The sequence below is a fragment of the Populus trichocarpa genome, chromosome 18 (assembly GCF_000002775.5).
Source record: "Populus trichocarpa isolate Nisqually-1 chromosome 18, P.trichocarpa_v4.1, whole genome shotgun sequence".
Taxonomy (NCBI): Eukaryota; Viridiplantae; Streptophyta; class Magnoliopsida; order Malpighiales; family Salicaceae; genus Populus; species Populus trichocarpa.
Window position 1 is genome coordinate 15,025,060 of NC_037302.2, and position 58,968 is coordinate 15,084,027.

The window sequence follows — 58,968 nt, forward strand, 5'->3', positions numbered from 1 at the left end:
ATTGATAAATTCAAATAACTAAAATTATTCTTTTTAAATCATGACTCTGAGTCGTATTGAATTATATATAAATGAGGGAAACAAACTCAAAAAAATAAAAATCCAACAACTTGTTTCCCTTTGGCCCAATCAAAGTCCAAGAAAAAACCCATCTTTTAGGGCTAGAAACGGTATTGCACTCGCCCAAAACCCTAGCCGCCACTATATCTATATAAACCGTCTATTTTCGCGAAACCCTTGATCTCCCTCTCTTTCCATCAGGCAGCAAGCAGCAACAGAGAAGCAAAAATGCCGCCGAAGTTTGACCCATCTCAGGTGGTCGACGTTTACGTGAGGGTGACCGGCGGCGAAGTTGGTGCAGCCAGTTCCCTCGCTCCCAAAATCGGACCTCTCGGTCTTTCTCCGAAGAAAATCGGAGAAGACATCGCCAAAGAAACTGCCAAGGACTGGAAGGGCCTCCGTGTCACCGTCAAGCTCACCGTCCAGAACCGTCAGGCCAAGGTCACCGTCGTGCCCTCAGCCGCGGCTTTGGTTATCAAGGCGTTGAAGGAGCCAGAGAGAGACAGGAAGAAGACAAAGAACATAAAGCATAATGGGAACATCTCTCTTGATGATGTTATTGAGATTGCTAAGGTTATGAGTGTGAGATCGATGGCGAAGGATCTGAGTGGGACAGTGAAGGAAATTTTGGGGACTTGTGTTTCAGTTGGGTGTACTGTTGATGGGAAAGATCCAAAAGATTTGCAGCAGGAGATTACTGATGGTGATGTTGAGATTTCTGAATGATTGAGAAATTGTTGCTCTTTTGGGTTTTTTTAAAGTTTCCGAAAGATCTCATTTTATGTTTTTGTCTAATTTTATGGTATCTGGATGCTTAAGGATGTTTTCTAAGGTGATTTACTACTTTATTATCGACGGTATTTTTGCTAGTTGTGTTTACTGTTTTGTTTGGTCATTTGGTTTTTTTTTTGTGTTTCTGTTTTTTTTTTAGTTTATTGAATTTGGTTATCTGATTTGTTTTGTGCTGGGTGTATGATTCTACTTGAAGAGTTATGTGCTTGTGCCTAGGTAAAGATGGAAGCTTAGTGATGGAGAATTTATTTAATTTATGTCTTGGGATAAAAATTATTCATATTTTAGGCACTTCTTTGATCTCTTTTGATGAATTTTGTTCGATTTATAGGACGAGGACGGATGGATGAAAAGTAGAATTTTACGCATCATTTGTTTTTTTTATTTGATAGATAGAACTTGTATTATCCTATCTACACGAGCTTTTCAGATAGGTTTCTATCCTTCATTTTCCAGTCTTCCGGTGGTAAATGTGTATGTTTGTAGATGCAGCTTAGCGATAGACAATAATAAGTTATAATGAATGCAAGAGTTTGCTTGGAATTGTTTAGCTGTTTTGGTTCATAGGGAAAATATTTCTGGAGGAATAGCGAACTTGTGCGATTGACTGACTTTTTCACCAATTTGTGAAAGCTAATTCTCTCTGGAGTTTGAATTTTCTGTTGCATCCAGTTTTAGTTTTAACTTACAGCTTATGTCTCAACTGTTTTTAGATTCTTTGCCTCGTAGCTTTATGTCTAGTTTGATCATAATACTAGAGTTTCATTTCTTCCAAATCCATGTGACATTGTCTGTTCCATCATCCTCTGTGCTTTGTTTATCTCATGCAGTCATGCTATCCTCTTACGGAATAGTATTTATCAAGCTGTAGAAATGGGGGCTAATTTGCGCAATTGATTGCAGTACATTCTATGTAATTGGGAGTATGATCCCCCTGATAGATTTTTCTTTTATTACCTGAAATTATGTTTCTGCCTTGTAGATGTAACCCAACATATTCACTAACTTGTGTTTAAATAGCAATTGATGTGTAAATAATGCCTCTGCCTATTGGACATGTTTTTTTCTAGGAAATTCCCTTGTGCTATGGTCGGTTCTTGTTGATGAATGCAATGATACAAGAGGCAGTTTGCCGGTGAATTTGACTGATGTAATATAGATCAAGAAAGAGCACGCCTATCAGAATAAATTTCCTATGTATATGCTGCAAATTCATTACTTGAGTAGTAATAAAAAACAACTATTAGTCAGGTTTAGTCTATTTGCTGATTAGGAAAGCCAGTTCTCGGTAGTGATTATCCAGCTTCGCTTTTGTTTAGGTAAAGCCATTTCTCTTCTGTGTGTATTTTCGCTGTTGTATCCAGTTTGCTTCTACCTCTACAGTTTATATATATCATCATTTTTGTTTGGATGCTTTACCATGGTACCTTTTCTGCTCGGTTTACTGCCCCCATTGCATAGTATTTGCCTGATAGATTTGATTATTCCTTGTATAGATTAAGTTATTTTCCTGTGTCGTCAGTTGACTCAGTTCTTGTTGATGCTCCGAATCTCTCAATTTTCATACTGGGAAGTTATATCATCATTATTGTTTGGTTCGAGGGAAGAGATTTGTGCTGGATTTGTGGTAGTGGATTCGTTTAGATTAAACAGATTTATGTTCAATTGGTAGAGAGTAACGGTCAGCTGCTTGATTCCCTTCCATTTCCTGCTCCCAACTAATGCTGCTATTCAGGAAATCTTTTGAAGAATCGCTTAGCTTTTAACGGAGCCACCAACTTTCTGGCATCTTGCCTACCAACCACCAAAGCCCGCAGCATCACCATGATTCTACATAGCTTTGAACTGACTAAGCTCATGTGTTGGGATTAAGTGGACTTCGAGCTTCTGACGTCCATCACATGGTAATCTATCGCACCTCTTGACCCATGGATAAAAAATCACCCCTACTTTTTTCCTCTTCTTACATTTTGATCTTCGAGCCTGGAAGATAGAGATCGAGGAGGTGAGCTCTTATTGAGCCCGTTTGATTATTTTCAGAATGGAGCAAATCGCAAGATGTTAGCCATGGTGGCTAAGGTTTCTTTAGTTCTATAACAAAGTTGTAATAAAGGTTTTTTAATCATTAAATAAAACATGCTATAAATAAATGATAGATTTTTTTTCGTGTCAATATGAGAATATAAAATATTATGAACTTATAAACAGTATAATTTCTAAAAAAGTTTGTAGAGAAGTAGACAAATAACCAGCTACAAATTAAAATTAGAATTCTCAATCTCATAAGTGAGCCTATGTGAAGATACCACGCTGCAACAAGCTTATTATAATTTGGAAGGGCCCCATCACTCTAGAATATAACGACTTATTTCATTGAGTATATGCAATTCTAAAGTAATGAGGAACCATCTCGAAGTTTTCTCCATCTTCTAGCTTATAATTTGCTTTAGCACCGAAGGATTTACAGCATCAAATTAGTTCGTGTATTGTCTTTTACTTGCACGAACTTGAACATGTTATTGGTCTTAGGAAAGAGATTGTATACATTGTTATAAAACTTGTATCAAGGGTCAATCAGGGACATATTTGAATTAGAGCCTAGATCTGTCTAGTTTAGATAATAAAAAAAAACTAAGAAGAAATTGACTTGGTCTAATCCAATCAAAAACTCGGGTTGACCCATAATCTCAGTTAAAAATTCATTGATTTTTTTTATTTTTTTAACTAATCAATTTACAAAATGAAAAGATCAATTCAAATTAATTATCCCGAACTACAACCAAAATCAAGTTTTAAAATTATAGTTTTAAAACATATTTTAATCAACTCTAGAACCTCATGAAAAAATATTATTTCTCCTACCTCCTCGATCCTCTACCCTAAATCTACTTTCAAGGACCATTTTAACATAATAAAGTTTAGTGGCCATTTCAAATAAATCATCTAACAAAATGAATACATATTTGTTAAAAACCAAACACAACATACTGATATTTCCAAAGAAATTATTTTTTTATCGGTAAATCACATTACGAGAGATTTTAGATGTATAATAACAATTATTTTAAAGTGTTTTTTATTTTAAAAAATATTAAAATAATATTTTTTATTTTTTAAATTTATTTTTGATATCAATGCATTAAAATAATTTAAAAATATTAAGAAGATATTTTTTTAAAAATATTTTTTAATAAAAAAACAAGTGGAAATTCAATATTAACACTGAAGATGGCTGAAAACGCGGTTTTGATCCATCAGAATAATATAATTGCTGCATGTTCTAACTTCTACCCATCACTCCGGACCACGTTCCCCTTTATCATACAGGGAATCAAATAAGGCTTGGTTAAAGTCCACGAAAGAAGCCCACCTTATTGGCCTAAAAAAGACATTTCACTCTCTTAAAACCCTAGCAGCCATTATATCTTATAATCCGTCTATTTCGTGAAACCCTTGCCCCCCTTCCCATTCCCTCAGTCAGCAGGCAGCAGCAGAGCAGCAAAAATGCCGCCGAAGTTTGACCCATCTCAGGTTGTCGACGTTTACGTGAGGGTAACCGGAGGCGAAGTTGGTGCAGCCAGTTCCCTCGCTCCCAAAATCGGACCTCTCGGTCTTTCTCCGAAGAAAATCGGAGAAGACATCGCCAAAGAAACTGCCAAGGACTGGAAGGGCCTCCGTGTCACCGTCAAGCTCACCGTCCAGAACCGTCAGGCCAAGGTCACCGTCGTGCCCTCAGCCGCGGCTTTGGTTATCAAGGCGTTGAAGGAGCCAGAGAGAGACAGGAAGAAGACAAAGAACATAAAGCATAATGGGAACATCTCTCTTGATGATGTTATTGAGATTGCTAAGGTTATGAGTGTGAGATCGATGGCGAAGGATCTGAGTGGGACAGTGAAGGAAATTTTGGGGACTTGTGTTTCAGTTGGGTGTACTGTTGATGGGAAAGATCCAAAAGATTTGCAGCAGGAGATTACTGATGGTGATGTTGAGATTTCTGAATGATTGAGAAATTGTTGCTCTTTTTTGGGTTTTTTTGAAGTTTCTGAAGGATACCGTTTTATGTTTTTGTTGTTATGGTATCTGGATGCTTAAGGATCTTTTTAAAGGTGATATACTACTTTTTTTATTGAGGGTATTTTTGCTTGTTGTCTGTCTTGCCTGTTCATTTGGTGTTTTTTTTGTGTTTGTTTTGGTTTTTGTTGGATTCGATTATGTGATTTGTTTTGTGACTGATGTATGATTCTGCTTGAGAAATTGTGTTTGTGCATAGGTAAAGATGGAAGTTTAGTGATGGAGAATTTATTTAAATTCATGTCTTGGGTAAAAATTTATTCTCTTTTTAGGCACTTCTTTGATCTCTTTTGATGAGTTTTGTTATGAAAGTAGGAATTTCATGCTTCATTTGTGTTTTTTTGTGAGTAGATAGAGACCCTAGGATTCCAACTTGTATTATGCCATCTACATGAGTTTTGCAGATTGGTTTCTATCCTTCATTTTCCCAATGTTCCATCTGGAAAGGAGTATGGTTTGTGGATGGGGCTTAGCGATAGACAAGAATAAGTTATAATGAATGCATGAGTTTGCTTGGACTTTTTAGCTGTTTTGCTTCACATGGAAAAGATTTCTGGAAGAATCGAAAACTTGTGTGACTGACTGACTTTTTCACTAATTTGTGAAAGCTAGTTCTCTCTGGAGAGTGAATTTTCTGTTGTATCCAGCTTTAGTTTTAGCATATAGTTTATGTCTGCAACATGTTTTAGATGCTTTGCCATGTAGCTTTACATATATTTTGATCATAATACTAATTGAGTTTCATTTCTTCCACGTCCATTTGAGTTTGTCTGTTCCATCATCTTTTGTGGTTTGTGCCTGTCTTATGCAGTCACGCAATCCTTGTTTGAAATAGTGTATATCAAGTGGTAGAAATGGGGGTTAATTTTTTGCAATTAGATTGCAATACATTCTATGTAATTTGTGAGTGTGATCTCACTGATAGATTTTGCTTTGATTACATGAAACAATGTATCACTTGTGATATGGCGGTTCTTGTTGATGAATGCAATGATACAAGAGGTAGTTTACCAGCGAATTCAACTGATGTAAAATAGATCAAGAAAGAGGTGATGCCTAACTGATTAAATTTCCTATATAGATGCTGAGATTTCATTACTTGAGTAATAATGAAGAAACAACTGTTCTCGGTAGTGATTATCCAGCTTCGCTTTTGTTTAGGGAAGGCCAGTTCTCTGCTGTGTGGATTTTCGCTGTTTTATCCAGTTTGCTTCTACCTTTATAGTTTACATATATCATCATTTTTGTTTGGATGCTTTACCATGTACCTTTTCTGCTCGGTTTACTATCCCCATTGCATAGTATTTGCCTGATAGATTTGATTATTCCTTGTATAGATAAGTTATTTTCCTGTGTTGTCAGTTGACTCATATCTTGTTGATGCTCTGAATTTCTCAATTTTCGTACTGGTCATTAATAGACTGTTTTCTGTTGTATTGTTTGGTTCGAGGGAAGAGGTTTGTGCTTTGGCATCTTGCCTACCAACCACCAAAACCCATAGCATCCCCATGATTCTACATAGCTTTGAACTGACTAAGCTCATGTGTTGGGATTAAGTGGACTTCGAGGTTCTGACGTCCATCGCAAGGTAAATTATCGCCTCTTGGCCCGTGGATAAAAAATCACCCTTTTTTTTTTTTTCCTTTTCTTACATTTTGAATGGCTAGTCATTCATTTCCATCTGCCATGAGATTAATCTTCGAGCCTTGAAGATAGAGATCGAGGAGGGTGACCTCTTATTAATAAGGTTCTTTGTTTGCGTTCATACTGCTCGACCACGCTTCTCTCTCCTACTGTATTTTTTTTGGAAAAGATGCATCATGAGACAGAATTTTTAGTTTCTCATGCTGGAAAAAAAGGTTAAATCAACAGCTAATGAGCCCACCCTACCCAACAATATTGAGTTGTGAAGTCACTCTACCAGTAATTTGACGAAACAGGCAACAGAAAGGATGATATTGAGAGACCAGGAGCTCTGTCCTGACGAAAGTTTTGAATCCTCTAGTTTTTCCAAAGATGGGATGTGTTTTATTGAGAACCAAATATGAAACATCGTAAGCCATGCATGCATGTCTTTGTTTCTCTAAGAATTCTGCTAACAACCACTCCGAGCATCGGCACAAAGAACATATGTTATATTTATTGTTTTGACAGAATCAACTTCTTAACTCATATACCTTCAAATTCGACTCAGTTAGGTCTCAAGTACTCTAGTTTCCGAGTGAATTCAGGGGTCCTGACCAGATTTTACGATAAGTTTCCAATTTAGAATTTTCAGATTTCGAGAAGCAAGTGACAGACAACTGAGCAAAAGCAGTAACACCAAACACGTCACACAATAAAAACCCAGACATATAAATATAAGGTTCTTCCAAGTTTTCTTTTCTTAAACCAGCCAAAAAAATGGCGTCTAGGGTTTCTCTAAAGACGAAAGGCAAGAGCAGCAGCGGCAAGGGAGCAAAAGGTGTGGAAGAGAAGTCAGCATCACAGTATGTCAAAGAATGGAGCACATGGACATTTAAGAAGGCGAAAGTAATCACACACTATGGATTCATTCCTATGATTATCATCATTGGAATGAATTCTGAGCCTAAACCCCAGATTTATCAGCTCCTTAGTCCCTTCTGATTCGAGCCCAGACCGTGGTTTCTCTTGTTCTATGGTGGGTCTGTGCTTATTTGTCGAATCTGCTTCCTTTTGAGAAATGGGTTTTGTTAGGTTTCGTTAGATTTTACTGTTTTTTGGGGTTTGTAGGTATGGATTGATTAGTATAAATGTTAAAGTTTGAACTTTGCTATGCTGGCTTATGGATCGCTTAGTTATTAGTGAGTGATTTAGTGATTTAGTTATGGCTTATGAATGTTAAAGTTCTAAGCTTTTATTAGTCAGTAATAAGTGAGTGATTTAGTGATACTCATGATTGCTTATGTTGTCATACTCTTCATTTTTGCAGGTTTATTAACCTGGTTTTATGCTTTTCTTCTCTTTTTTTTTTATGGATTGATTGATATGTGGAATGGATCACTGTAGTTCTGCAAGGGGCTTAGGTATGGAACGGGAAATGAAATGAATTCTGGGTACAGGTGAGGGCAAAGGTCCTTTATTCTTATCTTGGTGTGTGGAAATGGGGATGCAAAGTGATAGATTTTATGTCTGAAGATTTCCAACAGTTTTAGGAAGTTTAATAGTCTGACTGATAATGAGCTTGATTGTCAGCTGACAACAAAATGAATCCTGAAGTTTGATGTTTTAAGATAGTCATCATTCATTAGATATTTGGGAAGGAGAAAATGATCAAGATGAGATTCAGGACTTTATGGGTTTTTTTTTCATAGTATGTGATTTTCAACTGCTGTTGTCAACTAAGGAATCCGTAATTAGCATGGAAAATTGTTTTGCGGAATTCATGATTTGCAGTGTTGAGGGCTGAAAAAGATTTCCGCCTCTACCAAGCAGTAATTCAAACATAGGGCAATTCTGTGCTATTATTCCCTTAGGTCATGAATGATGAATTCGCTGATTATTTCATACATATGGCAGCGTCACGGATATTTTCCACTTTTCACCTCAACTACACTTAGCAATATGAGGATAATCAAGATCTGCTTGATTGATGCATATATATATATATATATATATATATATATATGCATTCTCTCATATGCATTAGGGATTTTGTGTTGCAATTGGTTTTTTTAACTCTGTGCAAGATGACAAGGGCATCTTATTGTGCGGGAATTGAAGAGTTTGTTATCTTAATGCCGAGAGTGCATGTTTGTTTTAGCTGTGTTTGCCTGTTTGGTTGGCAACATCTCGAGGAATCGAAAGACAATAAAATGATATCTTCACCTTCATTTTGAGCCATCCAGCAATCTGTTATGTCAGTGCAGTTTTCTAGTCTTCAAACTCATTCATGCTGTCAGATAGTAGCAGGGTTTTTCTGCGTGTATGAGCGGGTATAAGCATTGAAATTTTGTATCTCTATTTATAGCCTTTTTTTCTTGACAATTGGTATAAAGGAAAATGATGGTTTGGTCTTGATTAAAATTTGGTTTGCTTTAAATTAAATTCAAAATAGTATCGTTTTAAATTTTTTTTTTAAAAAAATTATTCAAACAACTCTACTTTTTATTGATCTGAGTTAACCACCCAACCCAATTTAATAACTTTGCCACACAATTTAATAACTTTGTCACAAGTCCCATGTGATTTCAAGAGTAAATTTTAAAAATCCCTAATTTTGAATGTAGTTATAACTTAGTCCTTCTTGTTTGAAAATCTATAAATTGAGGACACAAGTTGTAAGTTTTCCTAAATTATAGTGTCATTGAAACCCAGGGACTAAATAATAATTTACTCCAAATTCAAAGCTCATCCAGCAAAAAAAAAACTATATATTATACAAAACATGGAATATGGTTTTGATAAATAATAATTTGGAAGAGATTTGTTCAATTAATACTTGGTAAGAGGACAAGATCCTTCAGCTTTATATGAAAAGAAGAAGGAACAAACAAGAAGCATTAAGAATAAAATGTTGTGCCAAAAAGTGATTGGTCGAGGTGGTAACAGCCTCCATCCTCCCTGAAAACACACTTGTTGAGAGGACTTTACCCTGGGGATACCCTTGTTCCAAAACCAAAATAAATAAATAAAAGTGTGATAAATTAACACCAGAACTGCTAATTAACCATCAGCAATCCTCCCAGAAAATTCTTGAAATCAAATTAATTACATGAATAAACAGATTGTTTCTTCAAATTATCAAATCATACTACAATCAGGCACCATACTGGTAGTAGGTGTTGAAGAGTGCTTCTCTGAAGACTGATCCTTTATGTTTTGCGAAGTTGCAACCCTTGTTCAACAGATGAAACAGATAGTGATTGAGGGTTCAAAAACCGCTGCTCCTCAGTAGCCTGTTCTAGCAAATCCTGTTTCGCATAATGCATGGATGTATTTCCTTCATTTGATGGTGTTTCTTGCCAAGGAATTAACTGGATTCTGCTGCAATGTCAATTTACTTGTATATTCAGAAAGAGGACTATTCTCCTGCACTCCATGGGGATCATTAGCAGAACTTCGCCTCTCAAACTCGGGTTTCGGTGATTAGAAACACAACTGCTACCACACATAATAGTCTGTGGGTTCTCTATTTCTTGCAGTCAAATTGATTCTTGATTAAACAATGCTGGAATCTCGAAATCGATGGCAATGCTTGAAGCAGTCTGCAATCTGACTGCAGAAGGAGGGCTACCATCAAGCATGGTTCTCTTGGCTAATATCATCACTAGCTTGAAACTGTAGCGACTGGGATTGGTTTGGACCACCTGCCTGCATCGCATTGCATTACATTACTAACAGGACTTTAGCCTGAACCCTAATATACCTCAATCACCCCTAACTGAACAGAACCGCCTCCTCTAGCAAAAGTCCATTATAGTATTCACTTCCCTTTGCCTGTGATCGCACTTCTTGCACAGCCAACCAGAGCAGCTCATCCACTACAATATCTCTCATTTCTCACCCTGAGTTTCATAAAAAGAGAATGAACTTCCATCTTTCTATCGGTATCAAGAAGGTGTTCTAAAGAAAGCGTCAATAACCCAAATGGTATGGTATTGTCTGCATGTTTTTCTTTAGCTCCTCCAGCTCCATGCATCCTCCTCCTTCACCTCCTGGGGTCGGTTTCTTTTCTCTAGGGTTACACTATTTTGCATTTGCTCAGAACTTTGCGTCATCACACTCATAATCCCAGCTTTTCTTGTTTCATCGTCTTGGAAATGTTTCTCACGTAATGATACGATATTATCACCGTGTTCTTGGTTTTTGGATTTTGTTACAGTTTCCAGGGTCGTTTTAGTGGTAACAAGAGAGTAAAAGGACAGGAAGAAACATGGAAGGGTGAAAATGCCAGCCATGGTTTTTTTTCTTTGGGCTTCATTATTTTCTTAAACTAATCATTTCTTTTATTTATCTTTCATTGATTAAAAAGGAGTTTGTTGAAAAGAGGGTAAATTACACCTATTTATAATTGTGCAATTTAATTGAGTTCTTAATTTAATATGTTTAATATAACCATACCTATAATACCCAAACCTGCTAGATGAGAGAAAAATAGTTCTTTTGAGAAAAAAATTATTTTTCAAAAAATATCTTCAAGTTGAGTGCAGATCAGTAAATCAACCCAAGTTTTTTACAGGATTAATTAAGTTTTTCTTTCTATTTTTCTTTCAATTCAGACGTCCTAGATCAACCGAGTTCTAAATCAATTCACTGGGCAATCCAAGTTCTACGTCTATGAATGTAACTACTAAGAATTTTAAAATATGATTAATTTGTGGGCCAAGATAATTATTGAGCTAAATATCTCCCTTCATTTGAACAATTTCGCATGTCTGAACTCTGAACTAAATACGTACTTCCAGGATTATGCAAGCATGGATGAGTTTTAAACCAGTTCGACCCAAACTAAAAGGAAAACATACAAAATACATCAAAATTTCGCGACAAATTCTCACGAAATCTACAAGTTCTAAAACAAAGGAAAAGCATCCAAACACCACAAATGAAATGAAAGCTTCCGGCAGATTTGCAGGAAAACTCTGGCCTCGTGTAACCGCGCTCGAAAATTAGCTGAACAAGGTTGTAATTTGAGAAGTGATCTATTTATGAAGCTGAATTGGCTAGTATAATTTGTTGAGGCTGCAGGCACAAAAGATGAAAAGTGGATTTATTTGAGAACACCTTGAGCATATATCAAGATGGAAATCAATACACACACACACAATGAAGAAGAAAGCTTATATCTAAACATGACAAAGAAGTTTCATGGATGTGGAGCAACTCGGTCAACAGGCAACACCATAACCTGAAAGGAACTAGGGGAAAAAAGGGATGACAATGCATTTGTTCGGGAAGTAATGCATGATTCTGAACTGGATGTGGAAACCTGGGAACCAGCATTTAAGAACATGCTTTGACTCTATCATCACACGCCAGAACAGAAAAGGGCATGGAGGTCAGTTTAACGAGTTTGTTGTAGTGAAACTGTGAAATGGGATTCTTATTAACCGAAAATGAGTGATTTTGAACCAAGATCACCATAATGTCTCGAGTCAGTTTTCAATGAAAGGGATTATATCAGGTTCTTACCGCTGCTAACTCCTGTTCATGCTTGGGTATGAAAGCAGTATCAACATTTCCGTTCTTGAAGTCCTGTCAGCAAGGCCACAAAGGAAAAGACAACATAGATCCAATCAGCTCAAGTTTCAAACTAGAATACATGGGTTTTTTCAGTAAGTTTCATAAATAAAAAGTGTAAATTATTCTAACCTCAATGTCAAGGATAAGCTTGTGGTAATCTATTGTTGTTGGGACTCCTGGATAAAGAAAGTAACAGGGTTTGAAAAATTAAAGAATATATAGATTCTAAGAACAAAAACAAATTGCAACCATGGCCAAAAATTTAAAAGATGTTCTTGATTGACAGAAAGGCCACAAATGACTTGTCTACCCTGCTGCAATTAGCAGCGAACTGAAAAAAAAATAATTACACCGACCATTTGTGGATCATGGCTCACAAAACCAATTGAAGGATGAGCCTCACAAAAGGTTTGCATTTGCATGTGTCAAAATCAAAGAAAGAAAAAAATGTGGTTTTCAAAACTCACACTCCATAAACCCGCTGTGCTCTTTCCATAATGCATTGCCACTAGCTCAAGTTGAGCATGAAAAAGAAACATGGCCAACAGTGTGAGGCACCTGTTGAAAACTTGGATACTTACCAGTAATAATAGTGTCATCAAGAGCCCTTTTCATTCGCTCAATTGCCTTTTCTCTCGTTGGAGCCCAGACAATAAGCTGCAATAAGTTCCAAATTTCAAACTAATTAAAACCATGCTGAAGCCTGTAGAATTGTTGATATGCACTATTCTAGGAGATATAAGGATGACAAACCAGACAAACATAACGCTGTGTTATTATGCCTATGGAGTGAACATCAATGCATTTTCATTAGGACATATGCAACCAAAGAGTAGAAGATGGCAAACATACATGTGAGGTAAGCAAAACTAAGGAGCAAAAACAATCACATTGAGACACAATGGCTTGAATCTCTTGTCACATGGCCAAAAACATACACAAGAACAAGAAATGTTTGACAAACCTTTCCAAGTAGGGAATCATAGCTTGGAGGAACCACATAATCAGGATAAACGTGGCTATCCATTCTAACAAACGGACCTCCAGATGGCAAATATGCTGTTATTCTCCCTGTTAGTTCGGAAGAAAAGGTGCAGCTGGATAATTAGTAAATAAGCTTCAAGGTTTTTGAAAACATATCCATGGAAAAGAAAATTAACCACAGCACGATGAATAAAATTTTGATGATTTTACCAGAAGCAACACCAACAAAATCAAGGAGTAACATGAGATGAACCAAACACTAAATAGACAAAACTAGCAAAGGCAATAAACCTCATGGCTTGTCACCTTAAAAAGGATTAGACCTTCAATGCATTCAAATGGTACAGATAAAACACAATTTGGCTGGAAAATAGCTCACTCAACATCAACCAGAAAAGAAGTAACAATGAGGATCAAATAGCAGCAATAATTTTACAAGAACGTAACATTCAGCACAATGTACACATACCTGGCCCCGGTCGGAATCCCTTAAAAGCATCTTCTGCATTGATACGGCACTCAATTGAATGTCCCCTAAGAACAATATCTTCCTGCAAGTTGAAATCCAGAAAACAAATTCAAATAGATGTAGAAGCGTAGAGCATTTTTTTTTTCTGTATCCTTTCCTCCAATACCTGTTTGTATTGAAGTTTCTCTCCCATGGCTACACGAATTTGTTCCTCAATCAAATCGACAGAAGAAATCATTTCAGTTACTGGATGTTCCACCTGCATTTTAATTTTTAAAAGAATATTGTGAATCACCATAATAGGGATTTTATAAACACATTAGCAGAAAATTAAATCACTAATCATTTAAATTTAACCTGGATTCGAGTGTTCATTTCCATGAAGTAGAAGGAACCCCTTTCATCCAAAAGGAACTCGACCGTTCCAACACCAATGTACCCTATGGATGCTGCAGCTGCAACTGCTGCATCACCCATAGCCTTTCGTAACTCAGGAGTCAAAGCAGGAGATGGTGCTTCTTCCAACAGCTTTTGGTTACGTCTCTGTACAATGGGCATATTCAACAAAACCTTTATCTTCAATACACTAGGTTTACTGCTAAAAGTAAATGTGAAATAACACAATCAACAATGACAAAAAGAAAGGGATAAACAAGAGGGGTATCACTCTCTCAAAACATTTGGTAAGAACTTTCATGCACTCTATCTTATAATTGAGCATGACTAAGCTGAAACCAAGCCTCTCAGCTTCCTTGAGATTATTGATGCTTATGAAGGAATTACCAAGATTTAACACATTCCCTTGGTTTTTAAAGTTGAAAATGGAAAGGTAACTTTTTCCCATAAATTATTCCAACACTCTCTCAGGAATAGATTACAAATGGCTACACATTGAGATAATTGCAAAATAAGAAAGTAAATAATACCTGAATGCTGCAATCTCTCTCACCAAAGTGAACAACATTACCGAATTTGTCTGCAAGAACCTGAAAAATAAAATGATATACTAGAATGATTCAGAAAATAGCACATAAATGTTGACAGTAATTAGATGTAGAAAAAAAAATTAAAAGGGAAAAAAGAAATTCAGTATTACTGAACTGAACTATAATATTAACAAATCAAAACTCAGCAGTGCTAGAAGTGTTATATGGAAAGCAAGACTATATAAGAATGTACTTCAATTTATAATCTTGAAACATTCCTTTCGGCAAATTCTTTTATCAACCTGGTTGAGTCAACTCAAAAGCCAATAGTGTTTATACTAATCAACTAAGAAATTGTTCCTACCTCATACAAGATTCAGATTCTCTGCCAAGCAAATTAAAGTGCTTATTTTTCTGCATGTGTAGAAGAGCATTGAAGCTCAGGAATTTAGATTTGGATTTCTGTTTATCTTCATCATACAGCATATTACATTTGTAGATAGGAGGGACACTATGCTGAAAATATGAGCAGGCATGCTTGATAAATGCCTTTTATCCACAGTAAAAAGATATATAATGTTCAAGAAACATTTTTAGCTTACAAAACTGGCTTCTTCCTTCTCTTTTTTTTGTACAAGTTGTCTAAGACAGAAGCAGGTTCCGTCCAATGAGGTTTACATGTTGATTGAATCAAATCTCATTTGGTTAATTCATTCATAGCACTATGTTCTTATAGCTGGTAATTCTACATGACTAAGAATAATCGATTGCTATAATCAAACACTTGATAGTAGTTTCCCCCACATTTACATTAGAAAGGTTTCTGACATTCCACTTTCAGACTCTACTTTAATGATCTTCCAAAATAATTCTTAGGAACCTTCATTACAAATACTCTCTAAATAAACAAAAATTACCTGGAACTCAATGTGTCTTGGATTTTGAACATACTTCTCCAAATAAACTCCATCATTTCCAAATGCCGCAGCAGCCTCACTTTTAGCTTGCTACAGAGCAAAGAAAGTGAACCAAACTCAATTAAAGACAACACACTTTAACCAGGTAAGCATTGAATATTACAATGAACGGCACCATACTAATAGTGTACCTGTAGCAGCTTTACAAACTCATCAGGTTCTTTGGCAAGCCGCATTCCACGTCCTCCACCACCTGCCGTTGCCTTAAGCACATTTTGTTTTTAGTAGAAGTTTCTATGCTTCTCAATTTTATGTTCATTTGCATGGTTTTAGAACTGGAAGAAGAAATCTCAATCTCATAATAGCCAGCCCAGACCCCCCTATTGTCATGAAATTTCACAGTTTTCCTTCTATATATTCTTCAGAAACCAAACGGAGAAATGGTGAAATATACAATTGAGGTTATCTTATTACTGACACAAACATATAATTTCAATATATGATCCAAGTGATCATTTTCAAAGAATCCCGATTATTAATGATTCTAAGAATATTTTATTTGATTGCAGTTTTAATGCTTGGCACCACTGTGCAAGGTTAAATGGAGTGTATTTTAGCTTACTTCTGTATGCATGCTCATGCACCCACATACACACACATGAGCAGATTTCCAGTACATGTTGTAAAGAGCTCAATAAACTGCTTGCTGTGTAGCTGAGTGAAAAAAGAAATTAGATGGCACAGATGTGATGAAGCTAGAAGCAAGGAAAAAACACTATTCCATCCTTTCTATATAAATCAAAATTGCCATTTGTCTGAATCTGGAAGGGTCACAATGGTGTTTATTGCAATTTCAATGATGTAACAACCTGCATAAATGATGCCAATTCATATGAAAGAAGATTATTTACCTTGATCATCACAGGATAACCAATCTCACTGGCAAGCTTTACTGCTTCCTCGGTACTCTAACAACAATTGGTGCACAAGAGCTTGTCAGATAACATCAAACTACATCTTGTTATATTAAAAAAAATGGGGCTAACCAGATAAAAAACCACAGAACTTGTAAGCCATGCAATAGTTTCCATGCCAATTTTTGGAATCATATCAAACAGATAGTGGCCAAACATGGCACCTGTAACAAGCCATCACTTCCTGGTACAGTTGGAACATTTGCCTTCTTCATTGTTTCTCTAGCAGTTGATTTGTCACCCATGACTCGTATGCTGTCAGGCTGCCACAAAGCAAACAAGAATTTGCATATCATAGTTTTTGCAATTATGCAAGTGATACAGTAACAATAAACATGCTTCATAGTATACTTTAACCAGGTAAAACTTCAGCCAATTCTAAATCCTATTACTTCAAAACATGCTGGTGGAGTAACTCAGTCAATTTCCCCATTTACAGTACAGAAAAATATAGGTTTCAAACACAAAAAGGAAAAAACATCAAAATAAAAGAAAAACAAGAGAATGCTTTTGCTAGAACCATGTATGCCTCAATGAAAAAAATTGGCAAGTTGGCTTATGAAGTTGAAGGCATGAATCAGCATTCTATGAAAAACTTGTGTACTCTGGTTATGAGCTTGGAGAGACAAGTAGCATTTTTTCCACTGTTCTTGTGCTAGAACTGAGAATTATGTCAATTTTAACCAGCATTTTTCTACTGCTAAGCCACCTGAGTGTCTGAAACCACTTTACAGACTAGAAAAATGCACTGAATAAACTACAACGCAAGCTGAAATGGAGCAATATGTACCCAATCCTAAAACCTGCCCAAAATGGGATTTGTGTAAATAATCACATTCCATACAAAAGAAATCAAGGTTGAACTTCAGAGCCAACCCTTCAGTGGCAAAAAATGTATTTCACTCAACATATTTGATGAAAAACTAAAATAATAACCTACTCTATAATCACATAGCATAAAGATAATATATCTTCACTGTCCTCAACATACCTTTTCCTGCATGTCAAATACTAAGATTATCAACAAACTTTGATAATCAGCATCATACCATGCTAATGAATGAGATCTATTTACAGAATGATATCATCCACTACAGGATTTGTTTTTTCAAAAAAGATTATAATAACTAACTGTTACCCATAACCCCTATTCTGGGTCAAACTAGATTGAATTGGCTGTTCAAATCTGTGTGTGTGATAGTCAAAATACAGGATTTTTCACCCTGTATGCACCATGATTTCTGAGAACATAAACAGATGTTGTGATTGAGAAAGAACTAATTTTAGCATCTAATTCAGGGCATACAGAATTAAAAAGAAAATAGTTGACATGTGATTAGCCAAGATCTAGTAGATATCGCAGAAATCTCACTTTTTATTATTATTAAGTTTCTTGGTGACTACTTACATTAGGCCCAATAAAGTTTATTCCATGTTCTCTGCACATTTCCACAAAAACAGCATTTTCAGCAAGGAAACCATATCCAGGATGCAGCATTGTGCATCCACGACTGATAGCAGCAGATAAAACATTTTGGATCACTAAGTACCTGTGGAAAGACGGTGGAAACATACACATAAATCCATTATATTCCACATCTACAACTTAAAAGCATCGTTCATTTGTTGCTGAGGAATTGAATGACAGCCCAGAAAATCAGAAAACAGCAGGGCAATGCTTTAATGAATTGGACATGAAGTGAAATGCATAGAGTACTAACAACTGTTAAAGAGAGAAGAATTGTTTTAGATCACTGACCCAGACTCGGAAGCTTTTCCTAAACTTTCCCTTGCTAGTAGCAAGGAAATGTCCATGTGTGATGCATGTGACTGATAAAGTAAGGATATTATAACCACTTACGATTGGTTGCTGGGTGCTTCACCTATGCAAACCGACTCATCAGCCAATTTCACATGAAGTGCATCCTTATCTATGGTTGAGTAAACAGCAACACATGGAATCCCCAACTCATGCGCAGTTCGAATAACACGAACAGCAATCTCTCCTCTGTTTGCTACCAGAATTTTTTCTGCGCGACATGTAACCCCAAGAGCTCCTCCATTCTTCTTAGCACAGTGATTAGCTTGGGTAGCCTGAGTTCTTTGTCTAGGAAAGTTAACCTTAGTTCCCACCATAAAGCTGCATTGAGAATTCCTGATTCCACTATTTCTCTTCATGAATAAACCCTAACGCATTGAATAAACAAACTATTTCAGCATCTATAATCCTAGCAAACAACCACAGACCTGGGCAAATTAAGGATACAGTGAAGCTTTTCTTTGAACATAAGCATCAATAAGGCTATTTCACCACAAACACAACCTCATAAGACTAAAAATGCATGACATAGCAGCACCATTGAATTCGTTTAAACATACAATCACCATGCATGCTATAATGCATCAGACACATACTTGCTACCATTTATCTTCAAATCCCAACAAAATTTTTAATGGAAAAAAAAAGAAGCTTTTAGCTCATCAACCCTCTCAAATGATCCTCATTAATTACACCACACACACTAGCAAAATCACAGAATTGAATTAACACCACATAACTACCATTCATGTAAATCACTGAATACTTGTTCAAAAAAAAAGAAGTAAATCACCGAATTGGATTCAATTCTCATCCCCACAGATGCAAGCCAAACCCAACACTAAAAATCCAATAATCAATACCATCCACTAAACAACAAAACAAACAAAACCAAGATCCATTTCCTTCCAGTGAACATTCCAAAGCAAATACATTACAAACCAAACAAAAATAACACACATTTCTAACAATTCAAACAAAAAACAAGTCACATTACGCAAAAACAACTAAATCAAAGAATAGAAAAACAAAAACAAGACGACAACAACAACTTACAGGAGTAGATGTAACAGATTTGCAAACAGGCAATGTTGCCTCCATTTTGGAACCCGAAAGGCCTACAAAATAAATAAAAAAGCAAACAAACCCCACTTCAAATAACAACAGGAGTCACATTACTTTCAACATGAACACAAACATAACTAAATGAGATGATGATCACTATAATTACCTTGAACAAGAAATGATGGATTGTTTCAGAAACAAAGAAAGCACAGGGAGAAAGAGAGAAAGAGAGAGAGTATTTAAGACAGAAGTGAAGGAAGGAAGATATTTGTTGGGACTTTAGTTTGGATTGCTGTCTTGTCGATAGAAACGAGGAAAGACGAAGAGTGTAAGAGAGTGTGTGAGATCGAAAGCTCCGCCTGGTTGAGTTTGGGTTGCCAAACCAAAGCTAAGAACCTCTCTTTACTCTTTTTTTATTATTATTATTACTTCCCGAGTCATCAGTAGGAGGGTTAATTCAAGTAAACCTGGAAAAGGGTTGACCGCCAAATTTTAACCGGATTAGACCGAAGTGAATAGAATCATCAAGTCAACCATATTTTTTTCTTTTTGTATTGTTTTTCAACCTGGAATAGTCTAAACTACTGATTAACAAGCAAGATGGATCGGTCTAAATCTTGGATTAGCATGCAAGAGAGAGAGTGTTTTTTGTTAGAGGTAAACCGACTGACAAATGCTAATTTGAACCGATTTGAATGGATGAGTTTTTAAAAATAATTGTGCTTGTAGATGATTAATTGAGAGAATATGTCGTCTAATGGCCGGTTTAAATTGATCATTTATATGTTAAAGTTTTTTTTTTTTTTGAGGTAGAAACAGATCCTGAGGATGGACATATTATTATGTGAGATGTCAAATCAGGTGGGATGGACAATTCAACTCCTTATATTGAAAGCATTAATGAAATCCGCAACCTCCTGCACAAAACATGAGATGGGATGGACAATTCAACACCTTCAAAGTAGAAGATGATGATAGGATTCTGTGATTAACTCTAGCACCAGTAGAAAGAACAAGGCAAGCACCAAGAAAAATCAGAGAACAAAAGATTTTGGCCATTTTTTTCTTTTAACGGAGTGCATGTGAAAAACTTATCTTCTATCTCCCAAAAACAAAGCCTGTCTGGGTCAAGAAGTTGGGTTCTGCTCAATTTGTAATAACCTTAAATATATTTAGCTAAAAGCCGTGTGTCATCATAAAAGGTTTTGTGTTGAACAAAATAAGAATTGACCGTTTAAACTCGTTCGATTCGACAGATCAATCCACGAACAAAGTCAAAACAATCGGATCATTAACATGGCTTGGCAAGCCCAACCCAAGTGTCATCATAAAAGGATAGTGCTTCACGAACCAAAAATAAATTCTTAGTACAACAAACTCTCAACAACGTAAAATAATACAATAACAAACACTCAGACGAGAGTCCTATCCACGTATTAAAGTTATTTCACGACACATGTGTCTAATACATATAAATATGAAATGGTGTGGCCATTTAAGGACTAGTAGTAGACTGAGGTGGCTTGATGTCCTTGGGAAGAGCTGGTATGGTAGGTAATGTGGACTTTGGAAGCTCGGGTAAATGGGGGAAAGGTGGTAATTCAGGCAATTTGGGAACTTCAGGCTTTTGCAGCTCAGGAAATTCAGGTTTCGGTAATGGTGGAAGTTCAACCTTAGGCAATTGTGGCAGCTCAGGCAATTCAGGCTTAGGGAGCTCAGGAACCTTAGGCAATGTTGTCTCCAAAATCCTGCGCGCTTCTATCCTGCTTGTGTTGTCCACCAATGACAAAGTGATCAGCAAGAGTGGTGAAATAAATGTCAGGAAACGAAGAGAAGCCATGGTTTTGGAGATGGCAATTGGGAGGACTTCAAAAGTAATTAAATAGAGTCGTATACTAAATGCAAAGCTTCTCCAATCACTTTGGTGTATTGATTTCACTTTGTATTGGGGGTTTTATAGATGTGGGATGTGGAGAATAGGGCAGTTTCAATGGAGATTTGGTGGGAAAGCTTGAATCTTGGTAGTTCAACTTCTGGGATGTAGTGAATAGGGCAGTTTCAAAGAATGATTTGGAGGGAAAGCTTGAGTCTTGGTAGCTCACCTATACATAATACTTCCACGATTATCATGACAACTGTGAGCTTTATGGTTGATCATTATATATTTGATGCATTATCCGTTTAAGTTAATCCTATTTTGCATTTTCAGATTTTCTTGTGGGGTGCAACCAAATTAATGATGAAGCACTAGCTAGGCACGTCTTGCTAGATTGTATGAATGGTGAAGTATATTTTTCCATTTGAAGACTAATGAAAAACAGTCGTAAAAGGAAAAGGTCTTGCGAAGAAGTACAGGATTTCCTGCCATAACTCCCTAATATTTTCCCAGGCTATGACATGTACTGCTATAATTAGATTCGTTTTGAGACAGCAGACTTTTTGTGCATAAACTTGCTTGGATAAGATCATTGAAACTAGCATAAATTATTCAATTATTTATGCCTCTGTTTTTCTAGTTTTGTGTTTTTTTACCATCTTAAGTAACTTTTCGGGGTCTTATTTCATGTTGTTTCTGCTTGGCGTTTCTGCTTCGATTTTGCAGATTGACTAGTTTTAAGTGATATTTTTATTTTCAGAATTTATCTTTTTTGCAAATTTTCCAACCTTAGTTATTTAAACCCAGCCTGTGGGCTACTTTGGTTATTTAGAGTATTATTTAGAATTTCTACCCTGTGGTGTGAGCTTACAATAATACTTAAGGTCTTCTCAAAACCCCTTTCATTTTTTGATTTAGTTCAGGCTGCGTCAAAAATTCTTCCATTGATGGGTGCTTCAGGACATGTTCCTGCGGACACCAGCTTCCCATCAGAGTTGTCTGTTTAGACTCTTCAAGAAACCCAGGTGGAAAAATCGTAGATTCCCCTGACAAGATCAGGTCCGATTCACAAAAAGGTTTTCTTGCTGATAGCAAGTCCCCAAGCAAACTCTACAAGTTGTTGTTGTGTCATGACCGTGATGTTACCAAAATTCACAGCAGTTGAATCTAGCAAGAAGCTCACGAGATGGGGAGCTTGAGATAGAGTGACAGAGAAACGAACTGGCATCAGCATCAATCAGAGGGAAAGACCATCTGGGATAGCTTCAAACTGAAAATCAGGCATGCCATCAAGGGAGCTATGGCCTCAGGATTTCACAATGATGGTGTGAAAGCCTTTGTGATGTATTAATCTTGCTAGTTTGAGCATGGGAGTTCTGTGACCTCGAGCTCGCAGGATATGGAAGCACACTACATGTGGCTCGTTTGGCTTTGAAAAGGAGCCCATCCCTCTCACTCTCTAGCACATTCTGTGAGTTAGAAATCTCCCATCACGATTCTACGAATTACTTTGAACTTTTCTTTCCAGTATTCAAATTTTCAAATCACAGGCATTTTTTTCTCTTTTATTCCAAATTTTCTTTCTTCAAATTAAAATCCAACTCATTGTGCTGCTATTCTCAAGATCAACAAAAAAGAAATTCAATAAGCTAATCCTAACAAAAACTGATCTCAACGTCAACAAAGAAAACCTCCTACCTCCAATCTTTCCTGACAATCCTTTCTCAAATTGATTTCGAGTGGAAATGAAACTATACCATCTCCAAGCATGATGGTGTGTGCACCAGAAGGCAAAACGCTGTATGCATTGGAGTCCACGACATTCAAGCTCCTGCAAGCATTAAGCTCGAACTTGACCTTCTCAACTCCACCAGCTGGAACAAAAACCCTCTTGAAACCAATAACTTGCTCAAGATAAGTTGCCTTCTGGTGGCTTTGAATAAACAATGGCTACTTCACTTCCGTCTATGCTGCCCACATTCGGAACTTCAACTTCAAATTGATAATTGCAATCAAGGTCATCCACTCGAATTGCAGGACAAGGAGGCTTATGTGAATCATTTTCCAATTTGATGTGGACTGATCTCTTCGAAGATGTTGGCTTGTAACCGAATTGAGTGTAACTGAGTCCATAGCCGAATGGATAAACAGTAGAGCCGTTAAAGAAGTTGTAAGTCCGACCAGTGGAGCTGTTCAAGAACTTGTAAGAGGCTGTTTGAAGTGTTTTTACAAAACAATTAAAAAAATTATTTTTTATATTGTTTTGAGGTGCTAAAATTAAAAATAAATTTTAAAAAAAATAAAAAATATTACTTTAATATATTTCCAAAAAAAACACTTTAAAATAATTATTATAATAATAATAAACGTGATTTAATTCCGACCAGGGTGGCCTAGACTTCATTGGTAACTTATCGGTCCTACACGTATATAAAATGAAAGTCAATATTAAAAAAAAAACAAAACAAAACTTGAAATAAATAAATGAATAATAATTACTTAACCCTTATCCCTTTTCAACTACCGAAGAAATTATCATAAAATTGAATTTTAAATTTTCATTCTTTAGTTTCCTCCAGCATTTTATTTTTATACCTCTAACAAAATATAAAAATATTTAATTCCTTAATTGTATATATAGATTTGATTTTGTTAAGAAAATATAAAGAATTTTTACTTTAATAGCCTTGCAGAATTTATCCATTTTTATATATAATAACCATGCAAATTTTATTTTATTTACCAATATTTAATTTTATTTTCTTGCAAAAATAAGTTTGATAATACACCAAATCTATAAAATCTAACATTGTTTTATCAAAATTAGCCATTAACAGATAACATGTCGTATCTACAAAGAACATAGTTTACGCATCCAAGTTCGTGGCCTAGCGATCTTGGTAGGGAATTTCCTGCCTCTACACCCTAGGTTTGAACTTTTGTATACACGTCTGTCACTCTCGTGGTGTCTTACCTACTTACTGGGCTTGCAGGGTGTTTAGTGGGTCCGAAGATTAATTGTGGTGCCCGTAAATTAGCCTAAACATCCCGGGTTAAAAAAAACACGGTTTACAGGGATGACAGACAACATACAAGATAGGTCAAAAGTTATGAAGCCTTATCATTTATCTAATTTAATCTCTGTTTATACTCTCAATGTAATAGTTCTAATTGAAATTTTATATTAATTATAAATTAGTTAATTAAACATTGGCAATTATTCTCCAAGTGGAGATTACAACTCCCACACTAGCATTGTTTTCTAGTTTTTAATAGGAAAAAAAAAAAAGATGCTCTTCCTTGTCAGAAGGCAACAACAGCATTTGCCAAACTTTTTTCCTAAAAATGGTTAAAAATTAATGAGGTAAAAACTATTAAATCGGTACTAGTTAATGACTCGAATTATAGGTTAAACAAATTAAATTGAGTTAATTAAAAATATATATTTTATAAAAAAAAATTAAAAATAAAATAAATTAACCGGGTATTAACAGGATCGATAAGTCATACCATGTCGATTTTCATTTAATTTTTTCTAAACCCGGCTTGAACCAAATCTAAATCAATGAAATCATGAGTCAAATACTGAGTCAACCTCTCGACACAGATTAACATGAGGAGTTGGTAGGCAAATCTTGAAGACAAATAAAGAGCACATGTTGAATCTTCTTCACCAACCAACTATAATGCTGACTTTTGGAAAACTGTCAACTCTTTCCTACCTTGAATTTGAGGAAGCCCGTGGATTCTCTCACAAAACCATTGGCAATGGCCACCTACCCTCCTACCCCCATTCCTCCACCTCTATATAAACCCATATCCCTCCTCTCTTCTCTCAAAATCATACCATTTCCCAGCATCCCTTCTTCTAACCATGGCTTCTTTTGTTACAAAATCAATGGGTTTCACTCTTTTAGCAGTAGCATCTGTTTCATGCATAAAGTTTGCATGCCCTAACCTCTCCACATATTTCTCACCACTACCCATCTCTGTCATCCTCCCTCTACTTCCACTAATCGTGTACTTGTTTAGCTCCGTTTTTACCAAGTCTTCAACTGGCGACCTACCTCCTGGCCCTGTCTCGTACCCAATGTTTGGCAATTGGCTCCAAGTTGGCAATGACCTGAACCACCGTCTTCTAGCTTCTATGTCACAAACATATGGTCCTGTGTTCCTACTTAAACTTGGTTCAAAGAACTTAGCTGTTGTATCCGACCCTGAACTAGCCAACCAGGTCCTGCACACACAGGGTGTTGAATTCGGGTCTCGCCCACGTAACGTTGTCTTCGATATCTTCACCGGCAATGGACAAGACATGGTGTTCACGATCTATGGTGAGCATTGGAGAAAAATGCGTAGAATCATGACACTACCGTTTTTCACCAACAAAGTTGTGAACCAATATAGTACTTCATGGGAGCAGGAAATGGACCTTGTGGTCGATGACCTTAGAGCCAATGAGAAAGTTAGGACCGAAGGGATTGTTATTAGAAAACGTCTGCAGCTGATGTTGTACAATATTATGTACAGGATGATGTTTGATGCAAAATTTCAGTCACAGGAGGACCCTTTGTTTGTTCAAGCAACAAGGTTTAATTCCGAGAGAAGTCGGTTGGCACAAAGTTTCGAGTATAATTATGGAGATTTTATCCCTTGGCTTAGACCATTTTTAAGGGGGTACTTGAACAAGTGCAGGGATTTGCAGCAGAGGAGGCTAGCTTTCTTCAACAACTATTATATTGAGAAAAGAAGGTAATTAATCACTAATCTTCTCTCTCTGATTTCTAGCAACATTCCTTTTTAGCTCTAATTTGACCTTAAATTTGTGGTTTTACAGGAAAATAATGGCTGCCAATGGAGAGAAGCACAAGGTAAGCTGTGCCATGGATCACATAATACAGGCTCAAATGAAAGGAGAAATCAGTGAAGAAAATGTACTTTACATTGTGGAGAACATTAATGTTGCTGCTATAGAGACAACATTGTGGTCTATGGAATGGGCCATAGCTGAACTGGTCAATCATCCGACTGTTCAGAGGAAGATCAGAGATGAAATCAGAGCCGTCCTAAAGGGAAGTCCAGTTACAGAATCTAACCTGCATGAGCTACCATACTTGCAAGCCACAATAAAAGAGACATTAAGGCTACACACCCCAATTCCCTTGTTAGTGCCACATATGAACCTTGAAGAAGCAAAGCTAGGAGGGTTTACCATTCCTAAAGAGTCAAAGGTGGTCGTCAATGCATGGTGGCTAGCTAACAACCCTGAATGGTGGGAGAAACCATCAGAATTCCGGCCAGAGCGATTCTTGGAAGAAGAACGTGACACAGAGGCCATCGTTGGTGGAAAGGTTGATTTTCGGTTCCTACCATTTGGCGTGGGTAGACGTTCCTGCCCAGGGATCATACTTGCAATGCCAATCCTAGGACTGATTGTTGCAAGACTGGTGTCGAATTTTGAGATGATAGCTCCTCCTGGGATGGAGAAGATTGATGTGAGTGAAAAAGGAGGGCAGTTCAGCTTGCACATTGCAAGCCATTCCACTGTTGTTTTCAAACCAACCAAAGCATGATCTCATCACAAGTTCAGCTTCCTAGGCATGTATCAAATCACTAGCTTGGTTGTTTGTAAAACCTCGCTTTTACTCTTCATTATTCTCGAAATTGTGAGATTTTTTTTATTTTAATAAAGCTTTGAATATGTAACACATTGTCTTCTCTTTTAGAAAATTGCAGACAGAAATAAGATTAATTTCTAGCAGTCTGCTACGCATGGTTATTTAAAACTTCATCAATCAATCGAAAACAATTTGAAAAGAGAAGGCATCAAACACTGTTGTTATCTTCCCTAGAAAATTGATACATGAAACATATCTAATCTATTACATGGATTGACTAGTAATTGTAAGCACCTACATAAGCTTCTGATGTCTGTCAAGTTATGTCTTAAAAAGATTTATGACATTTCTGAGGCGTTACATGGGCATAACTTTTCATCTCCATGTCACGAACTTTGTGTGTATACAATGAAATCAACTGTCAAATATATAAGATCAACAGCATGAAAGAAACTCAAAAGTGAAGGAGAAAAGGAGATGGAATCTATAGTTGCCACTTGCCAGTATATAGCACATCTTAAGTGGCCACCACGGTATAATTGTTGCAAGGTAAGAACTTTTGTGCTCATGGGCACCCCACACAACAAATGCCTGCAAAAAGACAACTTGCAGGTAAAGAGAATTTGCAAACATGATACCTCGACGAAGGCTTTCGCTGGCAGCTGCAAATTTACTCTCCAAACTGACTTCACCCACAGCTCGGGCAGCAGCACGCAACTGAAAAAGAGGCAAGTGTTGAAAATTACCCTCAAGCTTCTTGGATTTTTCTGGAAGCACTTATTACTTGTGTAAATGATTCAATATATATATAGACAGCTGCAAAAGAAGGCTTTTATTGTTTCCATGTTCAAGTGATAGCCAGCCTGGGCAGGATGGATAAATCCAGAGAGCATACTGGGATTTTGTAGACACTATTTTAGAGAATATTGTGTGAGGACCACCAGATGAACCACACGACAACTTTCTCTTTGGTGAGAAGTAGCACAAGGACAGCAAATGATGTTTTAGAAAGAATATTTCACAAATAACCTGGTTCAAAAATTCATCTAGTCTTCTTGAACTTCTGATAACGCTACCCTCAAAGATATCAGTCATTTGCATCACCTCTGAAAAACTAGCTCCCTGAAAAAAGGGAAGAAAAAAGCATTATTAAAAAAAATTGCAAATTCAGTCCGGCTGAAATGCAATCTTAATAACCAAACCAAAGAAACAAATAACCTGGTTCAAAAATTCATCTAGTCTTCTCGAACTTCTGATAACGCTACCCTCAAAGATATCAGTCATTTGCATCACCTCTGAAAAACTAGCTCCCTGAAAAAAGGGAAGAAAAAAGCATTATTAAAAAAAATTGCAAATTCAGTCCGGCTGAAATGCAATCTTAATAACCAAACCAAAGAAACAAAAAAAAAATTGATGGCCAAATCCATCAACCAGCCTAGACATTCTGGACCTTAGAGGAATTAGAAACTGTTCAGAAATAAGTCATAAGTCATATAATCACATATTGCAGAGACAAACTGAAATGATTGCAGAGAGAGAGAGAGAGAGAGAGATTAGTGGCTAAACCAACGTTTCCCTATTATCAGTGACTCGATAGCCAATTTGATCGAGTTGCCAAACACCAAGTTTGGATGTCAATAACATTACAAAGAATACTACTGAACATGATCCCTCCAGAATTTTCATACTAATTTAGAAATTTTCCCAAACCAGACATCGATCAGGAAAAGAAAAGGGGCATACCCAAGTTAACATCCCATTGCCATCCCTAAACATTACATGAAAGCAGCAAAAAAAATTTAAAGATAAGTATAAAACACTAACCTTTGACCAACAGTAAATCACATCCATCAAGAATGGTCTGACTGTTGATTCTACATATTCATCGACATTTATGTCCAATTTGCATTCATATTGTATCTGTAATCATGCAAAAAGACATTTTTAACTATCCTTAATGAGTTAATTTCATAATATGAACAAAATGAAGGCAAGGAGACATAGCAACCTCTGCTATTTTTCGTGCACTCTCTTGAAGTTGCTGTAATGGTTTAGCAAGTTCTGTTCTCAACTGTATCTGCTCACTTGACTTGTCTACTGGATTGAAGCAACTAGCAAGGGCAGCCACTTGGTGATGATCAAGATCGTTGAAACTACCTGTTAAAAAATCATCAAAGGATATAAATAAAGGCGGATGAAATGAGTGGGTCAGTCTTATATTATGCATCTAAGACTCCCAGCAACCTGGACAGAGAAACCCAGCCAGAAATAAAATAAGATTTGCAGTGCATGAACCATCATGAGATGGTCTTTAAACTCACCATGAACATCAGTTCTGTAACAAGTAATTCATCTCCTGTGTCTATTAAGCAGGCTGCTCTTCCCTTTAGCTGGACAACACCATCAGCATCTATATATCCAAGTCTTTTCAAGACTCACGATCGGTTCTTGAGTTCTTCACGAAATTTTTGAAGCTGCAAACAATAGTGAATCAAATTAAAAGAAAATGCAAGTGGAAAACTGATGTAACTAAGCTTGAAGACAGTAGATAATAACAAGCCCAACATCAACAAAAGCAAATACTGGAAACACTTTGAATAAAAGTTGGAACAAGAACAGCAACTCAAGTTCGCATGCTTATGCTATTTTTCATCTCTATTCTGTGTGGCTGTATTGTTCAGGTATGAACACCCAATAAAGATTTACAGTCAACAGCTCTGTGCAGTCAGCAGATTTTCTAATGTCTCTTTTGGAGTACACTAAAAACATCACAGGATGTAAAGAGGAAAATCACGATACAATGGGTGAATTTAAATACCAACTACAAATGTTATTGCACTCACAACCACATACCTCACTATCTATTCAAGGAACAAAGCACCCGTGCAACTAATTTATCACTCGCAACCACATACCCAACTATCAATTCAAGGAACAAATTATTTGGCTGACCTCACCCATGCAACTAGTTTATCATGATTTATTTTAAATGCGATTTGATGCTTGAATATGCAATCAAGAGACATTCTCAAAATGACAAGCATTTTCTTCCTTTCCCTTTTTCTGATTAATAGAAATCAGAACTACATAAGTAATTTCATGCAATAAGATCAATCAAAGTTTATTCCACGAGGCATTCTCCTCCATCAGGATTTCAGAAATATACATCACACATGCCGAATCCATATCACATATAGATCTAACTATATTTTACAAAGTTCAATCAAACTAGCATAAAACAAGAAAAAATACCTGGGAATCACGCATTTTCGATTTGAGTTGTTGAATTTCATGATTCACCTCAGCTTTTCTATGAAAACTTTTCATCTGATTCACATCTTGAGACTGCATGCATAAAATTGAATGATTGTGATTGCTAAATACCACATGAAGCACACATTATCGAGAGAATTTTCCAAGAGCAGTAACTTTCTACTGCCTAACAAAATTTTATAGGAACAATGTGTGGAGGGAAGTTGATTCTGAATGATATGGCAAACCTTGTGCAGTGGATGTGCATGTAGCTTTCGTTCCAATTCCTCAATTTGATTAACCAACTCGACAATTTCAGGATCCTCGATTTTCATGTCCTGCAAATTAATAGAACCATGAGCGACAGCATCATTCTTGGAAAACTAGTCCAGTACATTATCTTTTTGATAAAATAAACATTAAAGTCAAATAGAGAAAATATCAGAAGCAACTGAGAAAGAGTGGGTGAAACATGTTCATATTGTTTATGGCACAGTGAAGAGAGCAAGCATCAATAGCAAGAAGGTCATAAATGGACTAAGAGCAACTGGAAACTGAATTGATCATGTATAATAAAAACAGTTATAAGTCTTTTTATTTTTTCAAGCGGGGAATAAAAGATGGATTCTAGAACATGAATGCAAAGAAAACACCATCTGTTTCTGCTAATTTTGGCATTTTAAGATAAAAGCTTTGTTAAGACTGCAACATAATTTTCCATATTCCAAGAAGTAAGCTAAATTGTGCCAACTCAAAAACTAGGTTTGAAGTTTGAACATGGGTTAGTGTTGTAATAAATTGGGTGGCATTTCCGATTCTTGTGCAGTGCACCAAAAGGTTTGTAATTTTGTTCTGTGCTTATTCTATCATGTGAAACAACCCAATATTCAATTACAGAAAACACTTACCTTCACAGGGTTAAGCTTAGGGAGGCCTTCAGGAAACCGATTCCCTAACTCCTGCACTGCAAGTAGTATACTTTGTCTTGCTTCCAAAGGCCGAAGGTCGGCAGGGATGGATATCCTTACCTTACTTAGAGCACAAATCAGGGGCAACTGAACAGGAACCTAAACCAGAAGAGAACAGAAATCATATTATCCATCAGACCGGTCCAAACATTTTAAGTTAATTACTAGATAACAAGACTGAGAAGAGATAAAGATACCGTCACACTGATGCATCAACATACCACATGCATCCAACCCTTTTCTCCAGGCCGAGTTGGGCATGGTCTTGGCCGAGAGCCACTCTCACTTGGTCCAGGAGAGCAATGAAGTAAAATATCCACTATATAACCACCGCGCCTTTTGATGGCAATGCTCCCAAACCTGCAGTGGGCTTTTTAACAACATTCACTACAACTCCCCAACCCCAATTCCTCCTTCTCTTACCTTGATCTGCAATACAGACAGCCACTAATAAGAGGACAAAATAATATAACTATCATTACTAAAATTACAAAAACATGTGGAAATGCATGTGGAATTTGCAGACACGAAGAATAATTGTTTAGCTTTATTTTTCTCTACATCATAATGTCCTATAAATGTTTCTCAACTATTGGGGCCTCAAATTTATAAACTTCGGCCCCATTTGTTTTTCTGATTTCTTATGTACATGTATCCTGGCAGCATATATAACACATTATTCGACATTCAGCATAAAAGGTAAAGTAACCTCAGATTGTAAAAGAAACAATTGGTAATGAGGGTGAAGTTCCAGAAAAGAATAAAAGAAACTGGTCATTTAGCAGCACACAAACTTCAACATGGGTGCTCATTTTCTGTACATACCAACCGACCAGTGCATAGATAATAAAGAATTCTTTCAGGCCTCGTTATTTCTGTCATCATCTTCTTTGAAGTTGGGTCATCTCAAGTTTTAGATTATGATACTCAGCAACCTCAGCCTATGCAAGATAACAAAAAATCAAAATTACATCAACATATATTATTTCAAGAAAACAAAATGAATTGTATTGAATAACAGAGGGAAATGATTACCTATCCCGAAGCATCAAGCATGGCAGCTTCCTCTTCCAGTTTTGAAACCTTTTTCCCTATGTCTGGTAAAGCCTAAAAGAGAGAGAATTATAAGTCATTGAACACTTCATGAAGTTAAGAACTACAAGCACAAAAGGATGTAAAGGATTCGAAAAAAAACCTTCTCATATTGGAATTGATGAAATGAATTTCTTATTACGTGTTCAGCAGTGAACTGGCCTTCAGCACGGCTCATTAAATTCAAGATTGAATAGTAGCTCAGTCTGAAAGTACTAACAAGAGGGGCTGGTTTACCCAAAACCATGTCTTTGAGTGTATTCATCTCCATCTGGAAAAGTAATAGAAATGGTAAGCACTTTGAAAGAGAAGACCAGGTTGTTTTATTGCCTTTTTCAAGGATCTAAGCAAGAGATCATGATGTGCCGTGGGAACTAAATACCATTAGTTTTCCTTTGACACAAGACTTAAATGTGTAGCATGGGTATGTGTTAAAATGAAAATACAGGTTGACTTTCATATTTATACTAGTGCATTATGTTCATGCAGATAATTATACTAGGCACAGTAACAATAAAACACAGGATTAACATTTAGCAGAAGAACTTTCTAGATTTCAACTGTCATCGAGATGGTTGATGGAAATCGCTAGTAACATTTACCGACTTACACCCGGGAAAAAAAAACAGAGGGAGGAAATATACAGAAAAGAATACAGAAAAAATGAAAAGCCATAGAATTACCCGCTCATCAATCATTATGATACAAATACCCCGCTCATCTTTGCCACGATGTCCAGCCCTTCCACTCATCTATCGAAATCAGTAGAATCAGAAACTAATAACAATGTACACATACATGCATAGGCACATATGTATAAGTTAGTGTTTTTAATTCTCTAGAGAAATGCAACAAATTATCACTTACCTGGATATACTCACCAGATCCAATGTAACGATGACTGTCACCATCCCACTTCTTAACAGCTGTGAAAACAACAGTCTTTGCAGGCATGTTTAAACCCATTGCAAACTGGCATACGGATAGATATCTTAAGGGCAGTTCAATATTAACATTCAAGATTGAAGATAAGAGCAGAAACTACAACTGATCCCCCCCCTGACCCCAGTTTCCTATCAAGATTAACTTACTGTCTCTGTGGCAAATAAAGCCTTAACAAGGCCTTCCTGGAAAAGAAGCTCTACTAGTTCCTTAATAACAGGGAGAAGACCAGAATGATGGACAGCAATGCCTCTCTGAAGTAGTGGCAACATCAACTCAATAGCAGGCAAATTCCTGTCTTCCTCATTCAAGCAGAGTATTGCGTTGTTAAATACCTGCTCCACAATTTCCTTTTCTTCTTGTGTATTAAAATCGAGCTTGGACATAGACATGGCATGTTGTTCAACCTCTCTCCTACTGAAGCTAAAAACTATAACTGGTTGAAATTTCCGTTCCATGATCATCTGAAATTACATATGAAAGCAATGAATTGAGCAATTGAATCAACTTATTACACAAGATGAACAGGATAAACTACAAATCTCCACTTAAAAATTCAGAAAATGCATCAACAGTTCAGATGCACTCGCATCAGAAAATAATTAATCACTACTCAAAGCAAATATGAATAACCAGTATTACATCAACAAACAACAATTTTTTTTTCTTTTAACAGAACATATTATCCATAGCAAGCAAATTTGAGATACTATAATAGAAAAAAAAAATATTGAGAAGTTGCATGTCGCATATATATTTGTCTGAGAAGGCAGCTAAAAATATTGATTAATTTTTCGAAAAGGTTTCTCCTCGGTCAATTGCTATGAAGTTCAGTTCGTTGATAGCATCGGGAAAATTGAAACTCGGAGAACTACAAATGGCACTAGAGAAGCTCCAGTTGAAGAGGTAAAGAATATTAAACACCCATCGATGCTCAATGAAGCAATAAATGAAGGGACCTTATAATAATTCAATCAACAGAGCATGTAAAAATAATAGTGCAAACCTTGACAATTTTGTATATGTCAGAACCCCCAGAAGCATTCCCACCCTTTGCAATTCTTCCACTAGCCTTACCATTTGCACTCTTATTCCCCTCACCAATTTTCTGCTTCGAGAAAGTATCCTGCAGCTTCATAAAATTGTCCTCCCTAAACTGCTCGCTCTCATCAACCACAAGATATAACCCAGCACCACCCACAGGAAAGACATAATGCTGCAAAGGAGTTGGTCGAAAATCTGTGTAAACCACATGGCATGGCTGCTTATGCAAATGACAAATCCACTCAGCAAACTCAGTAGCATTCGACATTGTCGCGGAAAGAAAAACCATCTTAATCTCTGGCGGCATAAATATAATACTCTCTTCCCAAACAACCCCTCTTTCACGATCCTTCATATAATGAATCTCATCAAAAATAACCCAAGCAACTTCCTTCAGAATCTCAGAACCCCTATAAAGCATTCCTCTAAGAATCTCCGTAGTCATGACCAAACAGCTAGCATTAGGAGAAAGAGTAACATCTCCTGTCATCAATCCAACATCTTGAAACTCCTGATGCAACTCCCTGTACTTCTGATTACTCAAAGCTTTCAACGGAGATGTATAAATAACCCTTTGCTTTTCTCTAAAAGCCATTGCAATCGCATACTCAGCAACCGCAGTTTTCCCTGCTGACGTATGAGCAGAAACTAAAACACTCTCATTCCTTTCCAAACAAGCTACAGACACCTTCTGAAAAGGATCAAGCTCAAATTTATAACTTTTCGCCATCTCCCCATTATACAAAGGATTCGACATAGTCCCATGAAGGGTTTCATCTTTATTCACCACATACCCACTTGGGACCACAACTTCATGAACACAGGTCCGTGTCAAGTTCCTCTTCTTCAAAGCAGATTCTTGCTTTTGTTGAGCAACAACAATCTCTGCTTTCTCTTCCTTCTTCTCTTCCTCCTCCTCCTCCTCCTTCTCAGGTTCTTTTCTCTTTGTAGGTGTCAGTGTTTCCTCCATTTATAAATTTCCACCCTAATTCACTCCTAACTTGCCCTAGATTAAGAAAAATTCTACCAAAAATCAAAACTAGTGCGCACTCTTTCAGCTAACAAGAGCAAAAAAAAAATGCATAAAAACAATTAAAGTTCAGATTTTGTTTCAGTATCAGACACCTAAAGCACTAAAACAAATTGACTAGCACCGAAGGAAATCAAATGAAGTCAAGTCCTAGTTATTTCATGCATTTGCTTATAATTTTAGTTCAGAAAACAGAGGTTTTGGCCTTAAAGAAAGTGGTCTCAATTTGTTTGGTTACCGAGAAAACCCAGGAAAATTTGAGCATCTAAGACATGAAAAAAGAAGTACAAATTCTGGGACTTCGTTAATTTTCCCCAGTTTTCTCGGGGACCATGCAGAAAAGAGAAAGAAAAAAAAAAAAAACAGTGGGTTCGAAATAGAGCCCTAATTATTATTATTTGGATAATTTCCATGGGTAATTTGTTGTTGGGCTGTATTGGGACCAATAAGATATTATTGGGTTTATGGTTTTTTATTTATAATATTTTATTTTTAGTTTTGTAATTTTTTAGTTGTTCTTTGCATAATTATTAACCCGAACTGGCGGATCAATCCGGACTCAATAAGATATTATTATTTTGTTTTATATTTTGTTCTTTCCATTTTCGTATGATCTTGTCTGATAATTGAGAGCTCATGAACATGCCTGAGATCAATGTATTTGCCATAGAGATCTAGCTCCTTATAGCAACTCGTTTCTGTGTTCACACGAAGGAAAAATTCAAGATATGCTTATGCCTGCCCATCAGAGGTAAAAAATTCAAGATATTTAAAATTTATTAAAAAAAAACAAAGAAAATCTATTTTTTTTATAGTTTACCAATGTTTTTAAAACCAAGAAACATACAATTAACAAGACCATAAGAAAAACAGAAGTTGTTGCAATAGATGCGAAAGAATAAACAATTTAAGGTAAAAACTTGTTAGATTCCCGATTCTTCGTATAGATAAATTTTTCGCAGTACAAGTAACTAATGACTATATTACACTATATATATATATATATATATATATATATATATATATATATATATATATATCAGAATTTTGTAGCATAACATCAATTAATGACAGTCCATCCAATCATTCTGTGTCAAATGCCCGGTAATTAAGGTTGCTCTTATGAATTGCACTGTAGAAATATCAAAATCAGTTGGGGAGATAATATCATTCAAAGAGGTATGAAAACCTTTTTGTTTAATGTCATTTTAATGAATAAGCAATTAGTGCTTATTATTGATGAACAATTCTGCAAAAGTTTACTGACAAAGATATTTAAACTTCATTACCGAGTTTGCTGATGAACAGTCATTGCAAAATAAAGGAACAGAAAAATCAAGCAACAAATTTGATGCAGATATTTAAACAAATCCTATGGTTATATCTATAAAACATCCAGCCCAGTGACCTTAACAACATGGAGCTTAAGCAATTACCGTGCAAACTATAAGATATTATAATTCTTCGTACTTGTTTTTGGTTTTAACTCGTGATCCAATCACTCATTTCAAGTTTAATCCATAGGTGAACAAGTTAGCATTAGACATCTCCTTTGACATTATCTTGTATGAGTTGCACAGAAACTCATATTGCTCTAGATGTTTCAAATCGCAAACACCTAGTTTTTAATTTCTCTTAGATATAATAGAATTTTCAAAAGTGAAAAAAACCCTATCTATTTCTCTTAGAGGTTGCAATTCCATTGGAATTTACTGATATATCAAAATACTGATGGAATTGTTAACAAGATTTTTATTTATTTATTTTTTTGAAATTCTATCACAATTTCAATAGGATAATGTCAACAAAAAATATCCGACCACTATTTTTCATTGGTAATTACATACTAAATTTTTTTATATTTATAATATTTTCTAACACACTTCCTCAAGTAAAAGTTATTTGGGTTTGATAGTTATACAAACTCACATTACCTTGTATTTAATTTTTATCAAATAAATAGGGATGATGAGATTCGAATTAGTAATCATTTGGTCATCAAGGCTTTAATATCATGTTAAAAAATTATCTCAACCCAATAACTTAAACGGTTAAATGAAATTTCAGGATATGATTTATATTATTCTTAATAATTATTAATAAAAATATTTTTATAGAAGTTTTTGTTGATATTTACTAATTTTCTGATAATATTATCAGTCATGATTGAAGTCATGCAAACTTCACAATGAGAATGATGAATGACAAGAGATCGACAACATCTTTTAGACTTGGAAAGAAGGTGAGAACAAGATCAGCAGACCAAGATCTGGTTCAAAAAAACTGTCGATTTTGAACACACATGCGAGAATGAAGCTATCCCATGTACCATACAAAGAGAACAGGTTTTGAGATGTAAAAAGATTAGTTCCTTGATGAACAACTAACAGCAACAAAAACATGTTAGATTGCTAATTAATAAATGATAGACATAATTAATCCTAATCCTGGGCTAGAACAGGCTAACAATGCCACGCAAGACTTGATTCATGCAAGCTACCATACGACTCGAAACAAAGTTCCAACTTCAGATTAATATGCATTCGTATGTCTGTAAAGAATTTTGTCCTTGCATTTTCTTAACACACACAATCATACATGAATTACAACCATCATCTACTAAAAGAACTTGGAAATATTAAGGTGATTCACTGTTCATAGCAACTTAGTCTCTCTCTCTTTGTATTTTTCTTTTTTAAGAAAATCACTTTTTAATTTTTTTTATTTCAATCTCATTCTTTGATATTTTATTGATTTTGAATTGATTATCATAATTTGTTTTGGTATACTTTATGTAAGGTTATTGTAGTTTTAAAGAAACATCCTTCTAAATAATTGATGCTCAATTTTTGCAAAATATTAATTTTTAATTATCATATCATTAAATAAAAAATAATTTTAAAAAACAAAGTTTTTAAATCCAGTTAAGTCCATAATCTAGGTCGCAGGTTTTGCGGGTTAAGTGGCAAAGTCCAAGTTGATTCAATATGTCATCATTTTTATACTAAAAAAGATGTCATCTTGATTTTTTTTAAAGTCAAATTAGGTTTTCATCAATCATTCAAATTATTTTTAGATTTATCAAATCAATTGAATTATCTTATGCAAGTTAATTTTAAATATGGACTAAGTAAGGAGTCAGATCGAAATGTTTTATAATTAACCCGTTGAGATTAATAACAATGCCAAATAGTTTTTTTTTTAAAATCTCATCTTCCAATTATTTTTCTTTAAATTGAATTTTTTTGGCTTTTTTTATTAATTTTATTTTTTAATATTTAATTAATTTTAAATTACTATTTATAATTTATTTTAGCTTATCTTCTATAAAATTAAAAAAAAAACAACTTCATAAATTAAAAAAAAAAAAATTGATTCAACAGAACGTGGAAGTCAGGGAACCAGTACCAATCAGAAGGAACATCGATAGCAAACAAACATACCTTCGACTTGCTTATTTTTATTTGACCAATTTTAATTTTTTAAACCAAAATCCACAAAGAAAAGCAAATAGACCGAAACACACGAGCCCAACCCATCAGCCCATTAATACTTCACCTCCTCTCTGACTTCACCAACAAGTAGCTAACATTTGCATTTCTCTTAAAGAGCAAAAAAATCCCCAGTTTTTCTTCAATTTCTAGGGTTTTTATTCTTCCTCCTCTTATTCGAATTATCTCAAATCAATGGAATCACACAAAGAAAATGAGATCAACGGCCCTCATTCCATGGGGACAACCATCATCGGCGTCACCTACAACGGCGGTGTCGTCCTCGGTGCCGATTCTCGCACCAGCACCGGTAAAAATCACAACTTTCTCCTTCTTCAAAAAACCTGAAAGAAAAAGACCAAAACTTTATGACTCTACGGTTTTTGTTGTGGGTTTTTGTAGGAGTTTATGTTGCAAATCGAGCATCAGATAAAATCACTCAGCTTACTGATAATGTCTACTTATGCCGCTCTGGATCTGTAAATTACTATTTTTTCTTATTTCTGTAAATTTTATTTTACCTTGTTTAGTTTTGTTTATTTTGGGTTTGATTTTATGTAATTTGTTGATAGGCTGCTGATTCTCAAACTGTGTCTGATTATGTGAGATATTTTCTGCATCAACACACGTAAGGGAGTTTTTTTGTGTTGATGAATGCTGTTTCTCTTTTTTCTTTTCTTTTTTGGTGTAAAGTCTTGATTTTTTTGGATGATTAGTTGAAGAGCTGATTTGGGTTTTGTGGGTTATGTGTGTAGAATACAATTGGGGCAGCCTGCGACAGTTAAGGTTGCTGCTAATCTTGTTAGGATGTTGTCTTACAATAACAAGGTTGGTTCGGTTTTGATGCTTGTACTGTTGTGAATTTGTTTCTGATGATGGTGTTGGGTGTCTTACAATAACAGGGTTGGTTTGGTTTTGATACATTTTTTTTGTTGGTTTTTTGGCAGAATTTCTTGCAAACTGGAATGATTGTTGGGGGTTGGGATAAGTATGAAGGAGGTAAAATTTATGGAGTACCTCTTGGAGGGACACTTTTGGAGCTGCCTTTTACAATTGGAGGTGTGTGAAGTGAACTCGTTGGCATTTTGCGTACCATTAGTAATTCTTTCGTGTTTTTTCTGTGATTCTTGTTGATTTGTTTCTTTTTTGCACATGAACTTGTTTATTTATATCTCATCAGCAACAGCGATAATAGAATGTTACTATTATTTGTGGTACTTGTATAATTGTTTAAGGCAACGGTATGGGTCAATGGTGGATTCCTCTCTTGCACCCATCTTGTCAGTTGCCACTTGCCCGTCATGTTGCCTCACCTATACCTGCCTTGTTTGCAACTGTCGATGAAAATGCAACCTGCCCTGAGAAACTTGTCAATCCCTTATTACTTCCTTGGCTGGCAGTGACAATGCTAATTAACCAGTGGCATTACAAGAAGCAATGTGAACTGGCCATGGTGTCTTCACTCTTTAAACTTTAGTATGAGAAAAACACCTGCTTGCAGAGACTTAATCTTGTACCGTGAATCTAGTGTTCTTGGGATGAATGATAGGTTACTCTTCTTTTATGTCATCAGAAGGTGGTACATGTTAACTCGTTAAGCTTGAGTAGACCACCATTGTCTGATATATTATAAGGGAATAAACCACCATTGTCTGCAGTAGTTGGAGTTGTTACAATTATGTAAATTTTGACTCCTATGTCGTCATCCTATGGAAAATGGACTAATAAATTGCATCAGTTGATTAATTGTTTTTATCTGCATGTGGCATGCAGGATCAGGATCTTCTTACTTGTATGGTTTCTTTGATCAAGCATGGAAGGATGGGATGACTCAAGAAGAAGCTGAGGTATGTAGTCTAACCTGTGTGTTTGTAAATATGTGAACATAATAAATTTTTATGGTCTAAACTAGTGGCTTGACTCGATTGAAATCTGTTTCTTTTTTGTCTTGTCATAGTAACAAATTTTTTAGTAGTTGTTCAATAATACTCCTTGGTTTCACTAAAGTGTATTTGCCCTTGTTTTGCTGTTGGCTAATATACTAATGATAGATTTTTCTAGAATCATGAACTTTAATTTTTCTTTTGTTTATTTTTTTTCTTTTTCATGAGAATCATATTGAACCTTATTGGATAGACTGTTGGTGCTTGCTTCCATCCTAAATTTTTGCATGCTAGAAACATGTTCTTGTCTTAGAGTGATTCTTTCCGAGCCTTATGGTTAGGCAATGGCTAAGAAGTTGCCTCTGGCTTCTTTTCTCCCCCCTGAACATCGTTTTTTGTTGCCTTCACTGTGCCTAGACCTGCTTTTTTTTTCCCCTTCTTGAGCATATTTGCTGTCTTTATTATGCCATTTATTGCCTTGCGGTTTGTGATGCTTGTGATTTCTTGCAGCAATTAGTGGTGAAAGCAGTTTCTCTTGCTATTGCTCGTGATGGTGCGAGTGGTGGTGTTGTTCGGACTGTCACTGTATGTTGTTGATTCTTCTCTCATTCTTCTCTTTCCATTTGCCTCTTCTAACCGTCATATTTGTTCAGACAATCATGGTATTTTAATTAGTAGGGCATGATTGGGATAAATTATTTTGGAAAACAACTTCTCCATCACTTCCCGTTTACTCATTCAATCACCTTAAAAACAAGCTCGTATTAGTTTGGAACGCGTAGAAAAACTTTTATATTTGTTTCTGCTAATTTTATGTCAATCAAATGTTCGTTACACAGATCAACTCAGAAGGCGTGTCAAGAAAGTACTACCCTGAGGACAAGCTCCCACGATGGCACGAGGAGCTGGAGCCACAGAATTCCCTGTTGGACATTTTGTCATCATCGAGTCCTGAGCCAATGGTCACTTAAGAGAATGCTGCATGATGTTCGGCATCGAATGTCTTGAGAAAATGATGCCAGACACTTGTTCTCTTAAGAAAATGCCTCGTGATGTCATGTACTGAGTGCTGTGAGCGATGTTTTTCTTGTGCGTTGTCATGCTAAGAAAAGTACTTTCGCCGATGTAATGACTATTTTTCTGATTTCGCGTATCTGTGTTGCTGAATCTACCATTTGCTTTAATCAAGGATGACCGTTTCATAAGAAGCATAGGCCATTAAAAATGGCAGATGACACGTTTCATATTATTACTTGCATTATGGTCAGTGTAATTTCATAAGATCGAATGTAATTTGAGTGAGAGACTTTTACCATAGCACCTTGGAACCTTCAAATTTAGAGGCTATTCTATTGCAAAACTAAGAACTTTACACATTTAAACTCGGAACTCATCATCCAAATTTATGATTTTGCTCGCTACAACACATTTGAGGGGGAGAAATCTTGACCATTGTAAACATAGTTAACTAAAGGCATCAAGACAGCATCAAGTAGATAGGCTTAAAGGGTATGCACCAAACTGGATTCTTCACCGAGCTGAACTAATCAACTTTTGGACCAAGGGGTTGATGGTTCGGGTGCAGAAACCTCTAGTTTCGTGCTTCTGACCTGTGTTTTCTAATGTACAACTAGGCTAGGAGGAAAAATTGAGCTCTAACTGGCCTAGAACAGGTTTGCAATCTCACTTGCTCATTGCAGGTGCCTGGAAAAATCCAGCAGGCAGGCGATGGAAAAGCCCAGATGCGATGTAGTCATAGAAAAGCTATTAACAGAATCCTACAAGTAATACAAGGTCCCCACGTGGAAGAAGAATTGTTGGCATCTTCGTGGGCTAATTTATGCATTGACATTATCAGAACTACTGCCGGCTTGATTAGGAAGGACAGAGTTGCCAAAATCTCCATCCAAGCTCATCTGTTGGACTTCTTGAGGAGACAGGATCTTGATGCAGCGGACACAGTTCACAAACTCTCTGAACACCCAAACAAAAGAATGTAAGGAGGAGAGACTATAAATAGTGTTTGCAGCTTGAAGACATTCCAGAATACAAGAGAGACATTCAAAATTTAAAAGCAAGTCAATATAAATTAGTCCCGATGTAGAGATCACAAGACTTTCACATTTCACTTAATCTATGACTCAGGATCCCCTTCGACACAGAATGGAGAAGAACAATTGCCATCTTCGACAAAAGAAACAGGTGACTTCACCAGAAATTTACTTAACTACATTGAAATTGTTCTTGTTTGGTGTAGTAAAGTCTTCCAAGGAAAAAAAAAAAAAAGTAATAATTCCTATACGTGGCTGCATGGAAAGTTAGTCCTAAAGTAATTCCATCGAGTATCAGATTATATTTTCATTCCAAGAGATTAAATGAAACCCTTCAAGATGAAAATCATTTCAGCAAACAAGACAGACAAAGCCACAAGGCAGAAAAGAGGCTGAATGAATTGAAAATGGGAATACTTGAAACCCTAAGTTTGTCTGGTTCAGTGATTGGAAAAGGGAAACTAGACGGGTATCAGGTGAGGAAAAGCTTCAAGAAACACATTTAAGGCCCTTCTGTCAGAAAGCAAGAAAATAATATTTTGAAGTGATGACATAGGAGGTTCTGCGTGTAGTACAATCTACCCAGCACATTCTCTATGGTAAGTACTGTGAGAACATTTTCATACTTGGCTAGCTATATTTCCACCAAGAGCATAAAGCATACTAAGAAAATACAATGAAATATCATAGAAATTAGAAGAGTTATGAGGGCTAGAGGGCTTACTCCCAAGGATCATCCCCCACTAGCAGGACATCATTCTCGTGATCAGTGTAAACAAGTTTCCAGCCTATCCTTTGTTGATCTTCCAACTGTCCCTCTATACCAAACCTACGAGCCAGATCCTGCTTAAGCTCGTCATAACCTGAATACCGCGTTATGTCAATTGACCTTCCTACAGCTCCACGCTTGTACACCTTTACAGTAAACATCAACCAACTTATAAATAGTAGGCCAAGCAGAAGAAATAACAGGATGACAGATATGAATGTATAAGACAAAGATACAGCAAGTATAGCAAGTGTGGGCATGCACATTAATGTGTGCATATAAGAAATAGCATTATATGGATGAAAACAACAAACCTTTGTATATGTTCGCATTCGCTGAAACTGTTGCTGTGGAGGAGCCCAAGAACCTCTATTCAATAAGCTACTGTCATTGATTGTTGAGTCAATTGAATTGAATGGCATATCTGGAACTCCAAATGACTTGGAAACAATTGCCGATGAAAGCTCCTGTTGAGGATCTTTGGAATTTTCACAATTTGTAAGCATGCCTCCTGAAGAGAAATTATTTGAGAAGTCCTTCCCCAGCCCCATCATGCCCTTTGTTAATAAATGGTCAGAATTTATTGGCATCACAAGTTGGCTATCAATGTTTGTCCCATATAAAATATTATTCCTCGGATCTCCCTGGAGCTCACCATCATGGCTTGCGTCTCTCAACAACACTGATTGGGGATTATATGACAGTGAATTGTTATTCTGCTGCAAATGGACATCATTTTGTGATAGGCAAACAGAAGTTGTAGAAGATGATGTGTCCAAATAATCTATCTGGGCAGCTACCCCATTTAGGTATGTTTGCGAGGAAAATAATCCTGGGTTTTGATTCTTGGAGATGTTCAATGATGGCTTAACCTCAGATTTCTGCAGCAGATCTTTAACTAAATTACCATTAGAGGACACGGTTTCCAATGCACTAGGGCTAAAGAGTGTCACGGCAGACTGAGCCATGTCCTCTCCCATTGCTGTGCTTCGGTGGGCCCAGCCGTTGATCATTGGTTGAACTATGTTTGGACAATTGTTTGTGGAAGGTGAAGTAGAACAGGAAGGAACATCATCAGTGATACCAGACTGTCCTGGTCCAGCTGCTGCAGTCAATATACTGCTACCAGCTGTGGAGAGCTGATTGGCCATTGAGCTCGGCGGAAGTCCCATGTGACCAGCCATTTCTGACAACAGCATGATGCCAGAATGCTGTTGTTGAGGTTTCAGCTGTTGAGGCAGATGTGAGAATCGAGTATTGGTTTGGTTGTTATTCTTAGTCATCTGCTGTGGAATAGTATTTGGCTGAGGGAGAGAAGTGGGTGTTGTTTGAGGGATTTCCAACATTTGGCTGGGTGTCATGGACCTAGAAAAACTCTGGGATGCATCCAGCAGCTGCCTTTGTGAATCTTGAAGCTGTCCAAGTTGACCAGCCTGATGCATAGCAGATTGCTGAGCTGAAACTGATTGCTGTTGCTGCTGAAGCTTCTGCATCAGTTGAGACTGAATCTGATTGTCAGACATTTGCATATGTTGGTTTACTTGATCAGACAACTGAGATTGCATTAGGCTTTGCTGCTGGTTCTGACCCATAATATGTTGCTGTTGATTCTGCTGCTGCTGGTGCAAGGTTTGCGGAAGGTTTCTAAGAAGCTGATGGCTTTGAATAGATGGCTGTTGCTGAAGAATGTTATTGGTCTGGGCAAGAGTTTGAGGCTGCAGAAGTTGGGCTTGAACTTGACTTGAGGGTAGAGTTTGAGCCATCATATTTTGCCTCGATTGTTGAGTGATGTCACCCATCTGTTGCTGTGACTGTATGATGGAACCCAGTGGGTTGAGCAAGGACTGTAGCTTTGGAAGCTGATCAAGCTGTTGTGCTTGCTGAGGCAGCCTTTGGGCATTGAACTGTAAGTTGTTTGGCTGAGGCATTTGAGGTGATGACAAGCCTAACTGGCGGGAAAGATCACCTCCAGGAAGATTCTGCAGAACAGACCCTGACAACGATTGCATATAATTGGGCTGCATTGAGTTTGCCAGTGAAGGGTTTTGCTGCATGTTCATTCGCTGGGCTAGGCTTAGGCCAGGGAGAACCTGGGGATCTTTCATGTAGATATCATCACCAAGCCAAGGCATAGTCCTCTTGAATAGGCTATCAAAATCAGTGGAATCATCATCTGCAAAAGTAAAGGTGACAGGCAAGTCAGGTTTACTCTAATAGAAACACTGAAAATTTGAAAGCCCAAAATCGTGGTCAAGCTTGAAAGTGCTTTGGCATTATTCAATTTCATGAAGAGAGTGAGAAGCACCTTCAAGATTTTAATCACCATATTAGCACATTTGGTCCCAACAGATCACATGCAGAAACCTTGATAGTCAAACTTCGATGCAGAAAAGATAAAACAGTAGAACATATCCTATCAAAGCCTCTCCCACATCATTACTCTCTTGACAATTTGATAGTATCAACCAGATGATGCCATTTACAATCACACAAGACATAGGAAGGATGGATTAATGGAAAGAAAAAGCAAACAGCACATGTAATTCAATCAAAATGCCTAGCAATAGGTAACCTAACCAAAATTCCTGGGTGACATGGTCAGCGAAGAACTCATATGAAAAACACAAAGCAGAAATGAATAGAAGAGTACGCCAGTTAACATTAAGGCTAAAAATTTCCTATACTGTAAGAAGCTGATCGCAACTTATATTGTACCTGGCATTCCCGGTTGCCTTGGATGCTTAGATCTAAAAAATGGAGGAGGACATATGAAAAATGGAGCAGTCACTGGTTCGATCTCCCAGATCGAGACTCTATTGCGTCTTTCACCAGCAGTTGACTCATCCCAACCAACCTATGAAAGAACATGGAGTGTTTAAATTGTAATGTACTTCAGAAGTAAATTTGGCATGATTAGAATAAATAAATAAAAAAGATGCTACAATCTTTACCTGCAAATTACGCCATTGTGAGTTTTTCCATCTTACAGCATCAAGATCACTGATACCAGTAATGGTGCCCATATGCCTGTAGTACAGATTCATTTTCTTTAACTTTCTAATTGAAGGAGAAAATTGAGATTACCATTTTCTAAGAACAACCGGCAAAGAATCTAGGAATCAAGCAACAGATCAATATGAACAGGTGCCGATCAGCTCAACTAAAACTCTTTCTAGATTGAAATTAATCATAAGACACATCCTAAATTCACTACAACATGCCCTGGGACCTCAAAATAATTCCATTTCAACTTCATAATTCTTGAAATCAATAATGTTAACAAATGACATTTAAGAACTGCAAAGAGATAAGATTGCACCTTCTTGTTCCTGACTCTTCAGTTTCAAACATCATGCGGAAGCGCATGCCAAGTGATATTTGGTTGCTGTACACTGCCTTGTAATACTTGGCTAAAGGGATAACAAATTCTGATGGACTTGCCCTGCATAAAAATGCATCTGGTGTCAATTAATCCAATACACTCACAGCCTATTTTATATTATTACGGTAAATGTTAAACATAAGCATGATACGATGAAAAATAAAATAATTACCTTGGATTATAGTACACGGTAAAGGGGCTATTGTTTGCTGCTGCATGGGCTGCAGCAGCTAGGATCCCAATATGCATGCTATCACTTGACAATACCGACGATGATAAGTTGGTAGGTTGCCTGTTAGCCCTTCTGATGCCCAATAGAAGCTGCTGCTTTTCATCTCTAACCATAAATAGTAAGTATCATTAGGTTGATTAAGAGGGCATGTTTACTGTAAGAAAGTGACCTGAACTTGAAATGCATTCCTACAAGATTTAAGATGCCTCTGAATATGAAAAATCAAATTTCAGTAAATTAAGTCATTTTACACATAATTCAAGGAATCTGAATTCATTAATCTTTACCTCATAAATAAAACTGAGTCACCGGCAAAAAGCCTCTTCCCACTGACAAATAAGCTCCACCCAGTTGTAAGCAAGTGACGCTTTGGTTGTCCTGGGTTTAGAGAAACCAGGAACTTACATAAGATAACAACAAATTTGACAACAAACGAATAAGCAATTGTAGGTATAATTCAACTAATTATACTTCATGGGTGCTGCAAAATTAACATACCACGATAGATATGCCGGAAAGTCCAAACATTATCATGCAAATCCCTAGCTACAAGTTCTTGAGCAGGTGGTTGCATGGAGAAATCCTATACAAGGGAAGGGGAAAAGATTAAATATTGCTATAAAGATTAACATGGACACTATGTAGAACTAAAGGAGAACAGCTTACAAGAGGCGGGAATGTCTTTTCAGCTGCACGGCGAGGCACGGAGAAACCTCCATGAGTGCTTGTATCACTTGCTGTCAATGTTTTACAGAAAAACTCTGTCTGTGGTTTATTTGACTTCAGTGCAAGATCTGACCTCAATAATGCATCCTTGTCAAACTGCAAAAGGTTGCTGATAGATTCAGTTGGAGTTAGCAACTAAAAACATGCCAAGGCCATTTTAAGATTTTTTGGGCATTGCATTGGGATCAGTTATAGCCAGTTCATTTGTAGGTGCTTTCCTTAATTAGTCCACACAACTAAAGCAAGTATACTTTTTTGAGTTATTATGAATCAAATCCTTACAGAAGAAACAGGTTGAAGTGTCATCTGAACATAAACTTCATCTGTTTCAGGGTCCGCCTACAAAATCAGACACAAGAACTAAAATAATTGAGTCACCAAATAAAGAATTTTATGATGTTAGAGATGAAGGCCAGAGAAGGTCAGATTTTATACATGTAAGGTGACATTGTGAAGGAGACATAGCAGCTTCGAGGGAAGATTTGGGTAGTTTGGAATTTGCGCATTCACATCCTTCTTCAAAGATGCTGCAACCTGAAATCAGTAATTTTACTCTCAAGTACCAACATGGACTGACTTCTAAAGGAGGAAAACCAAAAGGACATATAAAATTCCATCCACAACATCCATTAAAAACCAATTTATAACAAAGTATTTTTTCACGTTACACCTACTGGTTCTTTCACCTTGTTCAGTGGAAATGGAGTACTTATAGAAGCAGCAAAAAAAATGTCATGGTTAAAAATTACATCACGAGTAAATTGGCATTCAAACACACAGTGACCTGTGAGACTCTTGATAATTAACTTTAATAGTAAAAGAAATGTTGGTTAACATAAACTACAGAAGTCAAAAACTAAAAAAATTTCATAAAAGTTTTTTTTTTTATTATTTGATCAACTAATATTACAGTTGCTAGGAAAAAAAACTTCCACGGAGCACAAGTTGACTAGATAAAAACAAGCCAAATGATCTGATACAATGACATTTTAGTACTTAAAAGAGCACATGACAACCAGGTAATACATACCAAGAGAATGTTTCTATTATAACCCTAGCTAAATTAAGTCAAGTCCCACATAATCTGAATCAAGGCAAAAAAGGTAACTTCAACTTGCCACCTGAAATAGTACCCTCAAAAGTAAATCCGAAACCTTGATCTACTTTTCCTTTCCTTATAATCTACCTATTTATTGCACCCAACTAACCAGTTTAGGTAAAATTCATAAAGCTTAGCCCACTCTAGATCAAAACCCTGACACATCATTTACCACAAACAATCAGCCAATAAATCCAATAAAAGGAGGAGGTAGCTTAAAAGTATTCACATTATTGACACAAAACAGCAACAGAAAATGACTAACCTGTTCACTATGCCCTTGAGGGAAGTAGACCACATGAGTTCCGGCCGCCGGCAAGTTCACTAGTGGTCCTGCACATGCTTGCCATAACTCAGGGTTTATGCTCTTCTTCTCTACCCCTGCATCATCCCCACGTGTCACACACTCATTAGTTAACAAATTCCCCTTCAAAATCCTCATATATTTTCCTCTTCCTTGTACCTTTGTTTGTTTCCTGGGAAAAAAAATCAAACCCGGAAAAGGAAAAGGAAAAGGAAAAGGAAACAAACTTGCAAGACTATTGTTTTCAAGCACTGAAGAAACAACTACATAAACAAATGGATAGATAAATACACAGAAAAACAGATTCCAAAAATATAGAGACAAACACAGCTCTTACAAACCAATGTAATAGAGACAAAACTAGCACAGAACAACCTTATTAGTTAGTTATTTACACATAACTCTCTTAAACACTTTTTTCAATGCTTTACACACATCTCCCTTAAATCTTTAATAACAACAAATAAACAAGCACAAAGTAGTAACATAAATTAAGAGATGGACCAGACCTTCACCGTTGGTGACTGCGGCGGCGGCACCGTTGGCCGGTGACTTCATGGTTTCCTTATATAAATTCAACAAAGCAAGAGTCTTTTTGATCCAAAACGAGTTCCTCACTTTCTCATGAGTTTAAACTTTTACAAGCTCAAAACGTGAGCTTAAAAAGAAACCCAGTAAGGAAATTATAAAGTCGAGCAGGTGTTTTAGCTTAGATCAGCTCAGCAAACAAGAAAAAAATCAAACTTTTGAAGAAATGGAATAAAGGGTGGATTTTGAACTGGAAAAAAAATATGGGGGTAGTTTGTTTGAAAGTGAGTGAACTTTCCCGGCGATAAATTCCGGCGAGGTCGCCGGAGAAACGGTGAAGAGACAAAAAAGCAGTAAAAAGGAAGAAATGGGTTTTTATGGGATTGAGAGTTTTTGCTAAGTTTTTCACAGACCAAATGTTGAAGCTTTGCCCCCTTTCTCCCCCTACATTACCCAGACAAAATTCCTCTCTTTTCCTCTCCTTTCCCTTCAATGCTCTTGCCTTGCTTTCTTGCACCTCTCTTTCTCTCTCTTGTTTTTTTATTTATTATTTTCTCTTTCCTTCTCTCTCTCTGTAGTTTTTTATATGGATTACCAAAACCTCTCTCTCTCTCTCTCTCTCTCTCTCTCTCTCTCTATCAATTTCTATTTCTTTATAGCTCTCTCTCACTCTTTCTGTCCTTGAAAGGGGCACTGACTTCTCACAACTAAGCAGTCAACCACCCTACAGTAGCCTAGTTCACATGTAGGTTAGAAATAGAGTTTAATGTCACAGATGATATAATATTTCTCAGCTTAACCATTGTTAATCTCCCTTGCTGTTCTTCTCTTTTGTAGAGCATAGGTTTAACCTCCAAACAAAGAATAATGTTAATGTTAGTTAAGATACTTTTGTTTGTGTGATGTTGTCTATATTTTTACCCTAATCACGTAATTTTTCATTGACATTTGCTTTGATCATCACCATCACTCTCCACTACGAACACATTCTTTGCACATGGTCAATATCCATTCTTTTCAAGTTTCACATTGCTTTTTCCATTGCTCTTCCCTTTTCCTCTTAGTTTCTTGATTAAATTATGATATCGATACTATATTATTTTCGAGAAAAAGTTGCATTCTACAATCTGTCAGCTATTTTCATATAAAGAGGTTTTTTTTTTCAAATTTATTACCAATTTTATCTATAAGAAATACCGAAACAAAGTCAGAATCTTCGAAGTATAACTATATTTCACATCAAAATTAGAGGTTTTAGGGGGGGGGTTTTATAGTTAAAAGGGAAGCATAGCCCTTGATAGAAAATCCTGAATATATACATCATAAATACAATAAAATTAAATGCTAATAATGATTGGTCTTAGGAAGCATAATCATAATCATCACCACGACTATATACATTAATTACTCCTTAAACGGCCATTAAATTCCTGAAGAGGAAATTTGAAGTGGGCATTCCATTATTGTATGAGCTGTGAAGAAGGAGGCCAGCCTCGCCTCACATTATTGCTGAATGGTCATCTCTCTTTTAAGTGGAGATCAAGAAAACATTAATTGCTTAATTACAAATCTTCCCTGAAAACTACCTGCTGATGTGGCAGACAATGTCGGCGTCTGGGACCCACCCTGCATATGCGATGTTGACACCACTGCTTAGCTTAGCATTCTTTTATTTTTGAGCTTTGCAACCTTGCCATGCAATCCTTGTCAAATGTCAAAATATGCCCAAATCTTTATTATTTTACTAAACGTCAAAACGTTATTCATCTATATTTGCTGATGCCCAAATCAAATTCGAATTTACATTACTTTCTAATAAATCTGATAAGGTGAGAACTCTTTAACTTCGAGACTTGTATAAATTCGCTACTACTATATGTTTTATTTTATTAATTAAAATTAAAATAGAAATTATGAAATTTAAAGTTTTAAACTTATAATTGGAGGGTCATTAAAATCTTGATATCATATTAAAATACTTCTCAATCTAAATATTTAAATTATTATATGAAATTTAATAAATAATTTTAAATTAAACCTCACCATAAACATAATTTGAGACACTAAAAACCACACCAAGTCTTCAAGGAAATCACATCTCACAGAAATACACTCCAAGATTTCTGCATAAGATAGGATGGAGAACAAGAAGGTGTTGGGTGCGGTTTTCCAAAATTCGAGGATTAAAGTGCAAAGCAGGTAAAAAACCAAGGGAGTTATTTACACTTGTTTAATTATTTTTATTCATTCATTTCTTTATTAATATTAAAAATTAACAATTTTGTGGCTCCCATGTGCCGTGTTTCCTGGAGCAGTAGCTTGGTAGGTCCTCGGCTTTGATCATCAAACACTATGTGCTTAAATTAAAAGCCGACCCCAGACGTGACTTGATCAACGGTCAGTGTTTCGTCTCTCTGGATCTCGTGTTTTTGAACCGATGATTACTCGGCGGCTCGGCTAAGTCAGGTTGTCAACCCCATTGGTCCTCTAGATGGTATATATATAGTGTGGCACGTTCTGTATGAAGCTAGGACCAGAGTCGTTCATTACTGGGACATGATGTCTTGTGATAGTCAATCATGACCGTTGAATTTGATGAATAATTAGTCCAACATAGGACCGTCCCTCTTGAAGGATCCTCAATTGTTCCGGGCGTAGTCTTATAACTTCGATTTGAGGATCGATTTTCCTTCTGTTTTTTTTTAGATAAAAAAATCAAAATTATATCATTTAAATTAAATTAAAAAATCAATGAATTAAAAGCCGTGTTTTGAATGACTTAAAGGGTCAACACGTGTTTTTTTACTGGATTAGTCAAGTTTCTTAAATTTATTTTTTAAATGAAAATTAATTTGATCTTAATATATGAAACTCTCGTTACATCAAAATATATGTGACAGTCCCATGAATTTATAATTTAATAATCAATTAACGATTCATTTTCGATTGCAAGAAAGTATCTAAAAAAACAATGACGTGCAGACGTTCTAAGGTCATTTCTTAATAGTTGGATTTGTTATACGTTTTATTAGGAGTATTCGGAAGCTAAATTATTGGATTTTTTTTTAATCCAGAATTTTGAAGGCTGTATCATGATATTCAGATTCTTCGATCCAGACTATGGGGTTTCTTTATGAAATACATGATACTATAATTCCTCTCGTTTTTCGATTGGGAAAAATCAATCCTTTAAAAAAAATTTATTTTACGGAACTATAAAATTAAAAAGCATGTAAAAATTATAATATTTCATAAACTAAAAACAACATTATTCAGAAGCTAAATTACAAGGCAATAAAAATCCTATGGCCCTGACATGTAATAGCAGCTAACTAGATAATTGGTTCACATTGTATTACGAGTTAGGTAAAACAAATGATATAAAAAATACACAGTCATTCCTAATTTTTTTCAATATAAAAAATAAATTGTGCAGGGATTGATCTAATATGATCCGATCAACCTAACGAGTCTAGAACCAACCTAAATAATTGATAAAAACATAGCTTAATCATTTCATTGATACGCTCATCGGGCTCGTCTGAATCTTAATAGGACATGGGGGAAGAAGGTGAAAATAAATAATCAATATGATATTCTCTTTTATAAATACCAAGATGGTAATATATTGGGTTGATTTGGATGAACTCAAGTTAATATGTTAATTCACATTCCAAATCATAAGATCATGGTAACCTCGTTGAAAGAAATTCAAAATAAACCATGAATCTCAATTCTCAGTAAATTTAATATTGAATAATTAAATTTTAAAAACAAAATCAATTAGAAAAATAATAAAAATAATGACTAAGTCAACCAAATTTAACATGTTAAACCTGTGATCCGAATCATGAAATCAAGATAACCTAGTAGAAAATAAATTTAAACAAATCATACGGCTTAATTCATAATTAACCCATCATTAAAAGATAAAATAAAAAAGATCAATTAAAAACAAACAAAAAATGACTAAAGTCAACCCGGGTTAACTCATAAACCTGTGATCCGAATCACGAGACAAGAATAACCTCGTAGAAATTAAACTAAAATAAATCACGAAACCTAATTTGAATGATGAGACTATATATATAAAAAAATCAATTAGAAAAAAAAACTCTAAAATCAATCGAGTTATTTCGTCAAATATGTGGTTTTGATCTTGAGACTAAATAACATTGTAAAAAGTGATTTGAAAAAAGTTTATTATGGTTAATCCTCGATAAATATAATGTTGAATGATGTGATTGAAATAGAAAAATCTATTAAAAAATAACACAGGAAAACAATTTGAATCACGAGACAGGTATAATCTTATAAAAAAAAGATTGAATCAAATCATAAAGCTTAGTTTCCAACCAACTCATTATTAAATGATGAATATGAAAAAGAAAAGGTCAAACAGGAAAATAAAAAATAACTCGAGTCAACTGAGCTCACTCGTCAAACTCATGGTTCAATAATAAGATCGGAATAGTCTCATTAAAAGTAAATTTTTAAAAAATATAAAATTTAATTTTCAATAAAACTAATGTTAAATGATGAATTTAAAAAAAATAAAAAAATAAATTATTATTCTAAGATTTATGTTCTTTGAAGAGAGTTATAATGAAATTCCAGTCTTGTTTTTTTTTATATATTAATGTTTTGCGTGACAATCAATTCAATTTTTTATTTCATGATAATAGATATATATCTTCAAGCTGATGATACAATCAAAACTAGACTTTTTTCCTCAAACAATTTCAAGTACACGTCTCTCTTAATGCATCCAAAACAAAATTCAATAAATTTCTTTAATAATCGTACCAATCCCTCAAGATTTACGTATTCTACTCATCTGAATGCATAAATCTTAGATTTCAAGATATTGAAAATTATTGAATTCCATATCTCGGGAAGCTAAAAGAAATTCATAAAATAATCAATGGACTATCATCTTCCTCGAGAAGAAGAAAAAAGGTCGCAGAGATGATGAAATCGTATCACAAAAAAGAAAGGATGAAATCATGAAAAGGAAGGGAGTGGTGCTGCTGCTAGTGCTGCACCTCTGCCTCTAATTAATCAATTAATTATTAATTTAGTGATTAAAAAGGCCAGTAGGTGAGCACAGTGTCGTTTAGAGCCCTAAAACACGGCAGGTTTAATGGGAGTTGTAATTACCGATATCACAGCCAGCAGCATGCGCATTCTCTCACCTCCATTTAGATGCTTCCACGTGTCACGTCACTTCTTCCCTCCTATTTGTTTTAATTGTTTACGTAAAATTAGGAAGATTTGACACATCCATTATATCGTCTTTTGAATTGTGGATGAAAGATTCATGCATTATTGTTGTCAAGAGAATTCTTGAGCCGAAGAAAAAGAGAGAAACAAAGAAAGACAGGTCCCTGTGTGTGTCTGTTTCACTTCTCTTTTCATGACCATGGAATCTGTCACAGCTTAGTTAATGATTGATATTGATGTGTAAATTGTTTTATTTGAAATTTATTTACAAAAATTTATATTAATACATCAAAATATACTAAAAAAAAAACATTACCTTAATATTTTTTCATACCAAAATCAAACAGACATAAATAAAGATAAAATTATAATTTCAAATAACCTCTAAATAATTCATCAACTCGAAACCTAATTAGAGTTAAGTTTTGTTTTGAATTGGTTTGGAGATCAACTCGATCAAACTTGATCAACTTGAATGAGATTAATTCAAATTAATTTTATTTTTTAATTTTTTTAATATAAAACAACATTATTTTATTTATAAGAATATTATTTTATAAGCGACTCAATAAATTTATAATCTAGGTTGAGTATGATCTTTCCTTGAAAAAAAAAATAAAGAATTGTTTGAAAGTGTGGTAGAAATTGCTTTTCAAAGATTTTTTCGATGAGATATATATCAAAATAATATTTTTTTTTAATATCAACCTATTAAAACGATAAAAAATATAAAAAATAAATTTTTTCTTTTCAAAAAAACACATATTATTAGATCATAACCACAAGCAGGAACTAAAAATCACTAAACCCCCGCACCTTCTTCACATTCAAAATTCCAAGACACTTGTAATTGAGAGTATGAATTTAAGAAAAACAAAACGGGGGCATGGGGACAGGGATGCATTCAACAATTCCAACTTCAAAGGCTGCTTTCCTTGCTTTGCTTTTCATGTATACGTGCGTTTCTTGGGATCTGTGTCCAAAATTAATAATAAAGAAAAAAATCTTTTTCATAAAAATAACCCGACTTTTGGAATCTTCTGCTGCCAACCCACCGTCGTAAAATAATCTTCTTTTCCCCAAAATCAAAGAATATTGCAATACGATAGAGACGAATCTCCTTTGCTGTTTTGTCGTAATAAATATTTTTCTTGCTAAAACTTTTTTATAAAAATAACATCTTGGAAAAACTGCAGTTTAGTCGCTAGCTTATATAATCATCCCAAAACAAAATATTTTATCAATTAGGTCCTTAATAATGTCTCAGACACTTCTTAACTAACTTCCTTTATCAAACTTTATTGATGTTTTGGGTTTATTATGTCTATTTTATACAATAAATAACACGTTTTAATAAAATAGTCAATGAGATGACGCAATCAAATCTAAATAATAGGATTCAGAGAAAAAAAAAGATGATTTTTTATAAAATGAATCATACAAAAATCTCAGTTTTATTATTAGTTTTTTTATATATAGTTTGCTATCAAAATAGAGATTATAACCTTTTAAACAAGCTTTAAACTAGCCATTATAGGACATGAATAGTTAGAATACTATTTAAAATAGAAAAATAACACAACTTGAAAATAAAGTTAAAAATCCAAAAATAACTAGAAAAATAATAAAATTCATTAAACAATAACTTTCAAGCCTCGTTTGGAAACTTTTTTGATCCCAACTAGTCGCAGAAAGTTGACTTATTGTCTAACCAACCCTATAAAATTTCTTAGAAAAAATTAAATTTAATACATATTTGTTAACTTATCTACATGATCCGGATATATTAAGTTCATATATAATTGATCAAAACCTCACGTATCAATTTTATCTAATTAGCAGGGTGAAAAAAAGGATTTAATTGAAAAATATCTAAGACGACTGAAACCCAATTAATAAAAGTTTTCTCTTTTTGGAACTCACGATTGATGTTAATGTTATTAATGTACCAAACAAGAATATAAATATATATATTTTTCATAAATCCTTGTAAATACACCCTGGTATAAGCACAATTATTAAAGAAAAGCACAACGCATGAAGATTAAGGGGACATAAAGAAAATAATTCATGATTCTTCGATGCCTATTATATGGTACAACATCCATTATGATTTGAGTATTTATCCCATATATCAAGTGGCCGAATAATCGCCTGTCAAGGATTGTGAACTTGTCTAAATTATAGACTTTAAATAGGCAGCAAGGTCCATCTTCAGTCCAATAATCCCACAATGATCAATCTTGCCATTGGTAGCTAGTACTATCCAAGTCGAAGATAGCCCATTCTCTTCATTTGAATATCCTGTGATGGTCAAATTTCTACATTTAAATTTCCTAGTAGTTCTAGGGGAATTTATTTTATTTTTTTTTGCTTTTTCACTACTTTACAGCAATCCTATAAAACCTACTTGACAAGTTAATCTTATAATTCATGATTAGACTTTAAGGTTGTGTTTGACATTGCGTTTTAGAATTTTTTTTTTTTTAAATTGAAATTTTTTTTTTTTTTTAAATTAATATGTTTTTGATGTTTTCAGATCATTTTAATGTCTTAATGTCAAATTTTTTTTAAAAAAAATAAAAAAATATATTATTTTAATATATTTTAAAATAAAAAACATATTAAAAAATAACCGATATAACCCTCCTAAAGAACTTCTACAATAGGCATGTTAATAAAAAACCCGGTATTTCTTTTTTTCTTTTTTCAAACCAAAATGATGGCTTTCATTATTTTTCCCAAGTTAGGTTTTTGTTTTTTTTTAAAATAAAGCAGGAAATGCTAAAAAACATAAAAAGGAGATAAAGTTAGGAATCTAGACATTGCACATGACAAGATGGGGCAAATGGGCATTTTCTCAGGGTCCAGAATTCGATATGATGTTAGGGCAGAGAAAGTAAATGGGAATAGACACCAATCCTATCTTTTGATCATATGTGCAGTGCATGTATAACTTTTAAATTTGTCGTCAGCTTCTTTATATATAATTTATTTGGCCCATGATGTTATTTTGCCAACCACCTTATAGATAATGATGAAATTATATATAATATGCTTTAAAATTGTATAATCATGGCTAGCTGTAGCAAAAGGTTATATATATACGGCGCATGTCCAAGGATATCAATTTCTTAATTTGTCCACCTCATTCTACCCTAAATTCAAAGTCTTATTTTTGGAAATTAAGTGTGTGTGTGTGTGTGTGTATATATATATATATATATGATAGTTTTCTCCTCAAGAGGCTTATAATTTTTTTTTTAAAAAATAAAAAAACCTACCTCCACTATAAAACAACTAAAATCTTGAAAGTATAAAGGAAATAAACACAAATCTAAATCAAAGAAAAAATTAAAAAAACAACAAATTAAATTGATCCAAACAATATTTTCTTAGCCTAATTTTAGGGATTTGTTGGTATTGATGACTTTTTAAAGAAAAACTTCACGGAAAATCACATCAAAAAAATTTAAATATAATCTAACGATTAAATTTTTTATTATTATAATTTTAAAATATTGAACTAGTTTGATGCTATCATATCTACTCTTTAAGTGTAAACCTATCTAGCTAGCTTATAAAAATATTTACTAGATTATCCACTACTTGAATTAGATATCCATGCTAAATCCTCACGAAAATGATTACAACTTTCGGCTTCTTCGAGCCGACTACATCAATCTTTATCTCTCACGTTTAGAATTATCATATTCTAGAAATTAATAAATTATCCAGCTTGCTTCTCATGTAAGTTCTCAACCACATCAGGGTCACGCACATGCAAGCGTAGCATACTCTTCAAAATTCATGTTATTTTAAGAGATAGTTTATTCAAGAAATTAGATCCTTAATTCAACGAATAATTAATAACATGGTTTTGGTGGGCTATCATTGTTTATTTAAAAATTTAGTTTCAATAAATCGATAACGTATATGATTAGCTAGAATATATACTTGGATTAAATATGGTAACACCTGGAAGGAATCATTAAATTAACATCGTTTCAAATGTATGTTTGTAAATACAGTGTATAATAATTTTTAATTAAAATATATTAAAATGATGATTTTTATATATATTTTTTAATTTTTTCAACACTAGCATATTAAAATCATCAAAAAATTAATTTAAAAAATTAATTAAAAATAAAAAATAATTTTAAAAATAAATT

The 58,968-nt window shown here is 35.3% G+C and overlaps 7 protein-coding genes and 1 pseudogene across 8 annotated transcripts; 5 read left to right on the forward strand and 3 right to left on the reverse strand.

Moving 5' to 3' along the window:
* Window positions 1-288: 288 nt before the first annotated feature.
* LOC18107840 (60S ribosomal protein L12) lies at window positions 289-929 on the forward strand. The gene has a single exon (XM_006372134.3). It carries the CDS (start codon window positions 289-291, stop codon window positions 784-786), a length of 498 nt encoding a protein of 165 aa, XP_006372196.1. The 3' UTR covers window positions 787-929.
* Window positions 930-4,279: 3,350 nt separating this feature from the next.
* LOC18107841 (60S ribosomal protein L12) lies at window positions 4,280-5,002 on the forward strand. Its single transcript, XM_006372135.3, has one exon. The coding sequence runs from the start codon at window positions 4,357-4,359 to the stop codon at window positions 4,852-4,854; it is 498 nt and encodes a 165-aa protein (XP_006372197.1). The 5' UTR covers window positions 4,280-4,356; the 3' UTR covers window positions 4,855-5,002.
* Window positions 5,003-5,142: 140 nt separating this feature from the next.
* LOC18107842 (mitochondrial import receptor subunit TOM7-1) lies at window positions 5,143-7,905 on the forward strand. Its single transcript, XM_052448940.1, has one exon. The coding sequence runs from the start codon at window positions 7,327-7,329 to the stop codon at window positions 7,549-7,551; it is 225 nt and encodes a 74-aa protein (XP_052304900.1). The 5' UTR covers window positions 5,143-7,326; the 3' UTR covers window positions 7,552-7,905.
* Window positions 7,906-11,277: 3,372 nt separating this feature from the next.
* Window positions 11,278-19,694, reverse strand: LOC18107844 (biotin carboxylase 2, chloroplastic). The gene is made up of 17 exons (XM_006372138.3): window positions 19,450-19,694; window positions 19,275-19,336; window positions 18,261-18,586; window positions 17,808-17,949; window positions 16,564-16,662; window positions 16,337-16,393; window positions 15,617-15,688; window positions 15,426-15,515; window positions 14,509-14,568; window positions 13,940-14,125; window positions 13,749-13,841; window positions 13,583-13,664; window positions 13,094-13,200; window positions 12,711-12,786; window positions 12,259-12,305; window positions 12,079-12,141; window positions 11,278-11,628 (listed from the first exon to the last, which is right to left on the reverse strand). Exons 2-17 carry the CDS (start codon window positions 19,317-19,319, stop codon window positions 11,593-11,595), a joined length of 1,581 nt encoding a protein of 526 aa, XP_006372200.2. The 5' UTR covers window positions 19,320-19,336; window positions 19,450-19,694; the 3' UTR covers window positions 11,278-11,592.
* Window positions 19,695-24,988: 5,294 nt separating this feature from the next.
* LOC112325022 (cytochrome P450 CYP73A100) lies at window positions 24,989-26,920 on the forward strand. Its single transcript, XM_024590232.2, has 2 exons — window positions 24,989-25,911; window positions 25,997-26,920. Exons 1-2 carry the CDS (start codon window positions 25,034-25,036, stop codon window positions 26,730-26,732), a joined length of 1,614 nt encoding a protein of 537 aa, XP_024446000.2. The 5' UTR covers window positions 24,989-25,033; the 3' UTR covers window positions 26,733-26,920.
* A 15-nt stretch (window positions 26,921-26,935) lies between these two features.
* LOC18107847 (DExH-box ATP-dependent RNA helicase DExH10-like) lies at window positions 26,936-35,466 on the reverse strand (annotated as a pseudogene).
* Window positions 35,467-38,670: 3,204 nt separating this feature from the next.
* Window positions 38,671-41,687, forward strand: LOC18107848 (proteasome subunit beta type-6). Its single transcript, XM_006372142.3, has 8 exons — window positions 38,671-38,906; window positions 38,999-39,075; window positions 39,169-39,224; window positions 39,352-39,424; window positions 39,544-39,655; window positions 40,370-40,443; window positions 40,990-41,064; window positions 41,319-41,687. Exons 1-8 carry the CDS (start codon window positions 38,792-38,794, stop codon window positions 41,448-41,450), a joined length of 714 nt encoding a protein of 237 aa, XP_006372204.1. The 5' UTR covers window positions 38,671-38,791; the 3' UTR covers window positions 41,451-41,687.
* A 114-nt stretch (window positions 41,688-41,801) lies between these two features.
* Window positions 41,802-50,166, reverse strand: LOC18107849 (auxin response factor 19). Of its 2 annotated transcripts, XM_006372143.3 has the most exons (14): window positions 49,552-50,166; window positions 49,004-49,119; window positions 48,075-48,173; window positions 47,922-47,978; window positions 47,580-47,735; window positions 47,412-47,496; window positions 47,201-47,291; window positions 46,854-47,018; window positions 46,619-46,741; window positions 46,251-46,326; window positions 46,015-46,153; window positions 43,614-45,472; window positions 43,255-43,445; window positions 41,802-42,453 (listed from the first exon to the last, which is right to left on the reverse strand). In XM_006372143.3, the coding sequence occupies exons 1-14, from the start codon at window positions 49,598-49,600 to the stop codon at window positions 42,318-42,320; spliced, it is 3,342 nt and encodes a 1,113-aa protein (XP_006372205.1). In that variant the 5' UTR covers window positions 49,601-50,166; the 3' UTR covers window positions 41,802-42,317. The 2 variants fall into 2 exon arrangements, with proteins under 2 accessions (XP_006372205.1, XP_052305154.1); XM_052449194.1 differs by lacking the exon at window positions 49,552-50,166 and having other exon boundaries at window positions 49,004-49,195.
* Window positions 50,167-58,968: the final 8,802 nt, after the last annotated feature.

Coding starts and splice junctions, on each gene's coding strand:
- LOC18107848 (XM_006372142.3), top strand. CDS start 38,792: ATGGAATCACACAAAGAAAATGAGATCAACGGCCCTCATTCCATGGGG. Junction 38,907..38,998: donor CGATTCTCGCACCAGCACCG/GTAAAAATCACA, acceptor GGGTTTTTGTAG/GAGTTTATGTTGCAAATCGA. Junction 39,076..39,168: donor ACTTATGCCGCTCTGGATCT/GTAAATTACTAT, acceptor ATTTGTTGATAG/GCTGCTGATTCTCAAACTGT.
- LOC18107844 (XM_006372138.3), bottom strand. CDS start 19,319: ATGGAGGCAACATTGCCTGTTTGCAAATCTGTTACATCTACTCCT. Junction 17,950..18,260: donor GAAGCACCCAGCAACCAATC/GTAAGTGGTTAT, acceptor GTCTTTCCACAG/GTACTTAGTGATCCAAAATG. Junction 12,787..13,093: donor ATGATTCCCTACTTGGAAAG/GTTTGTCAAACA, acceptor AACTTATTGCAG/CTTATTGTCTGGGCTCCAAC.
- LOC112325022 (XM_024590232.2), top strand. CDS start 25,034: ATGGCTTCTTTTGTTACAAAATCAATGGGTTTCACTCTTTTAGCAGTA. Junction 25,912..25,996: donor TATTATATTGAGAAAAGAAG/GTAATTAATCAC, acceptor GTGGTTTTACAG/GAAAATAATGGCTGCCAATG.
- LOC18107842 (XM_052448940.1), top strand. CDS start 7,327: ATGGCGTCTAGGGTTTCTCTAAAGACGAAAGGCAAGAGCAGCAGCGGC.
- LOC18107849 (XM_052449194.1), bottom strand. CDS start 49,180: ATGAGGATTTTGAAGGGGAATTTGTTAACTAATGAGTGTGTGACACGT. Junction 48,174..49,003: donor CTCAAGGGCATAGTGAACAG/GTTAGTCATTTT, acceptor TACTGATTTCAG/GTTGCAGCATCTTTGAAGAA. Junction 45,473..46,014: donor AAGGCAACCGGGAATGCCAG/GTACAATATAAG, acceptor TTACTTTTGCAG/ATGATGATTCCACTGATTTT.
- LOC18107841 (XM_006372135.3), top strand. CDS start 4,357: ATGCCGCCGAAGTTTGACCCATCTCAGGTTGTCGACGTTTACGTGAGG.
- LOC18107840 (XM_006372134.3), top strand. CDS start 289: ATGCCGCCGAAGTTTGACCCATCTCAGGTGGTCGACGTTTACGTGAGG.